Source organism: Chenopodium album, chromosome 11 (genome assembly GCF_948465745.1).
Source record: "Chenopodium album chromosome 11, dcCheAlbu1.1, whole genome shotgun sequence".
Classification (NCBI taxonomy): domain Eukaryota; kingdom Viridiplantae; phylum Streptophyta; class Magnoliopsida; order Caryophyllales; family Amaranthaceae; genus Chenopodium; species Chenopodium album.
This window is the reverse complement of record NC_137844.1, coordinates 11,509,346-11,581,434: the sequence shown is the minus strand read 5'-3', so window position 1 is coordinate 11,581,434 and position 72,089 is coordinate 11,509,346. Positions and strand designations below refer to the sequence as shown.

Genomic DNA, 72,089 nt, shown 5'->3' with positions numbered 1-72,089 from the left:
AGTCTTCCAAACCTTTAGTTGTAGCACCCTCGCCTTCTATTTCTACTCCTAGGATAGTTAACAATCAAGTCCCAACGGACATTTCCTTATTTGATGTAATGATTTCTGAATTCAATAATAAGTCTTCTTCCCCGTATTCCTCTTGTTTTTCTTTATCTAAAGATGACGAGCATTGCTTAACTAATGATGAAAATGACAAAGAAATAATTAAAGCAATGGAAACACTTGAAAACAAGACACCAATAATTGAGGATACATAAACGGTTGATATCTCAAAAGATCCAACCATTAAAAGAGAAGTTAATATCGGACTAACACTAAGTAAAGACGAAAGAACCGATTTAATTAATCTACTTAAAGAATGATTTAATTCCAGGAATGAAACCTGTAAAACAAAAGTTACGTCGAATGAAACCCGACGTAGCTCTTAAAATAAAAGAAGAAGTGCAAAAACAAATAACTGCAGGTTTTATCAGGGTATCTAAATACCCCGAATGGGTCGCCAACGTTGTCCCGGTTCCGAAAAAAGATGGTAGAGTTCGAATGTGTGTCGACTATCGAGATCTAAATAAGGCAAGTCCAAAGGACGACTTCCCTTTACCACACATCGATATTTTGGTAGATAATACAGCAAATCATGCGCTTCTCTCGTTTATGGATGGGTACGCAGGATACAATCAAATCCTCATGGCCGAAGAAGACATGGAAAAGACAACGTTCATAACACCTTGGGGAACTTATTGCTACACGGTAATGCCATTCGGGTTGAAAAACGCGGGTGCTACTTACCAACGAGCAGCAACTGCCCTACTCCATGACATGATGCATAAAGAAGTGGAGGTTTATGTGGATGACATGATCGTAAAATCAAAAGATCGCCAAGGACACCCAATAGCCTTAAAAAAGTTCTTTGAAAGGCTAAGAAAATACAACATGAGATTGAACCCCTCCAAATGCGCTTTCGGAGTTACCTCAGGAAAACTCTTGGGATATGTCATAAGCTATAGAGGAATAGAGATAGACCCCACCAAAATCAAAGCAATCATGTCCATGCCACCGCCCAAAACCGAAAAGCAAATTCGAGGATTCACTGGCCGGTTGCAATACATAAGTAGGTTCATATCCAAGCTAACCACAATATGTGAACCAATATTCAAGAAGCTTAAGAAGAATGTACCAATTATATGGGACGTTGAGTGTCAAAAAGCCTTTTAAAAGATCAAATCCTATCTCTCGAATCCTCCCGTATTAGCTCCAGCACTCCCTGGAATACCCCTAAGGTTATACTTAACCGTCACAAAGGAAACAATGGGAGCCATGCTTGCACAAGAGGTAGAAAGTAAAGAAAACGCTATTTATTACCTAAGTAAGAAAATGCTCGAGTATGAGACACGCTATACACCATTGGAAAAGTTGTGCCTCGCATTGGTATGGGCCACAACTAAATTAAGACATTACATGCTCGTGCATACCGTTTACGTAGTCTCACGAATGGACCCCCTTAAATACCTATTCGAAAAATCTACACTTAACGGGCGTATCTCAAGGTGGATAGTGAATTTGGCCCAATTCGATATAAGGTTTATGCCTCAAGACTGCTTTAGCCTTAGGTGTAAAGAAACTCCGGATATTTGGGGATTCTTCTTTAATCATTAATCAAATCTCAAAGAGATGGAAGGTTAGGAGTGAAAGTTTAGCTCTCTACCAAACATATTTAGAAACTCTCACTGATCAGTTGGAAAAAGTGGAATACACTTACCTACCTAGAGAGGAAAACCAATTCGCCGATGCCTTGGCAAGACTAGCCTCAATGGTTAGAATCCCTAAGGAAATTGAGCAAATGCCTTTAACCATAGAAAAAAGGCATAAACCAGCATATATTCAAGCTATAGAAGACGATGAAGTGATCCAAGAAGAAGAACATGAAGAAGAACCATGGTTCATAGATATACTAAATTATGTCACCAAAGGAGAATATCCTCCTCATGCTGACAAAAGAGCAAAAAGAGCACTAAGACTTTTAGCTTCCCAGTTTGTACTCATAGGAAATGAACTACACAAAAGGGTACCTAAAGGTCGAGCTCTATTATGTGTAGGCAAAAAGGATGCTCAAAGAGCTATGAGAGTAGTCCACGAAGGTATATGTGGAACACATGTTAATGGAAAAATGCTAGTCCAAAAGATAATGCGAGAAGGATATTATTGGACTACCATGAATAAAGATTGTCATCAATATGTAAAGAGATGCCCCAAATGTCAAATTTATGCAAATTTCAACATATCCCACCATCTCTCCTCTACACCTACACTTCACCATGGTCTTTCTCTACATGGGGAATAGATATAATCGGAAAAATCACACCTCCCAGAACAGGAGGTCATGAATACATCTTAGTCGCAATAGATTACTTCACAAAGTGGGTGGAAGCACAATCATATGCTAAACTCACTGCCAAACATGTAGCACTCTTTATCGAAAGAAACATAATTTGTCGATACGGAGTCCCACATGAAATGATAAGTGACAATGGAACTCACTTTCAAGCCGAATGTGAAGAATTGTTACAAAAGTATGGTATTCAACATTACCATTCTTCTCCTTATAGACCTCAAGCAAATGGAGTAGTTAAGGCCGCTAATAAAAATTTAAAGACAATCATTGAGAAAATGACTGAAAATTATAAGGATTGGCCTGACAAACTTCACTTCGCACTGTGGGGTTATCGCACGTCAATCCGAACATCAACAGGAAATACGCCATTCAACTTAGTATATGGAATGGATGCCGTACAACCTGTAGAATTAGAAATACCTTCGCTACGCATTGCGTTAGAAAGTAAACTTGATGAAGTCGAATGGACTAGAGCACGGTATGAAGAGCTAATTCTACTCGATGAAAAACGACTAGAGGCTCTACATCACACCCAATGTTATCAGACCCGCATGGCTAGACATTTCAATAAGAAGGTCAAGACTAGAAATATCAAGGTTGGGGACTTGGTATTGAAAGCATTAAGGAAAAATGTTTTGGACCCAAGAGGCAAATTTAGGCCTAATTGGTCCGGACCATATATTGTCAAAACAATCCTGTCAGGAGGCGCGGCTAAGTTAACTGACATGGATGGTAATGAATTTTCAAACATGACAAACCTTGACCAACTTAAGAAATACTACCCATAAGCACTTGAGTAAAATACTCAAGAGAGCTACGTTTGGCCTGATTCCTTAAACAAAGGATACGTAGGCAACCCAGACAGGGTGCGGCCACTTTAATTTTTTCAAATTCTGTATCCCCGAGGTAAAAAAAATACATGTCTGCAAAATTTCAAGACTGGCGCCAGGAGATAGCCTCTGTCGCCAGACGACAATTTTGTCGCCAGGCGACAGAGCCAAATCGACAGCGACAGTAAATTAGATAACAGCGCCAGGTTTCTGCGAGTGTTTGGGCAAGTTTCGTATATTCTGGAAATTTATTCGACTTCCGTACTCGAATTAATTCTCCGAAAAATAAATATTGTAATTGTTTTCATTGCTTTAATTGAAAAGTTAATTGAAATAAAAGCTGAAAAATTAACTAAAACAAATTAACTTTGTCTAATAAATCAAAGGAAAAGCAATGCTCTATTCTTTTTTCTCTTCCAATTTTTGCCTTCATTCTCTTCCTCTTGATCCATAACCTTTGCTAGGAGACATCCATTAGAAGATCTACACTCTATTTTAGTATAGATAGTTTCCCCCTCCACTAAAACCCCATGTTTCTTCTCTACCCAAACTTTCCTTTTCGTAGAGTCAACCTTCCTTTTTCCTTTGTCTTTCTTAGAACTTTTCTTCCTTGGCATAATAGGAGTTTTGAATTCACTCCTTTCCCCTAGGCGTTCCTTAGCAGGGACCTTTTTTTCACCTAGACGATTCTTCACATCGGTCTTCTCAATCTTGACTTGAGATTTTTGGAATCTTCCATCAAGCCATTGTTTCACTTTGTTTGACAAACAAGGTGGATCCTTGTGGGTAACCACCTCCCATAAGGGCCTACCACTCCAATATTTGTCAAAGCGCTCAACATCTTGTGATACAGGAAATTATAAGGACGGCGGAGATCTCCTGTAGGGATGGTTTGTGCGAGACCATATTGTCTCATAACTCTACAAGGAAAATAGAAGGTTAATCTTGACAAGCTCGGGAGACGACAGTATGCTTGGTTATTACAACCAACCATCGCCTCAATCTTCCACCAAGGGACGATCCAGCTTATGGTAAAATCACCAGCAACAAACACCTTGCTCCATTCACGGCGACCTACCTTCAAAAATCGTTTCTTTCGCCGGACTATGCAATTTGGAATATATGTGTGTATATCATCAGGAGGATTAATAAGTTTTAACCTCTCCATGAGCCATATCTGTAAAATACACATTTGATTAGTATTACAGTGTAGAAATATTTTTAGTTCTTTGTAATTAAGAATAGTATTATTTCATACCTGTAATAAAATTGGAGAACCTCAAAAAGGTGCTCCTGGATTCTTTCTTAATGCATCCAACCATAGCATGGTCTCTCCAACAATTAGCGGCATTGGATTTCTCCCGGATTCAACTTGTTCTATAACAGATATAATCATTGTTTGGCCTTCATTATCCTTACCACTAACTAAAAATAATTGGTTAAACATGCAAAAGAGGAAAGCCCTTCTCTTATGGACACGAAAATCAGGATTAGGATTGTCATAAAAATAATGTGCAAATTCTGTCAAATCAACTACATTACCATGCACAATATTTTTTAAGGCCATACCCCTTAGATCAAAAAAGCATTCAAAATCCTTATAATAATATTCACTAACTCTAGGCATTACCGCAAGATCTGTGGAATAATAGCCTATAATGGCTCCAAATTCTTCCGGTAAAGGGCATATTTCATCATGGAAAAATCTAAAACAGTGAGTATTAGTGTCCCAATAGTCTATGGCAGAGTAAATAAAATCCATGTCAAGACTCACCCCCTTTATTCCAAACATACCCCCCATGCGAAAAGTATTTAATGCTTTTTTCTCTTTAGAAGTTAAAAGACGACACCACTCATTCATGTATCCACAAAAAGTTCTTTTAGCTAAAGGCATGATTACTAGTTAATTAATTAATTAATAAACTGGTTAAATTATGCAGTAAACGGAGGATTTGGGGGCTATTTATAAGCCTTTTTCACGACAGATTTCAATTTCCGTAGGAAATAGGAAAAGTGAGTCTGTCGGCAAGCGACAAAACTGTCGCGTGGCGACAGGTTTAATTCCGTGGCGACAGTATATTTCTTCGCAGCGACACCTACTACGCGTAGGAAACCGTGTTTTTACTTGCTTGAATTCGACTTTGACTTGACTTTTTATTATTCTCCTTTCTTATCCATACACCCTTATTATTATTATTATTATTATTATTATTATTATTATTATTATTATTATTATTATTATTATATTTTATTAAGCTTAATTAATTTTAGGTTTATTTTTGGTAATTATACTTTTTTCCTTCATTTTTTCATTTCTTTTTTTGGGGGAAAGAGTCGGTACCCTCCACTAATATTAAAAATGACGGAGATTTTGCGCAAAAATTACACTTTCTCACACACTCACATGCACAATACAAACTAATAAAAAATAAGTCATGTAAATAAAATGTTAATAAATAATAAGTGTATATATATACAAGTGTCTAGTACATAGATCATATGAATAAAATAGACAAAGTCCTACAAAAGTCAAAATAAATAAAACACAGGCACAACTACGGTGCCGGAGGTCGCAAGTCGCTTGGGACGCCAAATGTATCAAAGAATGTCCTACTCCGTGGAGTATGTCCATCATCGTTCCCTGAACCACCAGGCGGCGCAAACTGCAACTCAGGGTCAGGCCACCTAACCTCGCCCTGAAACCCGACAGAAAGAGGCTGGGGCTGCAAAGGCTGCTGCGACGACAAACCAAACTCGTACGTCCCACCACCCATCCCACCTCGAACGGTCGGCCCGGTCGGAGCCTCCTCAGGTGATGACGCCGAGTCCTCTACAGCGGCGACCTCAAAACGACCACCTCGACCACCGGAAGTAGTCCGGCGACGCCTCGAGTCGGACCTAGTAGTCTCTCTCCTAGGCTCGGGTCTCGACCGAGTGCGTGGAGAAGGAATAGGCTGCCCCTGCAAAAGTAAATCAAAGTTAGCAAGTGCAAATGAAAATAAAGTCAAAAATGATGAAAGCAAAAGTAATACCTCCTCAGCATCGTTGCTACGACAGGAAGCACGGTTCCGCAACCTCACAAGCTGGCTGCGAAAGGCGTCTATGCACCTAGCCATAGCTGTCACCACCTCGCGAGAAAACTGCCAAAGTAAGCAAGTCAGTAACAAATGTGAAGCAAACATAAAAATGATATGTGAGAAGTTACTTACTCGAGTCTGGTGACGAGGAATAGACCGCTCCACAAACTGCTCTCCCTCTGGAGCCGGCGGAATAAGCTCCTCGATCGGCCCATACATGCCCTGGTAGCGTATGGACATCCTCGGAGGAATGAACTCCCTGGGGCCAGCCTGCTAAGAATAAAAGTTAGAAAAATACTTGGGGGGCTACCTAAAGAAAGATAAACAAAAAATAAAAGCATACCGCTGCCTCCTCTAAAAGGACAGGAGCCGGCGCTAGTAACGGTAGTAGGTCCTCCTCATAGCTCTGCTCGAGGAGAACGTAGGACCTCCAAGGAGTACCCCGAGTAGGTCCACCAGCACGATCCCGCTGCAAGGCATCGTGGAACATATGCCGAGGTGGAGGAGCAGGAACGACAAAAGTGTCTGAGGAATGCTGGATGGCTACCCTCTCCCCTAGGTAGACCACCGCGTCATACGTCCCCAGAAAGTAACGACGCTCAGCTGTGTACTGCGCCGCCAACGCAGAAATAGGAAAGGTAGCCCAAGGTCGATAGACCGGGCCAGGCTCCTGCAAAAATCACTAAGTAAGGCACTAATACTAAAAGATGATAACGACAAATATGAGTTATGGAAACCTACCGAGAGGAGCATCTCTCGAAGGCGCAACACCTCCGGTGGACCTCGGCGGCCTCCCCAACTGGCAACAATGGGGAGCACGCGAGGAGAAGGCCTCGCAGGCGCAAGAGAAGGAAAGTACTCGTAGAACCAAATCTATATGAAAAGACAAAAATCAGTAAAGATTATGCTTCTAAATCTAAAGTTAAAACCTCAAAAAGGAAAGGAGATGTACCTCTACGACCCTCCAAAAGCTGGAAAGGGCTACCTCTCCAGACAAGGCCTTGTGACGACAGGAACGCCGCAAGCCCAGTAGAAAGTCCGCGTAGGCCATGCTGGCCCAGTCATACGTCCCGACCAAGTGAAGGTCGCGAACAACGGACAGGTAGTAAAGAAGTACTCTACTACCTCGATCAGGGGAGAACGTCCCTGATAGCAGAATCAGCACAAAGATGCCCACCCGCTGCTCTCGGGTGGTAGCATCATCCTCAAAAGCTGCAGCCAGCGTGCAGCGACGGATGCATCGGGAACTCAGCTGTCCCGACTGAGCCTCAGCCTGGGCTCGAACAACGATCGGCCCCAACAATTCCTGAACCTCCGGCGAATAGATGGTAACACCGGCGTCAAAAGGAAGAGGAGTAGACTGAAACTCTAGCCCCGTAATGAGGCTGAAGTCAGCTGGAGTGACTGTCATCTCACCCCAGGGAAAGTGGAAGGTGTTGGTGGTGTCCCAAAAGAACTCCACCAAAGCTCGAACGACGAGGTTACCCCCATCGTATGAAAACATGGCCCGGGTGGCCTGCAGGAGAGGAGTCAACCCACATGACTCCCAAAGACGACGAAGCCCCTCATCGCGACTGATGAAGTTGTCGTACAAAGAAATGATGGTAGAATTACCCGAGCCGTGGCTACGGGTCCTCCCACTCGCAAGACCTCGTCGGATTCGCTCCGAAAAATGATGAACCGGCGCGTGAAACAGGGTGCGCTCGTCCCAATCCGGCATGAGACCCAGCCTGGAAGTAGAAGGCACGTCCTCGCCCTCACTGGTGGGCTCGTCCTCTCGACACGTGTCTTTCGACCGAGAACCAGAACCACGTCGTCTAGCCATGCTAAAGTATATAAAAGTAATTAAATTTAAGGCTCTACAGTATCTAAGGTTCGCCTAGGCCGCATGATACTATGTTCGCAAAACAGAGTACGTAGTACTAAAACAGAGCAAAATTTCAATCAAGCATGGAAGCATTTTTTAAGCGAATAAACAATTTCTTGCAAACATATGATGAATATGGTGACAAATTGTACAAGCAAAAGCAGTAAAAATGCAAAGAACGACCCACATTGTTCTTCACGACCTTAAGAGGTCCAACAATGGTGAATCGCTCGTTTCTTCACCAAATTGAGTCAAACAAGTCTCAAAATACTCCCAAGGTAATGTACAAGCATAATTAAACAAGTTCAAGGCATAAAATTCAACGAACAAAGCAAATTAAGCAAAGTGAGTTTCGAAATTTTTGAAAATTCGCGAGCAAGAATGCACAATTCATCAAAAACCAAGTAGAGTTTGAGCAAAACTTACATAGATTGGGAAAATAGATAGGAAAAGCTTCGATTTGCAACAAGTTTGAGCGAATTTGGTTGAGAAATGAGCAAGAACGAGTGAATCGATTTTTTTGCGAAAGAATGAGAAGCAGAGTAGCAGCGGAAATGAAGAAGACGGGTTTTAAAAACCCCAATTCTGTCGCCAAACGACAGAATTGTCGCGAGGCGACAGACCCTGTCGCGTGGCAACAGAGGCAAAACCTCGCGACAGGTGTCTCTGGCCGGCGCTGGAGCGGCGACAGAATGCTGGGCCCCTCCTCATGACTTTGTGGGTCTATTTTAATAGCTTGGATTCCTTGGTACGCCAGTTAGCCCCTTTAAGCAAATTGACATGATTTAATCAGCTTGATTGCAGTTGCATTAAGTGATAACAAACAAAATAACAATCATAACAATATATTAAGGGTCAATAAGCAGAATGATTCTTTGGCGATGTCCCAACATAGAGAGGATTTGTCTAGTGGCGAAGCACGACCGTGGCGAGGTAGTGTCACAAATTTTGGAGATGGCGAAGCAAGGTCAACTTCGACGGTCCCTCAAGGTAAAGAAGAGATTGTCTACAGCGGCGATACACAGCCGTGGCGACGTACGGCCACAACCTGAAGATGACGACATACAGTTATTTTCGACGATGTTCCCGAAATACCGTGGAGGATTGTCACCAAGAATATTGAAGGCGACGACATACGGTTATCTTCAATGATGGCGTTCACGAGGCACTGTGGAGGTTGTCACAAACAACAGATGAAGCAGCAAACGGTTACTTTCAGAGACGTGTGCTCGACGGTGCAAGATACGCGTTTCTTAACTCTTTTATCTGTTTAACTAATGATTAGTTTGCAGGTATCGGTGTTATAAGAATGATTTGGAATCGCAGAACGTTCTGAATCATTCTCCGTCCCTATCGATACTTTGACTCTCGTTTTTCGAAACATAAGTTTCTTCAAACTCAGTCAAAGTGGGGGCTTCTGTAGACACCCATTTGTGTCTCTCCAAAACCAAACCCAGTGATGAATGCCTTTCACGTCGAACCATTATCGAATTAGGTGAAAGTGGTTGAAAGTCAAGTGTTGCGGTTTAGTTTTATTTTAAAATTCTCTTCTCTCTGTTTTGAAAATAACTCTATTTATTTGAAAATAGCCAAACCAGTTTAGTTTGGTCCATGATAAAGGTCCAATAATGGTGTATTTGGATGGGGCTCGAAAAGACCTTTCCAACGATATATTATAAGCCCAATTCTGATGAATATTGAGGAAGTTATGGCCAATATACTAAACTGGGCCCGGTTAATTATTTAAATACGGCCTAATGATCTAGAGGAGGGCCCAATATTAATTATTATTCCTAAAATTATTAGGATTAATTATAATTTCCTAGAAGTTTCTAGAAGATTCTTTTTAATTCTAATATTATTAGATTTAATAATTAATTATTTTAAAATAGACTTTTATTTGGAGTAAAATATTATTTTATTATCTTAAAAATACGTATTTTATCTTCTGTACGGATTCCGTAGATCAAGTTGATTAAAGATCGAATTCCGCGTGAAGAAAACGCGCTAATACAGGTTGTCGCCAAACGACAAGTCTGGCGCCACGCGACAGATTCTGTCGCCGCACGACAGACCCTGTCGCCGCGCGACAAAGTCGATTCCTGGCGACAGCGTGTAGTTTTATTCCTTACCAAATTCTATGATTTTCCGGACTTTTTCCTTATAAATAGGGTCTCAAACCTCCGTTTTTATTCATGATCTCTCATCAACTCTCATCCTTAATTCTCTCTATTCTCTCTTAAGCAATATAACTTTCTTTCTTTTCTCTCTATTTCTAAACCAACCTTTTTACAAACAATATTCCGCATTCACAAGACTTAGAATCACCTAGCCAAGTTCGAAGTTGCCTTCGCCCTAGACGTGAAAGGTTTGATAATTTCTGAGGGTTTGGTCCAAAACTAGTCTAAACTTTATTTAATTTGATTCTAATTTAATTCTTTAATTCTTTAATTATTGTTTATTATTTTCATTGAAGTTTACTAACTTGTGTATTTTGTTATTAGAAAGAGGTACGAGGCTTCAAAGTATGTAATCTTATTACTCTCTTTCAATGTAGAAAGCATGTTTATTATTGTTTAATATTCCTAGTATCATGTTAGGATGTTTTTAATGCTTTCTAGTATCATGTTTAGGGTGCCTTTAATCTTTTCTAATATCATGATATCATGTTAGTACCATGTTAGGTTTAAAGCTTTGATCTTTATTGTTTAGTGACATGCTAGGATTTGTTATTAATCTTGTTAGTATCATGCCTAGGATCTTGCTATTATATTTAAGCTTTATTATATCATGTTATTATCATCGTTGTTATTGTTTATTGCTTTATTATTATGTTGCTTGATATATTTTATTGTTATTGCTTGATCACACCTTTTATGATTGTTAAAGGGAATTTGTACTTGAAATCACGCTTAATAAGATAATTATTAATTTGGTTTAGGCTAATGTGATTTTAACTCAAGTGATCGCCAATAATAGTATTATTTGTGCATTAATATTCAACCAACATAGATAAACAGGGTAGGATTAATATAATGTTTGTATGTTATTCGAAAAGCGCACATGAATACGAGCAGAACAAAGTAGAGGCCTATTTTATAGGGCGGGTCCTTTCTTTTGTAGATTGGATTCGTACCCTCATCCCCGAACCCTGTTTGGTTCAAGACCTTATGGAGTTGATGGTCCTTTTGGATTGTCTTTTGGGTTTACAAGTTCCTAAAACTTGTTGGCGACTCTTTTTGCTCTTTTTCTTTCCCTTTGGAACGCCACCGTACTTTAGTGTATGATCACAGTGGGGTTCAAGTTTGGGGTTATCGTAATGCTTGAAATATTCCCTACAGTAAGTCAACCCGATGAGATGTGGTGGATGATCCATTGGGAGTCGGGAAGGAGAGACCAAGCTTTTAAATTACCTAACCCCAACTTGACCAAGTTTGATAAGGGTAAGACCACCTATACCTTCGAGTTAGGCAATTTAGGAGAGGCACAAGAGGCTCACCATTCTCCACCTCACACTACTAAAATACGGCCAAATTGTGACCGTCTCTGACAGTCGCAGATTATAGTAAAAACGGTCGTAAGGTGGTGGTCGTTATTCACGTGGTCGCAGAAAATCATTATTACGGCCGTTTGACGGTCGCAGATTTTTTGCGACCGTTTTTATTATTTTCAACGACTGTTTAGGAAACGGTCGCAAAAATTAAAAATTGCGACTGGTTAAATCAGCGGTCGCAATTTTTGGAATTAGCGACCGCCATAAGCCGTCGCTAAAATTTTTTAAAAAAACAAAAAAAAAAAGAAAAATCGCACTACTGTACTTCACATCCAGCTTCACCAACCACCGAAACCACCTTTACCCACCACCACTGCTAACCCAAACCACCTTTACCCACCACTTCTGCCCACCCTAACCACGTAAACCCACCGCCGCTCACCCGAAACCACCTAAACCCACCACCACCGCCAACCTAAACCACCTTTACCCACAACTTCCCACCCAAACCCTCTTTACCCACCACCACTGGCCACCCTAAAACACCACCAGCCACCGCCCAGCCTTAACCACCTTTACCCACCACCACCCATATTCAACCCAAAAATTGTATAAATTTATCAAAAAAAATTAAACCCACAAAATTAAACACAAAAAAAAAAACCCACAAAATTTCGAACAAAATTACACAAATCAAACCGAAAATTGAACAAAAATTAAATCAAAATTCGAACAAAATATAACCCACAAAAACTAATTAAAATTTGAACAAAAATCAAATAAAATCAAACCCACAAAAACTAACAAAAATCGAACAAAATCAAACCCACAAAACTTAACAAAAAAAAAATTTAAACCCAGCAAAATTGAAACCCACAACGAACAAAAATCACAAAAAATTTCGAACAAAATTCGAACCAATAACAAATCAACAAAATTCAAAAAAACTTCGAACCAAAATTCAAACAGAATTTCGAACAAAAACTGAAATGAAACAACAAAAATCAAAAATAAAACAAATTTTTTTTAAAAAAATCAGAAAATCAACATACCTTTCCCAATATTTCTTCCTCATGGGGTTTATATGGTCAAATTAGACCATGAAAACTTCAGTTTTCATGGTCGAATTTGACCATGAAAACCGAAATTCTTGAAAAGGATGGTGGCGGCGCGGTGATAAGTGGTTTATTTGACCACTTATTGTGTTAATTTAAACCGGGTTTTGCATTCATTTCCCCTCTTTCTAACCCGTTTTGAATGAAAATGTTTTATCTCGGCCTTGCCCCTCCTTGGTTTGTGTTTGTCCATGTTTTGCAGGTTTATTGATTCAGTTTGGCAAGCATTCGATGCATGGATTTTGTCTAAGGCAAGAAAATTAGAGAAAGGAGAGCCCGCTCCTGCTGGAGCGGGCGTGCAGCAACCTGGAGCGGGCGCTCCTCAGGTGGAGCGGGCGCTCCTTCGCTGGGAATCTGTTTTCTTTTGACGGATTTCCCTATGTGTTTCGGGGAGTATAAATACTTCCCCTTTAGTTCATTTGTGGGAGAGACAGATATAGCCTAGTTTTTAGAGACTCCTCTTAGTTTGAAACATTCCTTTTAATTAATTTAGCTTAATTTTCATCAATTCAATCATTGTAATAGTTGGTTTCAAGTTTGTTTCTCAAGATTGGCACTTTGTATTCAACAATTTCAAGCCTCAATTAGTAACTTCCTTCTACTTTTCTCCATTTAATTTCTGATTTTATTTGTTGTTGCATGATATTTAGATCTTCTTAGTTCTTGATAATTTGTTATTGGATGATAGTTATTTCAATTGTTAATCATTTTTCCCCAATTATTGAAGTTAGAACCCTAATACTTGTTTGCATGTTGATAAATATGAGTTGTTAGTAGTCTACTTGCTAGGGGTTGGGTGAAGCTCAACCTTTTGGGTTAATTATGCAAATGTGGGAGAAGCATTGATGCTTGTATAGCAATTAAATTGATTATATGAGATTGCTTGTTAGTTCTTCAATGATAGGATTAGCTACCCTTGATTTAGGAGCTTGATAGCATGATATGATATGCTTAGTTTGACATGGAAATGTGAATGAAGCATGGCATTACTTATTGCAATTTGATTATGTATCGTCTATTGCTAAACTAATGAGGAATCTAAGTTTAGTAGTGTGAGTTGTTTCCTAATTGCATGAGGTTGATCTTACATATTGTCCTTGCTATATCTTATCAATTTCGCTCCCCGTTTTTCTATTTTCCTTGGTCGAGTGGATCCCATTCCCTAGTGTCCTCAATCCATTGATTTAGAACCATAGTTTGTTTGTCTTCTTGACGAACCCCAATTCACCATTGACTTCGAATTAGCTTAAGTGTTAAGATCTTTGGCAACCATATCCCGTTCCTTGTGGACCGAACTCTTACTTGTCATTATGCTTGGTTTGTAAGGTGTTTGTTAATAAATGTGTTTGATTGAGTGTGGAATGTGCGACCGTTCTAACGCCCATCAAAATGGCGCCGTTGCCGAGGAACGGTGTTGTTGATTGCTAATTGATTACTTGAGTCTAGTTCACCATAAAACAAAAAAAAAATTAAAAAAGATTGTTTCTTTTTGGCTACACTTGTAGCCTTGTTACTAATTGCGTTTGTTGAGAGTGTATGCGCAGAACTCATAACAGAATCTTGGTACCTTACGATCCCGAGATTGAGCAAACTTATAGAAGGAGAAAGAGAGCCGGTTCTAGGCCGTTTACTACTCCCCCAACTAGAGAGACCAATTTCGAGGAGGATCGAGATCAAATGGGTGACGCGGAACCACCACCACAAAGACCTTTAAAGGAGTTGGGAACTCCGGGAGCTTATAGAGCTTCAAGCGGCATTGCTCCACCCGTTACTCAAGCCAATGACTTCGAGATTCGGCCCGCAATGATTAATTTGATTGAAAGGAGGCAATATAGTGGAGCAAAACATCAGAGCCCTCTTGCACACTTGAAGGAATTCGAAAAATATTGCAACACGATCAAGGTAAATGGGGTAACTCAAGAGTTTGTGAGACTAAAGCTATTTCCTTTTTCTTTAATAGGAAGGGCTCTTGAATGGCTTGAGAAGGAGGTGAGGCCTAACTCCTTGAGAACTTGGGACGAGGTCACCACGGCTTTCTTAGGAAGATTCTATTCTCAAAAGAAGACGGCCGAGGCAAGGGGTTTGATCCAAGGTTTCCGTCAAAAAGCTAGTGAAACCATATATGAAGCATGGGAACGATACAAGGAATATCAAAGGGAGTGCCCTCATCATGGAATTCCGTCATATCAAGTGCTTCAAATTTTCTATGGGGGCTTGAGCCCACAAGGAAAGACTAGCTTGGATGCGGGAGCGGGTGGCCCGATTATGAACAAGACGGAGGAGCAAGTCATAGAGATAATTGAGGATGTGGTGAGGCACCACATGGATTGCCAAGAAGGAGAGAGAGATTCTCTAAACAAGGGAGGAAATGCGGTTTACTCCGTCGATCACCTTAATGCCATCAACAATTTGACTTCCCAAATCGCCAACCTTGGAAAGGAGATGACGTCCATTAAGTCAAAACTAGAGACCTCTAGTTCAAAACAAGAGCATCCCTCCCAATCTAAGGGGAGAGGTATGAATTCTAACTCTTCTCCCTCTACTTCTAATAACATGCCTCATGGATGTTTGTTTTGTGAAAATTGTGGGTCATATGACCATGATACCTCTTCTTGTAATTATGATTCCCAACCCCAACCCCAATACGAAGATGGTAATGAAAATGAAAATGAACAAGTCAATGCCTTGTCTTATGATAATAGACATAGGAATGACAATCAAAGATACTTACCACCAAATAGAAGAGAACAAGGGGGGAATTCCTATAACCAAAGAGGAAATGATTACGATTACCATAACCAAAATCAATGGGGAAATAGGAATCAAAGGGACCAAAATCCCCAAGGTAACTACAACCAACAAGGTGGTTATGGTAACCATAATCATAATAATCAAGGAAACTATGGGAATCAAGGGCAATTTCACCAAGGGGGAAACTCTAATAATCGGAACAATTGGAACAACAATAATAATAGAGGTTCTTCTAATCAAAATGTGTCCAATTCGAATGTTAGAGGTAATAGGGCTTCCCAAGACAACTACTATGCACAAGCACCACATAGTAGGTCTAGATTGGAGGAAATGATGGAAAATCAAACTAAAATGTTCAATACTTTCATGGCCTCTAGTGAAAAGAAATTTAGTGAAGTGATGACCCATAATAAAATGCTAGAGACACAAATTTCTCAATTGGCCAATACTTTGAAGGAAGGGACTAGCACTTCTAAACTACCACCCCAAGGACTAGATCCTAAGAGGCCCGTAAATTTTATATCAACAAGGAGTGGTAAAGTGTTGGAAGAAAGTGTTCCTAAAAAAAGCAATGAGAGAATGAACATGAGTGAGCCTCCCCTTAAAAGTGATTTTGAACAAGCAAAACCATGAGAATGAAAAAGAGAAAGAATGTGAGAAAGAGAAAGATTTTGAAAAAGAGAGTGAAGAGAGAAGAGAAAAAGAGAGAGAAACAAAACAATTGCAAAAGCTACCATATCCTCACAAATTTGTTAGAAACAAATTAGATGTGCAATTTGGAAAATTTCTTGAAACATTAAAACAAATTCACCTTTCAATTCCTTTTACCGATGCTATCAAGCAAATGCCTAACTATGCTAGGTTTTTGAAAGATATTTTGAGTGGAAGGAGAAAGTGTGAATTGGTTGAAATGGTGAGTCTCACCGAGAATTGTAGTGCAATTATCATGAACAAGATGCCACCCAAATTGAAAGACCCCGGTAACTTTTCTATCCCATGTGCAATATACAAGATGCAAATTGATAATGCTTTGTGTGACCTAGGGGCTAGTGTTAGGCTAATGCCATACTCGGTATACCAAAGACTTGGGATAGGGGAACTTCTACCCACCAACATCACCCTACAATTGGCCGATCGCTCTATTAAATTTCCAAAGGGTAAGGTAGAGGATGTTCCTCTAAGGGTGGGGAAGTTTGTAATCCCGGTGGATTTTGTTGTGTTAGAGATGGATGAAGATGTTAACATTCCAATAATTCTTGGAAGACCTTTTCTTGCTACTTCGGGTGCTTTAATAGATGTTAAAAGTGCTAAAATTTCACTAAAAGTAGGAGATGAGGTGATAGAATTTGATTTGAATGAGAGCATGAAATATCCAAGCTCTAGTCTTGATAATTGTATGATGATTGATACTATTGATTCTATTGTGACTTCTATGCATGAGCACTTGCTCACTACTAACGATGCCCTTGAGAATGTCCTTTTGAATAAGGAAAAGATAGGTGAGCAAGGCAAGGAGATGACATTGTATGAAGAAATGCTTGAAGGAAGTACGGAAGAAAGCATTGAGCAAGTATGCATGGGAATCACAAGCATTGATGCTTTGAAAATAGCCACCTCAAGAGAAGGTAAGGGTGTTCCAATGGTAGAGTTAAAACCTCTACCATCACACCTAAGGTATGAGTTTTTGGGTCCTAATTCAACTTTTCCGGTAATAGTGAATTCTTCTTTGAACGAGTGCCAAACTCAAATGTTATGTGGTATTTTAAGAAACCACCAAGGTGCTTTGGGCTATACCATTGATAACCTCAAAGGTATTAGTCCCGCTTTATGTATGCACCACATAACACTTGAGGAGGGTGCTAAGCCTTCCATTGAGAGGCAAAGGAAACTCAATCCTCAAATGGGGGAGGTGGTGAAGAAAGAAATCACCAAACTCCTTGATGCCGGCATCATCTTCCCCATTTCGAGTTCTAGATGGGTTTCCCCCGTTCATGTGGTCCCTAAAAAGGGAGGAATGACCGTAGTTGAAAATGAGAATGGTGATCTCATTTCAACTAGAACGGTGACCGGTTGGAGGATGTGCATAGACTATAGACGTCTAAATGCATCCACTAATAAGGATAATTTTCCTCTTCCTTCTATCGACCAAATGCTTGAAAGACTAACAAAGCACAAGTATTATTGCTTTCTTGATGGTTATTCGGGTTTCTTTCAAATCCCCATAAACCCGGATGATCAAGAGAAGACAACTTTTACTTGTCCGTATGGTACTTTTGCATATAGGAGAATGCCGTTTGGACTTTGCAATGCACCGTCAACCTTTCAAAGGTGCATGATGAGTATATTTGGAGACATGCTTGAAGCCGAAATGGAAGTGTTTATGGATGATTTCTCGGTTGGGGGCCTTTCATTTGAAGATTGTTTGTCCAATTTGGGCAAATGCTTAGCAAGATGTGAGAAGGCCAACTTGGTCCTAAATTGGGAAAAATGTCACTTCATGGTTGAAGAGGGAATCGTCCTTGGTCACAAGATATCAAGCAAGGGGATTGAGGTCGACAAGGCCAAAGTTGAAGTGATTGAAAAATTTCCACCTCCAATTAATGTGAGAGGAGTAAGATCCTTTTTAGGGCATGTCGGGTTCTATAGGAGATTTATCAAGGATTTCTCACAAATTGCTAGACCCCTAAATGCTCTTCTTCAAAAGTATGTCATCTTTATTTTTGATGAAAAGTGTCTTCAAACTTTTAACAAATTAAAGGAGGCTTTGATCTCTACTCCAATCGTGCAAGGGCCAAGATGGGATTTGCCGTTTGAACTTATGTGCGATGCTAGTGATGTTGCAATTGGAGGGGTGTTGGGACAAAGAATTGAGAAGAAACTTCACGTCATTTACTACAAGTCCAAGACCTTGAATGAAGCTCAACGGAACTACACCACAACGGAGAAGGAGTTTCTTGCCGTGGTGCATGCTTTTGAGAAGTTTTGGAACTACCTAATTGGTTCCAAAACTATTGTTTATACCGATCATGCGGCTATTAGGTACCTTGTGGCAAAGAAAGAGTCCAAACCTCGTCTTCTTCGATGGGTCTTGTCTCTCCAACAATTTCATGTAGAAATCCGGGATAAGAAAGGGGCCGAAAATGTGGTTGCGGACCATCTTTCCCGATTAGAGAATGTGAAAGCTAGTGATGATGAAATTCCCATTTGCGATGAATTGAGAGATGATGTGATCTATATCTTGAATGAGAAGGAGCTTCCATGGTTCGCCGACTTGGTAAACTATTTGGCTTGTGGAGAATTCCCTCCCGATTTCTCAAAAAATCAAAGGAAGAAGCTAAAAAGGGAAGCAAGACACTATGTGTGAGATGACCCCATTCTCTACAAGAGAGGAGTAGATGGTTTGCTCCGTAGGTGTGTTTCGGATGAAGAAGTGCAAAATGTGCTCAAGATGTGTCATTCCGATCCTTGTGGAGGGCATATGGGAGCAAACAAAACAGCATTGAAGGTTTTGCATAGCGGGCTGTGGTGGCCTCACATCTTTAAGGATGCTTGGGGGTTTGTGAAGACTTGTGACCGGTGTCAACGAACCGGCAATATATCCAAGCGAAACGAGATGCCTCAACAACCGATTCTTGAGCTTGAGGTATTTGATGTGTGGGGTGTTGATTTCATGGGGCCATTCCCTACTTCTTATGGAAATCAATACATCCTTGTGGCGGTCGATTACGTATCAAAATGGGTTGAAGCCATTGCCTCCCCAACTAATGACCACAAGGTAGTCGTGAAGATGTTCAAGAAAGTCATATTTCCAAGATTCGGAATTCCTAGAGCAGTGGTAAGTGACAACGGTTCACATTTCGTTCATAGTGCTTTTCAAAAGATGCTAAGAAAGCACAGGGTTCACCAAAGATTCGGCCTTACCTATCATCCACAAACTAGTGGGCAAGTGGAAGTGTCCAACCGTCAAATTAAATTAATCCTTGAGAAGACGGTTGCAAGTAATAGGAAGGATTGGTCGGAAAAGCTTGATGACGCTCTATGGGCATATAGAACGGCATACAAAACCCCAATAGGCACAACTCCATATCGTCTTGTGTATGGAAAATCTTGTCATCTACCGGTGGAGCTTGAACACCGAACTCAATGGGCAATCAAGAAGATTAACTTCGACTTGGCTAGCGCGGGAGAGCAAAGATGGCTTGATTTGCATGAGCTTGAAGAGCTAAGATTGGAAGCCTATGAGTGTGCTAGCAACTATAAGAATCGCACTAAGGATTGCCACGACCGGAACATTGAAAAGAAATCATTTCTAAAAGGCGATAAGGTACTCCTCTACAACTCTAGGATGAAATTGTTTCCCGGGAAACTTTTATCAAGGTGGAGTGGACCTTTTGTTGTTAAGGAAGTGTTTCCTCATGGAGCCGTGGAAGTTTGGGATATGGACGGCAAGAGATCTTTCAAGGTGAATGGGCATCGCCTCAAGCTTTACTACGAGGGTGCTCATGTAGGTGTTTTAGAATCAACTCAATGTAATCTTACCTCCTGAGTGTGGAGGTCGTCAAGCTATTGACGTTAAAGAAGCGCTTCCGGGAGGCAACTCGAGTAAAAAAAAGAAAAAAAAAAGAGAGAAAAGAGAGTCAAGAGAGTCAAGAAAATGAAAGGAGTGAGAAATAAAACAATGAGTGAGAGAAGAAAAGAATAAGAGTGTTGAGAATATCTGATTTTGGCTAATTTTATTGAATTATGTCCTTGTGGTTTTAATGTAGGAGAAGGAAGCAAAAAAAAAAAAGAAAGCAAGGAAGGATTTAATCAAAGCTTTAAGCAGTGAGGAGCGGGCGCTCCTCAGCCTTGCGCGCCCGCTCGTCACAGGAAATTAAAAAAAACGAAAAAAAAAACAGAAGTGAATTCCCAGGATCGGAGCGGGCGCTCCTCTTCCCTGCACGCCTGCTCCAGCCGATCCGGGTAAAAAAAAGGGGAATCTTTCTCCTTCTTTTAATCTCCTTCACCCATTTTAACCAATTATTCTAACATTCATGTTCTCTCTCCTCATCCCCATCTACTTCTCACTCTAAAAACCTTCACTTTCTCCAACTTCTCTCTTCATTTTCATCATCAAATCTCTTCAATCAAAATTCACAAATTCTTATTCTCCATCAAATTCTCTCTCCAAAAACCATAATTTTTCACTAATTTGGGCGAAAATTTTGAAGACCCACGAAATCAAATTAAAGAACAAGCAAGGAAAAGGGGTAAAGTTTGCTAGAGGAGGAGGAAATTTGGGTAAATTGGAGGATTTTAGAGTATTTTCATACTCTAATTGGTAAAATCTTCTTCCCCACTTCACTTTCCCTCTTAAACCTTATCTTTTCTAATTTGTTTATTTCATGATTGTTGTGTGATTAGTTGCATGATTAGGTGAATTAAACAAATTCACTTGCCTTTGATAATTAAATTGTAGAACTTTGTGATTAGTTATGGAGTAAGAGAATTGTGATTTGTTTCTTGCTTAAGTTTGATGAACTTGTGCACGAAAATTGGTTAAATTCTGTTGGAATTGTGAATTTGTTGTGTTGGAATTATTGTGTTGGAATTGTTGGTTGTTTGTGTTGGAATATTATTGAATTGTAAGCAGGTACTTGGATTTTATCGGGGGTTTGAAGTTTCGGAGATTGTTTGTGTTGTATCGTGAGTGTGTTTGTGGTGTTTTAAGTTACCTTTCCTGTCAATCTTAAATTCCAAAATGGTTCTTCGTTTATTTGGAGGTGCGGGAGGGAAGAAGAGGAAGACTACTTCCGGCATCCAAATAAATGAAAATCGTCATTCCGAAAGCCCAACTGAAACCCCAAACCAAACAATAGATCAATCAAATCCTCCCCCTTTAATAAAAATACCCGAAAAATCCAAAGGTTACCACAAAAAGCTATCCGCACGAAAAATGCTTCCAACCCGATTCTATGACCAAGAGTCGTGCCAATTGCTAGGAATAGACGACGGAATTCGTCAAGTGGCTGAAAATTTCGAATGGTTAGACTTCCTTCGAAAGAGGGAGGAAACATTCGAATCGCTCACTCTCGAATTCCTATCCACCCTAACCGTGAGATAAACTAATGGTGAAGGAGAGCCCATTGAGTGCGAGATTAAGTTTAACATGTTCAATCGACCTCAAAACATAAGCTTAACTCGCCTCAATCAGATATTCGGGTGGCCCGTGAACAACCAAATAACCAAACCCGATAGTTACAACCTCACCAGTTACGAAGAGTGTAATTGGTGGAATACTATCGCGGGGTACCCCGCATTCACGTCCCGGTCTAGCCACGCTAGCCACATCATCCACCCCGTACTCCGTATATTCATGAGAATTATGGGGTACGCTTGCTTCACAAAGCAAGATCTCGGAAAGCTATCTAAAGAGGAGATTAAATGCCTCTTTATAGCTTCCCGATTTGAGGGGGATCTTGAGGGGAACGTGAATATGGGGTACTTGTTCATTAAGCGGTGCTACGATATCAAGATGAGCACGGAGTTGACGGGTGAGATTAAGTGTGGTGCGATGATCACAATCATCGCCAAGGCATTGGGTTTCACCGGTTGGGTTAACCAATTAACCCCAGTTAAAGGCCCAAATGCTCTTGACCTTGCCGGTTTTGCCACAATGAATATGATTGTGGAAATCCGGGGAAATGTGACCACCTACTCTTGGTTGGTCAAAGGGAAACACCGTTGCATTCTCCCTAATGCGGCGGTTATGAACACCGTGGGAACCACTTGGCAAGTGCCAAATGAGCCACTCCCTGACAATGTTCCCGACCTTGATCAACCATCTCAACCCCGCCGCCATAGCATTTCTACCATTCCTAATTTCATGGGCGGTCAATCCTCCTCCTCATCTTCCTCCTTCAACCTCGAGTCGGCCTTCCACCACCTTAACCTTTCTAACCAAAGAATTCTCCAAGAAAATGAATATCAAAGCTATGTCTCCCAAATGTCCTACCAAAACCTCGTTGAAAGGGGAGACTTTCTCCCTTATGTCAACTATCCTCACCGACCCGTTCAAGAAGGGCCGGTTGCGGGTTGGAACAACAACCAACCCACCTACTCTTATTAACAAGGACCCCGTAGCTCCATTTCGGAGCTTCGTTCCTTCCCTCCCTACGATTATACACAACCCGGGGGTTGTGATTTTAGGGGGGACCCCTCTTACTACCACGTCCCCGAGACATGTGGTTGGATGACTCCGGAGGAGATCGATAACCACCCCCAAAGGGGATACTTCGGGTTCCCACCCGGGTATAATGGTGGTTGGGGCACTAGTGATGCACCGGACTACGGTCATTACCGTAGTAGCCCCAACTACGATCTCCCTCCCTATGTGGATCAACCTTCCTACTCCGGCGATGTAGATCCTAACTACAATTTCATGCCATCGCCGAGTAGGGAGGAGTGATCGGGAGTAGGCTTAGGCTTTTGTATTTACCGTTCCCTTTTACTCTTTCCCATCTTTTGTGACACCGAGGGCGGTGTCAAGTTCTAGCTTGGGGGGGAGAGTTGTCCTCTTCGTGTCTATCTTTTGTGGGTACGGTATTCAAAATTCTAGCTTGGGGGGTAGTCTTGGGTTTTTTATGCCTATGAGTAGGTTTTGGTTTTGGTAGGATGTGTGCCTTCTTGTGATGCTTTTTGTGCTATGTATGGAGAAGTTTGAGTTTGTATGTGGAATGTTTGGCATGAAAGGCTTAGTTTAGCCTTTGGGACTTGTGGTAGGATTCATATGGTATTATGTTCTAGTTTGCATGCCTATTTTAGGTTGGTTGTTGCCCTTTTCACGTTTTTATGGCATGCCTAGGCTAGAACAATTGCATATTGATGTTTTTGTCTCACTTCTCCTTATGTGTGTGCTATTTGGAGCATCTTACCTATGGCTTTGATATGATTATGCTTTGGTTGGTTTGCTTGTTGGTTGGTATCATGGGTTGATTAGCATTGTCCTTGGTTTTTCTTGATGATGAATTTTGATGATGATTTGTGCGGATTTATGATGATGGTTTCCCCTAATATCCAAATTTCTTTTTCTTATCCTCTAACCCCTCTAACATCCAAATTCCCTAATATCCAAATTCTTTAATTAGTTTTCCTTTCCCCCATTTTCAACTTTCTAAAAAAAAAAAAAAAGAAAAAGAGAAAAAAAATGAGCTAAAAAAAAAAAGGGGATTTTGTTTGCCTTTGATCGGTTTGCAATGATGATATTGAATTGTATGTGGTGGATGTTTGTTTTCTTTTCGTAATAAAATTTCGAGCATGGTTTAGATGCACTTGGTTGAAAATAGAATTGGTTAGTTTAGGCTAGTATGAGAATAACTTTCCCGAATGTACGAGACTTAAAGTATAGGTTTGTGGTAAGATGGAGTCGCCTATCTCAAAAGAATTTGATCCCCGGATGGTAGTATTTGATCCCGCATTGTTCCAAAAAGGTGAGGTTTTATTATTTTTCAAGCCTACTACAATTTGCATGAGTGGCAAGGATCCTCTTTGATTTGGTACCTAGATCGAGAACTTGAGTCTCAACTCCCAAGGCCGTGGCCTAAACTACTCTTAGTATTGATAAAAGGTGTCATGTAATGTTTATTTACAAAGGGTTAAGGCATATCATTTTCCTTATTTCTATTATTACCATTTCCATAGTTTAATTTTTAGTTCTCTATAATTAGTAGTTAGTGATGTATATACCAAAAAAAAAAAAAAAAAAAAAAAAAAAAAAAAAGGAAAAAAAAAAGGGGATGAATGAAGAATAAAAAGAAAGGGAAATAGTGCGAAGAAGGAATGTATTGTGACCGCCCTAGCAACCAAATAAGCTTGGGGGTGTACTCTAAAAAGTTCATTCATAGTTGCAACTTGGGTCAAGGTTAGAAGCCTTTTTGGGTTTGCTATAAATGGTACAATTTAGTCGGCTCATATTGCAAAACACTTCTAGTTTTATATACATGCCTTAACCTTGTGTCGTAGTCCTTGAGTCTTGTAATGATTAGGAGAGTAGTGGATGCCTTTGTCGGTGGAGGGAGTTGATTCGCAAGCATATGGAGAGGGTACTCTTTCATTGAGATGTCGAGCGTTCGAAACCCGCTTTATCTATGTTTTTCCGGCTCCTTCGTGGAGTCATGAGACATTACCATTAGGGGGGATTTGAACTTTTTGATAGGGACGCGGTAAGATGTGTTGAATAGGCTTGAGTTGAGTATTTTCGGAAAGGTTAGCTAGGCCTTGGCTAGTCATGACCGTGGTTGATCTTAGGCATATACCTCTTGCTCGAGTTTTATTGATTAAGGATTCTTGTATCTATACATGTGCTTTTCTTTGAGCAAATTGATCTTTGGGTTTGTTTTTGGGCAATGTAAATTGCTTGAGGACAAGCATTTGGCTAGCTTGGGGGGATTTGATAAGTGGTTTATTTGACCACTTATTGTGTTAATTTAAACCCGGTTTTGCATTCATTTCCCCTCTTTCTAACCTGTTTTGAATGAAAATGTTTTATCTCGGCCTTGCCCCTCCTTGGTTTGTGTTTGTCCATGTTTTGCAGGTTTATTGATTCAGTTTGGCAAGCATTCGATGCATGGATTTTTCTAAGGCAAGAAAATTAGAGAAAGGAGAGCCCACTCCTGCTGGAGCGAGCGTGCACCTCTCAAGAGCGGGCGCTCCAAACTTCCTGCAAACTTACTGCCAATTGCACCCTGTGAGGAGCGGGCATGCACCTGTGAGGTGCGGGCGCTCCTCCCCAAACTTTCAAAACCACTTGTATTCTGAAGACAGCTGGAGAGGGCGTGCAGCAACCTGGAGCAGGCTCTCCTAGCCGTGGAGCGGGCGCTCCTCAGGTGGAGCGGGCGCTCCTTCGCTGGGAATCTGTTTTCTTTTGACGGATTTCCCTATGTGTTTCGGGGAGTATAAATACTTCCCCTTTAGTTCATTTGTGGGAGAGACAGATATAGCCTAGTTTTTAGAGAATCCTCTTAGTTTGAAACATTCCTTTTAATTAATTTAGCTTAATTTTCATCAATTCAATCATTGTAATAGTTGGTTTCAAGTTTGTTTCTCAAGATTGGCACTTTGTATTCAACAATTTCAAGCCTCAATTAGTAACTTCCTTCTACTTTTCTCCATTTAATTTCTGATTTTATTTGTTGTTGCATGATATTTAGATCTTCTTAGTTCTTGATAATTTGTTATTGGATGATAGTTATTTCAATTGTTAATCATTTTTCCCCAATTATTGAAGTTAGAACCCTAATACTTGTTTGCATGTTGATAAATATGAGTTGTGAGTAGTCTACTTGCTAGGGGTTGGGTGAAGCTCAACCTTTTGGGTTAATTATGCAAATGTGGGAGAAGCATTGATGCTTGTATTGCAATTAAATTGATTATATGAGATTGCTTGTTAGTTCTTCAATGATAGAATTAGCTACCCTTGATTTAGGAGCTTGATAGCATGATATGATATGCTTAGGTTGACATGGAAATGTGAATGAAGCATGGCATTACTTATTGCAATTTGATTATGTATCGTCTATTGCTAAACTAATGAGGAATCTAAGTTTAGTAGTGTGAGTTGTTTCCTAATTGCATGAGGTTGATCTTACATATTGTCCTTGCTATATCTTATCAATTTCGCTCCCCGTTTGTCTATTTGCCTTGGTCGAGTGGATCCCATTCCCTAGTGTCCTCAATCCATTGATTTAGAACCATAGTTTGTTTGTCTTCTTGACGAACCCCAATTCACCATTGACTTTGAATTAGCTTAAGTGTTAAGATCTTTGGCAACCATATCCCGTTCCTTGTGGACCGAACTCTTACTTGTCATTATGCTTGGTTTGTAAGGTGTTTGTTAATAAATGTGTTTGATTGAGTGTGGAATGTGCGACCGTTCTAACGCCCATCACGCGGCTCGTTCATTCGTTGCTTGCTTGTGACGGTGGGGCTTGATGTGATGGCTTAATGAAGGAATGAGATGAAGAGAAAGAAAGAGGAGATGAGAAAGAAAGAAAGAAAGAGGAGAAGAGAAAGAGGAGATGAAAAGAAGGGAGAAGGAAGGAGAAGATGAGAAAATGAGGAGAGAGAAAATGATGAGAAGAAACGGCTGCTCCAACAAAAATTAGGGTTAGGGTGGGTTGCGCAGCACTTTTATACTCCATTTTATTAAAAAAAAAATCAATTCTTTATTACGACCGTTCTTAGCGCTCGCAAATGGTCGCAATTTGCGACCGTTTCTATAACGGTCGTAATGGTCGCAATTTGCGACCGGTTGTGGCGGTCGCAAATGGTCGAAATTGCGACCGTTTCTATAACGGTCGTAAATGTCGCAATTTGCGACCGTTTTTGACGGTTGCAATAGAATTGTTTTAATTTAGAATTATTTTTAACATGTATATTATTTTTAAGACATTTTTAAATACTCTTGCGACCGTTAAATAGCCTAAAAACGGTCGCAAATCTGCGACCGCCTTAAAAACGGTCGCAAATATTATATTTTGCCACCATTTAAATGACGGTCGTAAAAAAACGGTCGTAATTTGACCAAATTTTAGTAGTGTCAACAACAACCCCATTTCCAACCACCACCCCAACCCTACATGCATGACATCCCTACCTCTTCCGTTAACTACGACATCGATCCTAATGCACCTTATGACTTCTCGGCTTTTCAAAGCCAACTTAATAGGATTGAGATGGGCCAGGGAAGGGTAAAGGGTTTGGTCCAAGACCTTAACTCTAGGGTGGGTTCTCTAGATAGACGGGTTGGGTATATGGAACGGAACTTAGGGAGGGGTTTATACCCTATGTATGATGACTATGCACACCGAGGGGCTATCCCCCCCGAGGCTCTAGTTCCCGATTGGTTTCAATATCCTCAAGGAGGATATTCGACCCCCTGTGCTTTTGGTAGTTATGTAGACTATTCTTCCGTCCATGGTTATGGGGCCGTTGTTCCTTTTGGTGGGATTGGGGGGAATGTGGATCCTAACTATTTTGCAGGTGGTTCGGGTCACGGAGGAGCCGGCTCTAGTCATGAAGGTAGGAGCGATTATACTCGGATGGGGGAGGATGATGATGATGAGGAGTAGCTCTTCGTAGCTACACTCCCAAGACAATGAGGGAATTACTTGATTTGGCTTGGGGGGAGATGATTTTGTATATATGGTATTACTCTCTCTCTCTTTTCTCTTTTTATTGCTTTCTAGGTTAGATTTTTTGCTTTCAAAAAACAAAAAAAATGTAAAAATACGTTCCAATGAAAAAACTGAATCATGCTTCCCTGTGCCCCTTGATAAAAATTGTTTTACACTCTTGGTTATTGATGGTGAACATTGTGGATAAGTTGGTCATGATTTGATGTTTGATTGCCTTGGAGCCTTAGCATGCGTCAATTTTGTTCCAATTGCTTGTGAATATAGTGCTTGACTAGTTGATTTGGTTAGGAATGTGTGTTAGTTCCTGGTATGTCAATGAATTTGAGTATTGGTTTGCAACTATGAGTAATGTTTATATGATTCATTGTTATGCACATTGAGGAGGACGAAGGCGTTCATTCTTTTAGGTGGCCTTCAGACGATATTAGATACATGTGTTCCCTTCTTGCTACCCATGTTGTTGCTTGTGCCCTTTTATTGTTTATTTAACCACATTACAAGCCTATTTAAGCCCCATTGGTTACTAATCCCAAGCCTGGCTTGGAGGAGCTAATAGTTAGTGAGGTGAGGGAGATGTAAGCACATGTTTTGCACAATGTGGGAGAATAAGAAGAGTAATTTGTTCTTTGATATTGTGATTGGAAAAAAAATGAGAATTTGTGTTTCAAAGTTGAAAAATTCCAATGTGAGATAAAAAAAGAAAAAAAGAGCAAAAGGAAAAAAATTATTTCAATGTTCAAATGTTCTATGTGAAGGTTGCTCAAAAAGAAAAGAAAAAAAAAATATGAATTCAAAAGAAAAAAAAAATCAAGTTAGAAGAAAAGAAAGAAATAATTCTTGTTTATTCACTCAAGTTCTATACTATCATATCTTTATGATGAAGTTGTAAGTGATGATGAATTTTGTGAGATATTAATTTGATTGTTTGGTGAATTTTTGTGGAGTTGAGTTGTGTTGGAGATGTTTGGTCATAATTTATTTTTGGCTTTGGTTTTATTAGGATTTGGCTCCTTTAAGCATAGATTTGCTCTCACATTTTCCCAAATATTTCCTACCCTTTACCTAAGCCTTACATTACAAGCTTTAAAGACCTTCCGACCTTTGTGCACAGAATTGTATGGATGCAAAAGTAGTTGTTTATTAATGCGAAGGATGACTTGATATATTCCGAGTCGACTATCTAGGTTGAGTGCTTATCTCTTTAAACACACGAGTGTTGTGAGTTTGGGAGGGCATTGTTCACAATAAAGGGGTTGGTTGGAGAGCGATCGAGTACATTCTTTACTCGCCATATAAATGAGAGTCGAGTGTATGAGCACTAGTCTTGAATTCTATATGCTTTTGTGGTTTGCTCTACTTGACAATTGTTAGGGAAGGTAGGTAATTGGATGGATTTGAGTGAATGATTATGATGCATGTTTGTTGGATTTCTTTGAGTTGTATTATAGATTTTGGATTTTAAATTGGGGTGAAGTTATGATTTGTTTTGATTCATTGCCTTCCTTAGGGACAAGCAAGAGTTTGGCTTGGGGAGTTTGATGTTCGTGTTTTATGTGCTATTTTGTCCCATGGTCATTTATATGCTTATTTGAGCTCTTCGGAGCTACTTTTAGCACTAATGTGTGGTTTATAGTGTTTTATAGAGTTGGCATTTGTTTTGTAGGAATTCCCCGGATTTGTCGGTTTTTCCTATGGTTTTTCAGCCACTACGGGATATTGGAGCTCGTAGCATATTATGACCGTTGATCATAGCCCAAGACCGATTGTATCGGTGATTAAGGGCTTGGTTCATGAAATTGGTCCGAGCAATGAACCAAGAAGAGGTGTTGGGCCTTGTCATTTGAAACCCAAAAGATTTAGAAGAGAAGCTCAAGGTTTCGGCCAAAGAAAGCCAGGCGATCGGGCGGCCATTGGCTCGATTGGGCGGCTGCCCAGAAAGCAGCATTCGAGGAAAAAGGCAAGCCCAATCGGGCAGCCCTTCGCCTGATCGGGCGCGAGTAATTTTAGGCATTTTAGGAGTTTCGTTTTGGCTAATCTTCGAGCTTAGAATTAATACTGTTTTGTAATCTTTTTTTAGTTACGTTTTTTTCATTATTCTCTTTCATACTCAAACTTAGAGAGATTTTAGTTGGTGATTATTGTTAACTCAAGTTCTTCCCTTTTAGTGCAATTTCATATTTCCTTCTTTCGGTATTTCCTCTTTTCTCCTTTATTGTTTATTCTCTTGTTTTAATCTTAATCATGTCTTTTTCATATGCTTTGATTTGTTTAGATTTAATTATGTGTGAGTAGTTTAATTCTAGGGTTCTTGGGGGATCCATAATTAATATGAAGGGATAATTTGTTATTATTGATTATTGATATTGCATGATAATTTCTTATTAAATTGTTTTAATTCTTTACAATTGGATTATGAATCGAGCATATGTGATTTGATTATAAAAGTATAACAATATTGAATTGATGAATTGAGCAGATGTTAATTTGATATTAAAGGTTGTTTTCAGTAGGAACTTAGATCTAGTAAATTGCGAGAGCCTGTTAAATCTATGTTGATTAATAAATTGCGAGAGCCTATTAATCATGTTATATGTGCAATGTTGATTATTGATTGTCATGTTTTATTCCGGAATATTAATTATTGGTGAACCTATGACCCTAGGCTTCTTTATTATTGATTTTTTTCCCTATTCTTAATCTCCGTAGTTAATTCCCTTTTAATAACAACAATTTTGGTTACTTAATAGTTTAGATTATATTAATTAGTTAGGAATAGAAAGACTTGTTTCCTTGAAGATTCGACCCTACTTCCTTATCTACATTAGTTAGAGGATTTAGGTACTACTTTTGATTAGGTGATACGACTTTAGCCTATCACAGAGGGAGGAGAAACTGAAGCAATTGGTTAAGGACATTGGAACCTGATTTGAAGGATGAGGGCTCTAAATCAGATGAGTTTTGAAGTTGACAAGGTTCAGATGAGGTTGAAGATCATAGTCCCTGGTTTCATGAAGACACTGATTTCAAGAAACCAGTTGTGCTGGTGAACAAGCTGCAGTTCACTAACAGCACCATTCTAAGGAAAGCCTTGAGGACACTGACAGGGTAAAGTCGTATCCCCTAATCAAAAATATTACCTAATCTTTAACAAAAGTAGATAGGGAAGAAGGGTCGAACCACAGGGAAACAAGTCAATTTATTCCTAATTAATTAAAAGTAATCTAAATTATTAAGTAATAATTTGTTGGTATTAAAGATCTATACTACGAAGAATATGAGCAAGGAGAATAAAATAGGAGAAATCAAATATTAAAAGACCTAGGGCACAAGTTCACTAATAAACAACATTCCAGGGTAAAACATAATAATCAACCATTAACGCATCAATCAATCAGATCATAAAGGGCCTTCGCTATGTATTACAATCACAAAGTTAATTTACCGGTATTAAATCTCATCTCTCGAATCTCAACTTAACCATTCATAAATTAGTCTGCCTATTGAAACTAAGCCTAAACATTAATTCTCATCTCTCGAATCAATATTGCCAAACTCATACAATTAAATCAGGCCTAATCTAATTGCATAGCATTAAATCAATCAATAGGAAATTAATTAAGCATTAACAATCAGCAATCATAATTTACCCCTTCATATTATTTATTAGATCTCCATAAACCCTAGAAAGTAAACTACTCAGACATGATTAGAAATAAACTAAACAAAGCAATTAAACAAGTCATAAGGAATTGAAGGAATAAAAATACTGAAATTAATAAAATAGAAATCGTACCGAATCGACGGAATTACAAACGGAGTTTAAGAACAAGAGAAAGAGTAAAGGTTTAGAGAGAGAAAAGTAGTAAGAGTGTGTAAAAGAAGTCCTAAACTTACTTAAATAAATTACATCAAAATACTAAACAAGGAAATTCTACGCTAAATGAAACTAATCGGAGCCTAAACAAACCCCCTAAAACTCGCGCCCAGTCGAGCGCCGTACCGCCCGGCCAGGCCCGCCTTTTTGTTGCTAAAATCACCTCTCGCGCCCGGTCGGGCGCGTGCTCCGGGCGCGATGTTCTTCTCTTCTTTGCTCGCCCCGCCCGGCCGGGCGCGCCTTCGGGCGAGGCCTTATGGCCCCGGGCGGAGCTCTTGGGCACCAATAATGGACTTTGATTGGGCCTTTACTCCTAATCCCAATCGGATTTCCTCCTTGGGTCTTTGAACTCGGTCCAAACGCCTCGGGATTTCCAATACCGAGCCCTTAATCACCGATTTTCTTCTTCTAACCGGCCTTGGGCTTCAATCAGTGGTCGTGCACCTCCAATGCTCGTAGTCGCTACTCGAAAATCCGGGAAAATGCTCCAAAAGTGCAATTTCCTACAAAACTACGAAAACACCATTTAGTAATAAAAGTGGCTCGAAAGAGCCAAAAACACTACTAATTATGACCAAGGGACGGGGGTAAATCACTATATAAAATGGACATATCAAACTCCCCCAAGCCAAACCTTTGCTTGTCCCTAAGCAAAGAGCTCATCAATGAACATATAAAACATGCCTCACCCCAATAATCAAAATAAGCACAAACGATTCAAGGAAAATCTAATGAACATGCTTCAACATTAATCAATCTCATTCATCCAATCACCCTTCCTCCCCAACAATTGTCAAATAGAGCAAACCACAAGAGCATATAGAATTCAAGACTAGTGCTCACACACTCAACTCTCATTTATGTGGCGAGTAAAAGGTGTACTCGATCGCTCTCCATCCCAACCCCTTTATGTGAACAATGCCCTCCAAAACTCACAACACTCGTGTGTTTAAAAAAACATACACTCAACCTAATAGTCGACTCGGAATATGCCAAGTCATAACTTGCATTGATAAGCAACACTTTCACATTTACACAACTCTATGCACAAGGTCGGAAGGTCTTTAAAGCTTATAATGTAAGGCTAGGGTAAAAGGTATGAAATATTTGGGAATATGTGAGAGAAAAGCTATGCATCAAGGGAGCCAATTCCTAATAAACCCATGATCAGAATAAATAATGATCATACATCTCCAACATACTCAATTCCAACAAAAATCCACCAAATACAACTCCAAACAAATCAAACAATCCCAACGCTTACAAAATTCACTCATAAAAATATAATAATTTAGAACTTGAGTGAAAAACAAACTCCAACTACTAAACATGAATTTTCTCATCGAAACTCAACCCTTTTTTTTCTTTCTTTCTTTTGATCAACCTTCACTTAGATCATTTGAACATATGACAATTTTTCTCTTTTTGCTCTTTTTTTTTCTTTTGAAGTTTACTTTTTTTTTATCACTTTTGTTTTTCCAAGGATATTCAACTTTTAAACTCATCAAAACAAAAATATGATCAAGAACAAATTACTTCTCAAAACCCACCCAAATTGCGCAAATAATGTGCACACTACAAACTCCCTCACCTCACTCACTAATAGCTCCCCCAAGCCAAGCTTGGGACTAGTAACCAATGGGGCAAATATAGCTTGTAATATGGCTAATAAACAATAAAAGGGCACAAGCAACAACATGGGTAGCAAGAAGGGAACAAACGTATCTAAATTCTCTGAAGGCTACCTAAAAGAATGAACGCCTTCGTCCTCCTCATGTGCATAATAATGAGTCATGAAACACTACTCATAGTTGCAAACCAATACTCAAATTCATTGACATACCAGGAACTAAACACATATTCCTAACCAAATCAACTAGTCAAGCACTATATTCACAGGTAGTTGGACAAAATTGACGCAAGTTTAGGCATCCAAGCAATCAAACTTCAAATCATGATCAACTAATCCACAATATTCATCATCAAAAACCAAGAATCAAAATAAATTTTCTCGAGTATGGGGCATAGGGAAGCATGATTTACAATTCATTGGAACGTATTTTTTTTTATTTTTCAATTTTTTAATTTTTTTTTTCATATAAGAAAGCAATAAATCTAAACTAAGAAAACACACCAAAAATAAATAAATAATAGAAAAAGGGAAGAAGAAATATATACCAAATCCAAAAATCTCCCCCAAGCCAGAATCAGACGATGTCCTTATTGGCCCGAGAGCTAGCCCAGCATGGCTAATCCTCCTCGTCCTGATCCATCCGTGTGGACCCCCCTCCCCCACTACTACCTGCACCACCTGCACCAAAAGAGCTACCACCAAAATAGTTAGCGTGATAACTCCCCCCCGCCGGTCCCCCAAAAGGTATGTCCTGGCCGTACCCATGGAAAGAGGAATAGTCAGTGTAAATACCATGGGCAGTGGGATCCCTATCGTATCCCTGGGGTGGAGGCTGGAACCAGTCTGGGTAAATAGCATCGTCGGGAATATTGCCCCGACGAGCATAGTCATCATAAATGGGGTAAAGCCCTCTACCCTGGTTCCTCTCTAGGTAACCCAATCTATGGTCAATGGACCCTATCATCCTCCTCATGTCAGTATGGGAGTGCTCTATACGTCCTAGGGCCTGACCTATACTCTGAAGGTCCCAAACTGGGTCAGAGTCGGCTAGGGGAACTGAGTGAGACTGGCGGGGTGGTGATGGTGAAATCTGTAAAGGCTCAATCACAGGTGGAGGCTGTGGTGGTGGAACTGGAGGTGTCTCCCCTCGGGCATGGGCAACTAGAAGGGCGTAGGTGTAAGAATCCTGCCCGGGGGGAAATGCGGTCAAGTCTGGGTTAGGTAGGGGAAAGATGGGCAATGGATGCTCGTTCCCTACCTTGATACACCAATGGGTGACCTGGTGACCATCTACCCTCAACCACCCCAACTCCTCAAGGTACCTAGCGGTCATGTAGGTGTCAGGTCCACAGTTAGTCATACAGTGGGGTCTGTTCTCTATAAAGCCCGCTTTCTTGATGGCTATCCTGGTGATAAGGCCACCAAGACGGATGGGGGTAGTGACGGTGTTGCTAGTGGTGGCATGTCTACCTAGGTGGTGAATGATATACCTAGCTATGTTCAGCTTCCCGAACCCAAACACATAATGTCCAATCACAGCAAGTTCATTGGTCTGACAGTTATGGGGTTCGTATCTACCAAGGAAACACACACCGACAAATCTTTGCCACATTTTAGGGACGGGGTGGTGGATCGATTTGGCACTAGCATGTTGTGCATTTACATTAGGCATTCCAGTTAAAGCAAAATACACATTTTCCATTTTAAATTCAGCATGCCATTGTCAATCCAATTCATGATCCAATTCAAACAATTTACAAAATTCCACAAAAGATAAAGTAATATTTCTATTATTTAGCCTAAAAATCAATTTTGGTCCACTTTTATGATTTTGAACAATTAAAGACGACAAAAATTCACAAGTTAATTCACGATATGTGGCATAATGCATTTCAACAAATTTACACATACCAATATCATTCATAAAACGTCTAACAAAATCATAAATTCCTAGAGCTTCTAAAGTAGGGCGGTGTAACCACCGTGAAGGAATTACCTCTCGCCCGTAGAGCATCTCTAGCTTCTCCTTTTGCTCCAGGGTCGCAATCTTGATTGTCGGCCACTGAGCAAGTTGTAGAGATGGGTCGTATTGCTGAGACGAGCTTGAGCTACCCCCGAGTAGAGTCCTTGCCCTCTTTGCCGCCATTTTAGGAAGTGGGTCAAATTTTGATTTTTGTGAAACTTGAAAATTTTTGTATAAGAATGTGGAGGATGAAGAGAGGAGAAAGAATATGTAAAAATTTTTGAATTTGAGTAAGAGATGGAGGAGATATCTTAGAGAGAAGTTAGAGGAAATTTGAGTTTTAGAGAGAGAAATAATGGAGGAAAAGAATGGAAGAAGAAAGAAGGAGAAAGAAAGGAGGAAGAAAGAAAAAAAGAAGATGGGCGGAAAAGCTGAGGTGGGATCGCGCCCGGTCGGGCGACCTGATGTGTCAATTCTTGCCTCTTCTCGCGCCCGATCGGGCGCCACACCGCCCGGTCGGGCGATGTTTCTTCAAAAAATTTCCTCACTTTCGCGCCCGGTCGGGCGAAAATAAACTCCGTACACGTCAAGTTTCGCGCCCGATCGAGCGCTCCTCCGCCCGGTCGGGCGAATTTTGCTAATTTCAAACCCTTGCTCTCGCGCCCGGTCGGGCGGAGCCTCGCTCGGTCGGGCCCGAGAGCTAGTTGGACGTTTCTTTTTCTTCAAATTTTGGCTAACTCTTTTCCTCAATCTGTACCAAAAACTCATAACACTCATTAAATTCCCTCCTCTCTCCTCTCATAAGAAAAAGTAAACAATAAAAACTAAAAAGCAAGAAAAATACGGGTTGCCTCCCTCAAAGCGCTGGTTTATCTAGGTCCCGCACGACCCTCTTTCCATAATGCGTTTCAAGGCGAACTGGAACTGATTAGGTGTAGTAATTCAACTGCACCAATCGTAGCCCCCTCATGGTATAGCTTGAGTCTTTGACCATTAACCTTAAACGCACTACCATGCTCATCAAGCAACTCTACAGAACTGAACTTGTTTGCCCTTTTAACAGTGAAAGGACCCGACCACCTCGACTTTAGCTTTCCTGGGAAAAGTTTAAGTCTAGAGTTGAACAACAACACCTTGTCACCCTCTTTGAATTCTCTCGGAAGGATTATCTTGTCGTGCCATCTCTTAGTCTTCTCCTTGTAGACACGCGCACTATCATAGGCCATCAACCTAAACTCATCAAGTTGGTTAAGTTGTAATAGCCTCTTTTCTCCCGCTAGCTTAGCATCCAAATTGAGCTCCTTAATAGCCCAATATGCCTTGTACTCTAATTCCACCGGAAGATGATATGCTTTACCGTACACAAGTCTATATGGGGTAGTGCCTATTGGGGTCTTAAATGCGGTTCTATATGCCCAAAGGGTGTCATCTAACTTATCACTCCAATCTTTCTCGATTTTGCTACTACCTTCTCTAGGATGGCCTTGATCTCACGATTAGAAACTTCAACTTGGCCACTAGTTTGGGGATGGTAGGCTAAACCTGTCCTATGGTAGACACCATACTTTTTGAGAAGGGTATCTAACTTCCGCTCATGAAAGTGGGATCCTCCATCACTAATTATGGCTCTAGGTACTCCAAATCTCGGAAAAATGGTCCTCTTGAAAAGCCTATGGACCACCTTGCATTGGTAGGAGTGGCAATGGCCTCAACCCATTTGGATACATAGTCAACGGCGACAAGTATATAACGATTCCCCCTTGAAGAAGGGAAAGGTCCCATGTAATCAACACCCCAAACGTCGAAAATTTCAACTTCCAAAATCCCATTTTGAGGCATCTCATGCCGCCGCGAGATGTTGCCAGTCCTCTGGCAAGAGTCACAAGCCTGCACAAAAATGTTAGCATCCTTAAACATGGTGGGCCAGTAAAATCCTGACTCATTTATCTTGGCCACCGTTTTGGGTGGACCATGATGTCCTCCATAGGGTGAAGTGTGACAGCTAGTAAGTACACCATGAATCTCCCATTCGGGAACACACCTGCGAAATAATCCATCTGCACACTCACGAAACAAAAAAGGATCATCCCAAAAATAATGTTTAACGTTAGAAAGGAATTTCTTTTTTTGTTGGTAGGACAAGTCAGGAGGTAGAGTACCACCCACTAAATAATTAGCAAAGTCAGCATACCAGGGGTGTTGCTCTACAACTGCATACAGGTTGTCATCGGGGAATGAATCATCTATAGGAAGAGAATCCTTACCCTCATCATACCTGATTCGTGACAAGTGATCTGCCACTACGTTCTCTGCACCCTTTTTGTCCCTTATTTCAATGTTGAAATCCTGGAGCAAGAGAACCCATCGGAGTAGCCTAGGCTTTGATTCCGCCTTGGCTATTAAGCACTTCAAAGCTGCATGGTCAGTAAAAACAATAACTTTAGAACCAACAAGATATGATCTAAATTTTTCTAAAGCATAAATAACAACAAGAAACTCCTTCTCCGTGGTGGCATAATTGACTTGAGCCTCATCCAAAGTTTTACTCGCATAGTAAATAGCATGTAAAACTTTGTTCTTCCTTTGTCCAAGCACGGCTCCTAAAGCAAAGTCACTTGCATCACACATGATTTCGAAAGGAAGATTCCAATCGGGTGCACATATGATGGGTGCCGATATCAAAGCCTGCTTAATCCTGTTGAAATCCTCAAGACACTCGTCAGTAAAAACAAAAGGGGCATCCTTGAGCAAAAGTTGAGTTAGTGGTTTAGCACTTTTAGAAAAGTCTTTGATAAAACGGCGATAAAACCCCGCATGACCCAAGAAACTCCTAACTCCCTTAACATTAACTGGGGGAGGTAGTTGCTCAATCACTGAAATCTTAGCCTTATCTACCTGTATACCCTTATCAGATACAATGTGGCCAAGAACTACTCCCTCTGTCACCATAAAGTGACATTTCTCCCAATTTAAAACCAAATTGCAGTCTTCACATCTTTTCAAAATTTTAGCGAGATTAACTAAACATGCATCAAATGGAGAACCATACACGCTAAAATCATCCATAAAAACTTCCATAATAGATTCTATGAAATCAGAAAAGATACTCATCATGCAACGTTGAAAAGTAGCAGGTGCATTACATAAACCAAAAGGCATTCTACGATATGCAAAAGTACCATAGGGACATGTAAATGTAGTCTTTTCCTGATCTTCAGGGTGGATCGGAATTTGGAAAAATCCCGAATACCCATCCAGATAGCAAAAGAACTTATGATTAGCTAACCTCTCAAGCATTTGATCAATAAAGGGGAGAGGGAAATGGTCCTTTTTAGTGGCGATATTTAATCTACGATAATCAATGCACATACGCCACCCTGTAATAGTTCTAGTGGGAATCAATTCATTTTTATCATTTTTTATAACAGTCATCCCACCCTTCTTAGGAACCACCTGTACAGGACTTACCCATTTAGAGTCAGAAATAGGATATATAATACCTGCATCAAGTAATTTCATAACCTCTTTCTTAACTACTTCTTGCATATTTGGATTCAACCTCCTCTGGGGTTGAATACATGGCTTGTAATTGTCCTCTAAGTGTATCCTGTGCATACAAAAATCAGGGCTTATACCCTTGAGATCATCAATACTGTACCCAATTGCCCTTTTGTGGGTTCTAAGAACCTCTAGAAGTTGGGAAGTTTGTGGGTCATCAAGTGCAGTACTAATGATCACAGGGTACATTTCCTGATCATCAAGAAAAACATATTTTAAGTGAGAAGGGAGAGGTTTTAATTCAGGTTTCTTCACCTCTGCAGGTTTTGATTCCTAAACCAATTTTACTACCTTCTTATTCTCGTTAGGATCAAGTTCTTCTATGGCAAGAGCTTTTTCAATGACATCCACCTCTTTACTCCAGATACTCGCATCACCTACAGACAAATCTCCACAAAGTATTTCTTCTAAGGGATCCCTTGCAAGAACCTGTGTTAAGCTATCTTCACAAATATCATCCATTATATCAATGACATCAATTAGAAAACAATTTTCCTCTAGCATAGGACCTTTTAAAACTTTCCCTAAATTGAATGTAATATTATCATCACCAACAGATAGGGTTAGTTTACCATTTTTAACATCTATAATGGCTCCTACAGTATGGAGAAAAGGTCTACCTAATATAATGGGGATTTGTGTATCCTCAGCCATGTCTAAAACAACAAAATCTACAGGGATGAAAAATTTACCAACTCTAACAGGGACGTCCTCTAAAATACCTAGGGGATATTTAACAGGATGATATGCCATTTGCAAAGTAATATTAGTAATTTTTAAATCACCCATATTTAATTTAGAACAGATAGACTATGGCATAACGCTAATAGAAGCACCTAAATCACACAATGCTTTATCTATGAAGACATTACCAATATGACAAGGGATTAAAAAACTACCGGGATCCTTTAATTTAGGAGGGGATTTATTCTGTAATAGTGCACTACATTCCTCTGTAAAAGCTACAGTTTCTACTTCATTAAAGGCCCTTTTCCTAGTCAAAATATCTTTCATAAATTTAGCATATGCAGGAACCTGTGTAATAAGTTCTGTGAAAGGAACCGTTACCTGCAAAATTTTCACAACCTCCAAAAACTTACCAAACTGCTTGTCCAACTTAGTCTTCAATTGGCGATTTGGGAATGGTAGTTTGATTGTAGGTTGTTGTGCTTCCCTACTCTTCTCTTGGGGTGCATCCTTCCCTGAGGTTGTACCCTGCAATGAATTATCAGAAATGTTAGTATTACCCTGGAGCCCTGCAGGAACATTAGGTGTAACGGAATCAGGATTAGCAATATTAATTAAATCAGGTTCATCCTCCTTGGGCATAGGAGGCCCATCATAGTGTGAACCACTCCGTAGGGTGATTGCATTTGCATGATCCGTTAGTTGAATTCCCTGCGATGGTAGAGCTCCCTGCTGGCGAGCTTGTAGGGTAGAGGACAATTGGGAAATTTGTGTTTCCATGACTTTATTATGGGCTATAATTGAGTCAATCTGTTGGTCTCTACTCTCCATATACTTTTGCATACTAGTTAGCATCGTTATAATTTCTGACAAGGCAGGATCGGAAGATGTAGTAGGGGTTTGTGCTGGGGCTTTCTAGTTAGAGTGAGGGTGGTAATATTTCTGCTGTGGAGGGGGTGCTTGTTGTGGTTGTTGTGGAGGTGGAGGATTTTGAACATTGGTGCTCCGATATGATAAGTATGAATGATTTCGGTAGCCAGGATTGTAGGTGTTGGAGTATGGGTTATTCTGCTTATAGGTTTGAAAAGCATTAACTTGCTCCATCGAGCTCCTGCAATCTTGCTCATAATGTCCTACGCTTCCACAATTTTCACAAAAAGCATCATTAGAGTTATTAGCAACAGCAGAAACATTAGCAACAGAGTTAGGGATATTAGTACTAAGGTTATCTAATTTCTGGCAAATAGAAGTAAGTTGAGCCTGCAAAAGGGATACTGAATCAACGTGGTGTTTGCCCTTATTTGCATAGCCTCTAGAATTCCCATATTGGGAATTATGTATCGCCATATCTTCAATAACCTGACCTGCATCATCAACATTAAAATTCATAAATCTACCGCTAGCTGCGGAGTCTAGAATTGTTCTAGATGCATTCCCTAATCCGTTGTAAAAAGCTTGAATTAACTGCCACTTTGCCAAGTTATGGTGGGGACACTCCCTCTGCAGATCCTTGAACCTCTCCCAAGCCTCATATAATGCTTCATCTGGCTCCTGGGCAAAGTTCTGAATGGCACTTCTTAGTAAAGCTGTTTTCTCTGCAGGGTAATATTTGTTATATAAATTTAAAGCAAGAGTCTCCCAGTTAGTAATACCAAGTGCAGTTCTATTCAAACCATTAAACCACAATTTAGCTTTTCCACATAAAGAAAAGGGAAAGAGAATCTCCCTGATCTGGTCCTGCGTTACCCCATTCTGCCGAATAGTATTGCAGTATTGACAGAAATCTGCAATGTGAAGATTAGGATCTTCACCCTTAGCTCCACTGAATTGCTTTCTTTCTATCATCGTTATGAACTGGGGCTTGATTTCGAACTGGACTCCCGCGATATCTGTTCTGGGGGAAAGGTGTGAAAAATCCACCAGGGACGGTTGCGAATAATCGCTGAGCTTCTTAGGTGCAGTCATCTCTGATTCTGAATCTGAAGGAATTTCCGAATCACTAGAATCAGGTGGCGACTCTCTAGGAATGTCGTTACTCCCAGAACCCGCCACGATTTGTCTATAAAGATTCTTCTATCTATGGAAAGAGCGCTCGATCTCAGGATCGAATGGAATGTAACCTGATCTGGAACACCTGGGCATAAACAGAGAACTAAAAAGACAAATATGAGAACTTCCTCAAAGAACTAATGTCCTTTGAGGCAAAAGAAAAAATAATCTAGACTACAAAAACAATTAGAAATAAAAATAAAACCGTCTCCCCGGCAACGGCACCAAATTTTGACAGGGTAAATTCGTATCCCCTAATCAAAAATATTACCTAAATCCTCTAACAAAAGTAGATAGGGAAGAAGGGTCGAACCACACGGAAACAAATCAATTTATTCCTAATTAATTAAAAGTAATCTAAATTATTAAGTAATAATTTGTTGGTATTAAAGATCTATACTACGAAGAATATGAGCAGGGAGAATAAAATAGGAGAAATAAAATATTAAAAGACCTAGGGCACAGGTTCACTAATAAACAACATTCCAGGGTAAAACATAATAATCAACCATTAACGCATCAATCAATCAGATCATAAAAGACCTTCGCTACGTATTACAATCACAGAGTTAATTTACCGGTATTAAATCTCATCTCTCGAATCTCAACTTAACCATTCATAAATTAGTCTGCCTATTGAAACTAAGCCTAAACATTAATTCTCATCTCTTGAATCAATATTGCCAAACTCATACAATTAAATCAGGCCTAATCTAATTGCATAGCATTAAATCAATCAATAGGAAATTAATTAAGCATTAACAATCAGCAATCATAATTTACCCCTTCATAATATTTATTAGATCCCCATAAACCCTAGAAAGTAAACTACTCAGACATGATTAGAAATAAACTAAACAAAGCAATTAAACAAGTCATAAGGAATTAAAGGAATAAAAATACTGAAATTAATAAAATAGAAATCGTACCGAATCGACGGAATTACAAACGGAGTTTAAGAACAAGAGAAAGAGTAAAGGTTTAGAGAGAGAAAATCTAAGTAGAGAGAGAAAAGTAGTAAGAGTGTGTAAAAGAAGTCCTAAACTTACTTAAATAAATTACATCAAAATACTAAACAAGGAAATTCTACGCTAAACGAAACTAATCGGAGCCAAAACAAACCCCCTAAAACTCGCGCCCGGTCGGGCTCCGTACCGCCCGGTCGGGCCCGCCTTTTTGTTGCTAAAATCACCTCTCGCGCCCGGTCGGGCGCGTGCTCCGGGCGCGATGTTCTTCTCTTCTTTGCTCGCCCCGCCCGGTCGGGCACGCCTTCGAGCGAGGCCTTATGGCCCCGGGCGGAGCTCTTGGGCACCAATAATGGAATTTGATTGGGCCTTTACTCCTAAGCCCAATCGGATTTCCTCCTTGGGTCTTTGAACTCGGTCCAAACGCCTCGGGATTTCCAATACCGAGCCCTTAATCACCGATTTGCTTCTTCTAACCGGCCTTGGGCTTCAATCAGTGGTCGTGCACCTCCAATGCTCGTAGTCGCTACTCGAAAATCCGGGAAAATGCTCCAAAAGTGCAATTTCCTACAAAACTCAACCAAAACTACGAAAACACTAGAAACCACCAATTAGTAATAAAAGTGGCTCGAAAGAGCCAAAAACACTACTAATTATGACCAAGGGACGGGGGTAAATCACTATATAAAATGGACATATCAGACACATGCAATAGAGAACATATATGAGTATTACTATCTGTACAATGGGGGTGATAGGATAACAACATACTGTAAAAAAAAAGGTGTAATTGTCAGTGGAATTCCAATAGAACCAGTCTGCCAGGGAGCTGCAAGTGTGGTGACAAGGTAAAAAAGTGCAACTTTAAGGTGCTTGCTAGAAGACTACACAACAATAGTGCTTGGCAAATCAAAGATTTGACCCTTAAGCATAGGTGTATGAGGAGTAAGATGAACTCCAAGGTGAATGCTGAGTATATTGCTGAGAAGTATCTTGAGGAATGGAGGCACAATCCCAGCTGGAAAATCAAAACTTTATAGGCTAGGGTTTTGAGTGACTTAGGCATTAGCATAACTTATTCAGAAGGGCGGCTTACTAGGGCTAGGGCTAAGTTGAAGATTTATGGGTCAGCTGCAGAGCAATATGCCAGAGTATATGATTATGGAAAAGCTGTAATCAAGTATAGTCCTGGGTCTGGGGTGTGCATAGTGGTTGATGATGACCACAGCAACCCTGAACCACCATTGTTTATGAGGATGTACATTTGTCTTCAGCCATTGAGAAGTGGTTTTATTAAAGGTTGTAGACCTTTGATAGGTGTTGATGGGTGTCATCTGAAGGGAGCCTATCCAGATCAAATCTTAGTGGCAGTGGGCAAAGATGGAAATAATAACATCTATCCATTGGCTTGGGCTACAGTTGAAGTGGAGAATAAAGACACTTGGTGCTGGTTCTTGGAGTGTCTTAAAAAGGACCTTGGTGATGTGTATGAAGGTGGTGGTTGGACATTCATGTCTGACAGATAAAAGGTGCTTTTCTAACTATCGTACACTTCATTTTGTTTTAAGTTATGCATTTGACTATGTTTGATCTAATTTGTGTACTTGTTTTATTACATAACAGGGTCTCCTGGAAGCCTTTGAATTAGCAGTACCATTGGCTGAGAAGAGGTATTGTGTGAGGCATATTTGGGCCAACTTTAACTTCAATTCACAGGATCCACCATCAAAGAGCTGTTCTGGAGTGCTGCAAGTGCTACAACAGTTGTGAGTCACTTTCATGTTTGCTTTTTTATTACACTTTGATGTTCTTGTTGAAAAATAGTTAGTTGAATCAAGTTTGGCCTGCTTGTTATTGTGGTTTGTTTTGCTAGAGTGACTATTTAGAGTTAGTTTCATGTTGGTATATTAGTTATACTTTAATGTTCTTGTTATTGAGTGGCTAGGTTAATCATTTAAGCCTACTTTTTTCGTGTTTGTTTTGGTAGATTAACTTTGAAGTAGCAATAGAATCAATTAGGTTCCTGTCTGAAGATGCCTATGTGTACTTAGATAACATTCCTGCTAAGCATTGGTCTAGACATGCATTCCCCACTAACTGCAAATCAAATATGCTGCTGAACAATGTATGTGAGACATTCAATGCTGCCATAAAAGATGCTAAGGACAAGCCCATTCTTACTCAGATGGAGTGGTTGAGAAGGTATATGATGAAGAGACACAATGACAAATGGGAGGCTGTACAGAAAATGGATGGGAAACTAATTCCCCATGTGACAAAGATTTTTGAAAGGATTGAGAGGGCTGCAAGGCATTGTATAGTGCAAGTCTCAAGAGGAGACTCGTATGAGGTTGAGCTGAATGGTGATATAGTGCTAGTGGACTTAGGTAAGAGGACTTGCACATGTTACCATTGGCAATTGACTAGGATTCCATGTGTACATGGCTTTGCATGCATATTGGACAAGGTAGTGGACCTTGAAGACTATGTAGATCTGTATTACACTACGCAGACTTATATGTATGCATATGAGGAACCTGTGAAGCATATGCCAAGGCCTAAGCATTGGGAGAAGCATCAATTCAGAGAACCACTGCCTCTAGCAATAAGAGTCATGCCTGGTAGGCCAAAGTCCAAAAAAAGGAAGCTGGAGAGAGGTGAGGGAGCACCTAACAAACCTGCTAAGAGCCAGAAAAACCAGAAGAGGTGCAACAATTGTGGACAACCTAGTCATTATGCCAAGACTTGTGGCAATGCACCAGTGCAAACACCTAAAGCACCACCAGGCAAGCCGGCCTATTCTCCAAGATGATTGGAACATGGAACAAAGAAGGAGAAAGGAGCAAAGGGCTGCTAGTAAGGTGTGTACATGAAGCATAGACTGTTAAATTGCATAACCTGTTAGATTGCATTCAGCTTTCTTCCTAATTTTTTTTTTTTTTTTGGTGTAATACAGATTGGTGGAACTCATGGTCCAAACAGCATTGCAACCAAGAATCCCAAGCATTCTGCACCCAAGAACCTGCAGGCATCCTCTCAAGACCCTACAGCCTGCACCCAAGCATTAACAACAACAGCAGCACCATAGCAATCAACAAACAAGCAAGGAAAGGGGAAGAAAAAGAAGACTTAGGCTCCAGTTTTTCTTTTTTTTAAGTACCAAGACTTTTAAATCTTTGATGTGTACTGTAATATGTAACTAAGGAACAAGTAGTTAGGTAAACTTTGATGTGCCACATGTGCCATGTTAAAACTTGGTCTTTTGCATGCACTGTTGTGCTTACTCTTTGTTGTTGAAATTGCTATGATAAATTAAGCCTATTTTATTGCTAAGGAACAACATTTCAGCTTTCATCCATTAAAATTTAGGAGATTACATTCATAGGTTCATATATACCAATTCATAATAACCACTAAAACACTTGACTACCCTAATTTCATTTGCATACAACTAAAACAACAACAATCAGTAAAACACAACACATGACACTTGCTACTACAGTTGTGCATCCACCAAGACAGATATGTTGCCCTTCCTTGTTGTACTTCCTTCTGTTAGAACTTAGAGATTTGCACTTTACTAGGAGGTTGTCATTCTCAGTTAGCAAACACCTTCTTTGGCCTTTTAAATCTTCAATTTCTGATTACAGTGTGTTGATCTCTCCCTTCATCAATTTTTTGTCCAAAAGAAGTTGATTGATTACATCGCGTTACCACTCAGTGCCTTCTTCCTCATCCACCCACTCAAAACACTTGCATCCCCTAGTTTGTGTCTTAGGATCATAAAATTTACAAGCTTTGAACTTCCTACCAGGGTTCTCTCTAGTCCATGATGTCAGCTTGCCCATAGAAATCCCACAATCACACTTCCTCTGTTTTGAGGGAAAAAACCTAACCAATGACATTATAGCCTGCAATTAGACCAAATTTATCAATAATTACATTCATACATAGGTTTTTTTCCAGAAATAAGCATCAATTTTAACCATTCATATTCCAATTAAAAACCCCTAATTTCAACAAACATGAACCCTAATTCATTTAAATGTAATTAGCAACCAATTAAACCAAGGAATACAGGAATTCCAAATCAAATTTTGATTCAGTATCATTCCCAAACACTAACAAATACAATTAACAAGCACAAATTTTAATATAAAGTGCAATTCGAACTTCCCCTAAGTTTCGCATAAACAAATAAATTGGAAAAATTAAATCTGCTCACCTTAAATTGCAGACGAAATCCACCCCTAATGACCAGCAACCCTCCCCAATTTATTGTTTGTGTGAAAAATTTGCTTCAAAATTCAATTTTTAATCGATTGAAAAATCTCTATGAAAAAAATTGAAGTTTGGAGTAATTAGGTCCAAACAATTCATTTAAATACAAGGGGAATGGGAAAGAGTCATTGGAGTGGGCCCCCTTAATGTCAACAGTAACAGAAGTTAGGTATTGGTAGCAATTTTTAAGAAAGTGGCATTTATAAGGTAGTAAAATAAAATAAAAATTTTCCCTGGTAGCAAAAGTGAAATGCATATGTTTTAGAGGTCGCAAAAGTCAAAATTTCCTTTGATTAATAGCAAGATGATAAAATCTGACTTTTCATTTTTAAAAACTACTCGTATGAGGACAAAGATTGACCTGATCCGCCAATCGTTTTAATCAGGTAGAATTTGAACCAGGCCTATATATAAGCTCTAAATTAGTGGTATTTTAATTTGCACATGATAGAGGGAATGAAATCTTAAGGTTGTTCCACTTCTCAACCTAAGTAACAAATTTCGTATCTCAAATGGTAATGTTGTAATTCTGAGCAACTTTATTAATTTTTAAGGAAAATAGAAAGGTTTTTTTATGTAGACTTTTTGTTTGAAAGGTCAAAAAAGGTTGCACAAAAGGTCCTTTTATCGCGTTTGGTTTGTGGGGAGAGTCCTTTGACCATTTTCCGACGTTGACTTTTTTCGGCTAAATAAAATCAAGTGCAACGCACATGACCACTCAAGTTCCTCTTTTTTTTCCCTTTTCCTTCCTTTTCCTCCTATTAAACCCTAATTTCTCTAGTGCATAAGGTGACCAAAATCTCCTTCCTAGGTTTTCATGGGTCCACAAAGGTTCTCTGGGCAACTGGGAAGTCCGCAATTATACCTCTTTATCATTTTGCATTGCTAAAATCTACAATAAAAAGGAGAAAATTCAAGTTGCAAAATTCAAATGCAAATTGACAAAGGGTTTTCACCTTACCTTCTTCGATTAGCCTTGAATTGCCTTCAATTTAATTTCAGGGATTGCAATTTAAGTTTTGGGTTTAATTGTATTGAGAAATTAAGGTTTAATAAGGGGGGAAAAAAGGAAATTAAGTGGTCACGTGAATTGCATGTGGCTGTATATGGCCGGGAAAAAAGTTAATGCTGGAAAATGGTCAAAGGATTCTCGCCACAAACTCACAACCCAAACGCGATAAAAGGACCTTTTGTGCCACCTTTTTTATAAATTGATCTTTCAAACAAAAAGGTCTATATTAAAGGACCTAGCTTTCTAACAAATTTTCCAATTTTTAATATTTTTAAAAACTGATGATTCATCATAAATTTCTGTTTCCTTCCATCTTCTTTAACCTCCCTTCTTCCTTTCTCATCATCAATGACAGACGAAGACAAACAACCATAACAAACACCATGCCTAACACCACCAACACCACAACAAACCCCAACTAACCCCAACACCATCGTTGCGTTTTCGGTATTTAAAAAATATACTTCCTCCGATTTTTTTTATAGTTGCAACTGTTTGACTTTTACAGTATTCATGTGTTTCACTTTGACTAGATTTGATGGTTTATACTAGTACTTAAGTAAAAATATAGTAATGTGGCATCTTGTTAGATTTGTCTCGATTTATATAATAATTATAATATCAAATGTTTATAAGTTTTACATATTGGTAACTAAAGATATTAATTAACGATTGAAAACATGCATCAGCAAGCGTGAAAAGAGAAGTGTTGCAACTATAAAAAAAAACAGAGGAACTATAAATTAAGGACATGGTTAACCCCCAAATGATAGGTGTTTGTCGGCCTGCCTCTATATTGATTTGCTCGACCTCCATTGAAAAATTCAAGCACCATTTTTGAAAAGAGAGATAGCGTCCAGCTAATGTCGTCTTCCTCAAGCCAAAAAAATGTAAAAGACGTTTGTATCCCAAGTAGAGTTCGTGAGAGATCCTTAGAATTTTTCATAAAATCTTGAAAAAGATAAGGAGGGAAAAGAAAGTTATTCATAGTAATCTTTGATATAAAGTGTGTTTCGATTATTCAACCTCACTTCCTCATATTCACTTTGGTGGTTTGTTGTCGCCCTCTTTACGTTGCCATTGTCACCTTCTCCTTGATATCATGCAACCACACTTTCTCTCTTCCATCTATTACGATTATTTTTCCCATCACCAAAAAAAAAAATCAAATTTATGGTTTTAAAGGTAAAATTCCAACACTAAAAATTCAAGTTTATTTAGAGCTTTAATGGTTGAATTTAACCACCTAAAGTCATAGTTAATGATACGCAAATGTATATTTTCATTTTACTCACTTTTCTTTTCAAATTTTTAAGATTTAGGGTTTCTAGGTGAACAGGAGTGGGCATTTAAGATGGTGAGACTAATTTTGAGGTTTTTCTAAAAGCCCAATTTTTTGGAGCAGATCGACCAATCTTTAGGATTTTTCAATTGGGTAGGGTGTGGTTTTGAGATAAGTAGATCACCCAAATTCACAAACTAGACCACCCAAAATCTTGAACCCTAATTCGAAAATTTAATAAAATTTAAATTCGATCTCTTGTTGAGAAATGTTAATTTATTTGATCCTAAATTATATTGATAAATTGCAATAAGCTAGACTTAGTGAGTTCTCTTTAGAGTTTTTACTTTTCATTCTAATATAAGAATTGCTTTACAACAATAATTAAAGCTTAAGGGCGTAGTGAGTCGTTAAAAGCAAAGTTTTTGGATTGGTAAGTTGCTTTTGAGTTCAATTCTATCTTAGTTCCTCCGCGTAAACCCATATAGCAGTAGAATGCATGCCACTCAATCCCCCTAAGAATGGGTCTTTAAATCTTGTACCCCTACAAATGATCATTTGTCATCGTAAAGTAGTCTACTAGCTAGCTCTATGAAGCACCTTTACTTGTTGAATTCGAGATTTCGAGCTAGCCACCTGAATATCTCCTTCCCTTGGTAACATGTGAAGTAAGAGTGTAAGGTAGACTAAGGAGAGGTTTCCTTCTCTCTATTTTCTTAGCTTGTTGGCATGTGTCGTGACATTTTCATTTTCCTTATCATTCTTTTATCTTCATCATACGGCTGAAAATATATAATAAACGTTTTTTTTATTTTTTTTTATTTTTTTTATTTTATATAATCTTAAACTTTTTAAGGTCTGCCCTATTATTCAACTTTACCATATTACATTGAAGCGGCCTGGTAAAGACCCATAAATAACCTATAATTGCACATATGAAACCTTTGTTAGAGGGAAATACCATTTATGAAACCTCATTTCCTCATAGTTGGACAAAGTTAATGAGTAATGACATAGATTAGTTATTAATTTGGCTCTTAACTTGTCTAGTACGCAATTTGATTAATTGACGTATAATTATAATTGGACACTAATTAAATAAACAAACAAAAAAATGAATCTAAAGTGGACCCATATAGATTCCCATATCGACGGACTAGTATTGCGAATGACCAATAAAGCTTAGCTCCATATCTACCCTTCCATGCATGCTTGTAATTCTCTAGCTCAACCTACCCCTCTTTATTTACTAAGCAATCTAACTCTTCTAATCTAACCATCAAGGATACAAAACTATATCAACCTTAATCGTCAAATTTACCCTTAATTAGGTGAAGTCATCACATTACCATTGTTAATAAGATAAGATTTTCCTTACAAATTTATATACAGATTTATTACCATTCTCATCAGGGCCCGGCTCATAGGGGGAGCAGGTTGAGCAATGGCTCAGGGCCCCATATCAGTTTTTTTTTTTTTTTTAATTTTTTTTATTGTTAAATCTGATTTACAAAAAACTAAAAATATAAAAACAAAACCAAAGCTTAAATATTTACAAAGTGCTGTACTACTCTATTGTCGTTCAAGCCTTTTTCTCTAATTCTCTCATTTTATTTCCTTCTCAATTATTACTATGTAAGTTAAAATTGATCACTTAAATTTCTTAATTATTTTTCTAATTATTATGAAAATTAAGAGTAAAGATGAGTAATAATGCAAAGTAAGCCACAAAAAGAAAAAAAATACTCCAGTAAAGAATAGTTTTGCCCAATCTAAGTGAATATCTTGCATTCATGTTAATAGTAATTTTGCTGAACTTTTTAATACAAAGTTTAAAATTCATGCTATGTATTTTTATGGGAAAATCCTTTGTCTACCCACCGGATAAACTACAATTACCCACTTCTAATAAAGAGTAATAATAGTCGAATATAAATTAGCAAGATTAATGATACTTAGTTTGGTATTTTAATCATATAGTAATAATGAGTAGTTTATCCGGTGAGTCGATATAGCTTTGTCCTTAGTTATGAAATATGACTCTATTGTTTAGGGCCCCTTTTTTAGTTTCTGCTCCGGGCCCCAAAAATGTCTAAGACGGCACTGATTCTCATAATTTATAATAATCATTTATCAAACTGATCATCAAAATATAACTACGGTCTTTGTTTCCTCAAGTATATTGAACCATATTCTAAAAATATTATTGTGTATATAATCTTTTTTTTTTTTGATGTTTACTCCGTAATAATTAATTACTGCCATTAATTGGTATCAACAGTCATAATCCTTTTCCTTTACGTCCCCTTGCCCTAAAATCCTACATGCACAAACGAATACGGAGTATATTCTATTCTCTATATATATATATATTATCATTCTCCCCTCCAACAATATTTCATACTAACTTCCAACATCTATCTCTTTCTCTACTCTCTCCTCTTTGAAAACAACGTAGGAAAACCTAAGCTAGATGACGGCTTCTACCGGTCCAGTTTTGGCTAACGGCAAAATGGGGGGTCGAACCCTCATAGTTGGGTCAACCGGGTTCATCGGTAGGTTCATAGCCGAAGCTTGTCTAGACTCTGGTCGCCCTACTTATTTACTTGTCCGGTCCGGTTCATCCGCCTTCACAAGCAAGGCTCAAACCATTCATTCCCTTCAAAATAAGGGTGCCACCATCATTATCGTACGTTCTCACTTTACCTTTATCTATATAATTATATATAAATACGTACTAGTTTGCTAATTAACACGTAATTCTAGTATATTTATTATTACCAAACATGCATGATCTTAATACAATTAAGAGTATAATTAAAAATTGTAAATTTGATACAAGAATAATCTATTAAACAATTAAATGAATTTTACAATTTCAACCCGCAAAAAAATACCCCTTAGTTGATTAAAAGCTACTCCGTATGTTATTTATGTAAACCAAAATAACAACTATTAGTATGTTCAAAAAACTAGTTTAATTGATCAAAGTTTTGAGGGTCAAAGCTTTAAATTAAATCTCGTCTAAATCATAGTCTTTTATGATTTTTTTTTTAAAAAAAAAACAATTAGGTTATAATTATTATTATTATTATTATTATTTGTAATAGTAAATAAAAAATGCAGGGGACTATAACGGACAAGAAGTTGATGGAGAAGATATTAGAGGAATATAAGATTGAAGTTGTGATTTCAGCTGTTGGTGGAGAAAGCATTTTAGACCAGCTCCAACTTATTACTGCCATCAAAGCTGTTGGCACTGTCAAGGTTATAATTTACTTTACTTTTTTCTGCCAATTTTACTTTTTTTTTGCTTTATTTAAAATAAATGAAAAAGGCAAGTGTATAAAGGAATGATTTTGGTTAGTTTACTAATTTTATTAAAAATTAATTACAATACTCCGTAACGAGTTTAATAAAGATAATAATTTTATTTCATCGATTAGTTTCTTTGGTACGTACGTAGGTCTTTTCTATACCACCATAACACACTATATATTATATTGTCAGTTTGTCACAATAATAAAAAAAATAAAAAAAAAACTACTTCCTAATCTTTATTATATTGTTATTTATTACTCTATATGTATAAAACAAAAGGTAATTAAAAGTGTAAAAAAATTATGTTGTAGAGGTTCTTGCCATCAGAATTTGGGCATGACATAGAAAGAGCATATCCAGTAGAACCAGGACTACAAATGTACAATGAAAAAAGACAAGTAAGAAGAGCAATTGAAGAGGCTGGGATTTCCTACACCTACATTTGTTGCAACTCCATTGCTGCTTGGCCTTATCATGACAATACTCACCCTGCTGATGTTCTTCCTCCTTTGGATCGCTTCCACATTTATGGCGACGGCAATGTCAAAGGTAATCTCGATCATTCATATGAGATAAATTAGTACACCCTTCGTTTCTAAAGGGTTTTTCCTACTTTTGATAATTGCCTCACAAAAAAGTCAAAATAAGAATTTTTAAAGACAAAATGAGTACATAATATACATTATTAGTTTTCGGAATTTCAATTCAAGTAATTAAAGACATGTAAATAGTCTTATAGTTACACAAAATATAATGAAGCTAGATAAAAGAAATTTTGTCCAATAATTATAGATTATGTTTCTATAAATGCAATAAGGATAACATTATTTTGCATTCTCTGGCTTAACTTCTTGTATTATTTTTATTATATTTTTGCAAAGCGTCAAAATTAAGCTGCATTTATAATTGTTGGTAGGTAGTCTTACTTTGGTTCCTACTCTAAGAACCAATGTTTTCTAGGAATTTAATCATATAATATTAAAATGTTCCCTAGGATGATTTTGTTGGAGGTATAGGTAGCTGGTAGGTAACCAACATGTGACAAAACAAATTACTACAACTACCTCCTAATTAGTGAATACTTTTCTACTTTTTTATTAAAATAATAGTCTCTTTAATTTAAAAAAAGTTACATAAATAAGTTTTTAAAAATAATCAAAAATCAATTGAAAATCTACATAAGTAATTCATCTAGCTTTTCAGGTAGGGGTGTCTATTCGGTTTTCGGTTTGGATTTAGGCCAAATCCAATCTGATTCGAAATAAAATTCGATTTTTAATTTTCAAATCCAATTCGATTCGAATTTCTCATCAATCCAATCCGATCCAATTCAAATTAAAATTTTGTTATTTGGATCCAATCCGAATTAAAATACATTGCAAATTTTTAGGGCCTAAAGTTATATAAAAATAAAAATGCAATTATAAAAATTTTAGTGTTGAAAACATAGTTGTACATTATTAATACAAGTATTGAAAACATTGTTTTACATAATTTATATTAATGTAATTATCAACATAATTTCATATGATTAATATAAACAATCCTTTTTGGTAAAAACATGGTTTCATATTTCGGTTAATTTGGTTTTTTTGGATCCAAACAAGGTCAATCCAATCTAATACGAAAATCCGAATTTTCAAAAAAATTTAATCCGATCCGAATTAATAATTCGGTTTGGATTGGATTGAATTTCGATTTTTATCCAAATAATGGACACCCCTATTTTCAGGTGAAGAGAATAAGGTCTAACCAATATAATTCAACTCTATCATAACACTTCCTACATTGATTTAATCTTTACTTGATGAAATATATTATTATTTCTAGGTTCATATATTTTGTAGTTTACAAAATCTATGTTAACATACATAATCTTTGTTTTGGTTGTTGTGTTCAGCGTACTTTGTGGCTGGTACTGATATAGGAAGACTAACAATGAAAGTGATCAATGATAACCGGACTATCAACAAAGCAGTTCATTTTCGACCTCCTAACAATCTCTTAAGCATCAACGAGCTTGCTTCCTTATGGGAGAAGAAAATTAATCGTAACCTTCCTCGAGTTACCATTACAGAAGATGATCTACTCAATGCTGCTAATGGTAAGATAATGCGACTAATTATCTTAAGTACTTGACATGGACAAGATATATGACCGTGACTAATTTCATACCGCGATTTATTGTTTGTAATGCTAGAAATGAGGATCCCTGAGAGTATTGTGGCAGCATTTACTCATGACATTTTCATCCAAGGCTGTCAGATAAATTTTGCATTGGATAAAGCTACAGATGTGGAAGCAACTTCGCTGTATCCTGATACACCCTTTCGGTCCATTGATGAGTGTTTCGATGATTTTGTATCAGCTGTTATTGATGGGCATGTAATGGCGGCTGAAAAACCAGCAAGTGGAAGTTCTGAAGGCATAAAACTGCCTGTGTCTGAGGCGTATGCTATCACCTTGTCTGTTGCATAATCGCGTAGTTAAAAGCTAGCTAAGCACGATTGTATGTGTAACGCGATAAGATAATCAGGAGTTAATTGAAGTTGAGTAAGTCTATTATTAGTAAAGTTTTGATTCTTCAGAACAATGGATTAGAATAAAGGGAAGTTAGAATGAGGGATGTTATTATTGCCTACTAAAGTTCAAGAGATTGTATGATTCTGTTGGAAGTTTGAAAACAAATTTATTGAACATTTGGTTGTAGTAATAATTATATATGATAAAACCAAACTATTTTAGTTTTTTTTTTTTTTTTAAGCCATGTTTGTCTTCAACTATTTTGTTAATGCATCGTTGTTTTCTGAAGTGATCGATTCGATCTTAACCATGGAAGCAATCTTCAAGGCTCATCCAATTGATGGTAAATCTCGGTTCATTATTGATGCTGATTGATAAGGCGTTTGATGATTTTGGTATGGCTATATGGGTGTCGTTAATTAGTTCGTTACTATAGCAAACACAATCGTCCCTATTAGCTGGCTAGGTGCAGTTGATGGGGGGATTATAATGTATTCATGTGATTTTTGACTACCACAATTTTTTAAAATGGACGACTGAGATTATTTATTTATTTATTTAATATTTTTGATTTTTTTTTATTATTTTCTAATTTAATTACTATTAATTAATAATCAAAATAAACATTAAACCAAAAAATCAAAATTAAAAAATTGTTCATGATGTTCTTCATTTTTCAACCAAATTTAACCACCCATCATACATCTCTCAATCAATAATCATAATACACATTAATTCGTTTCATTTACTACGTGTTTCTTCTATTAATTGTTGCTTATATGTCATAGATTTAATGGTTCTTTGGTTTTTTGAATTTTTTTTTTTTTTTGCAATAAGGGTTTCAATTCGATTACACAACATGAATTCTTAGATTGACAAAAACGAAAATAAATCCACGATTGTTGGCCTATAATGTTAGCTGATAGGTATAATCAGGGTCGGATCCAAGATTTCCGACATGCATGTTAAGTCACCATCAAGTATTGATTACATATGAAAAAAATAAAATAAAATAAAATAAATCGATCGAATCTAATTCATAATTGATTTATATTATATTACAACCAAATTAATTTCAATCCAAACATAGGATACAAAAATTCCTACTACAACCAATTAGTATTTAAAAAAATATACATATTACAAGCTGAAAGTAGTACAAATAATGTTACAAACAAATAGTACTATAAAATTATGTACGGTGATTAAAAATAACTAAAGTATAAGTATATGTTTATTTTATAATTTGTAAATCATAAATTATACAACTTTTTCATTTTTTTTTTTTTTTTTTACTTAAGGAAAAATTTTAATAAAAGTATAAGTATATGTTTTTTTTTTTATAATTTGAAACTCATAATAGAAGGGAAAAAAATGAACTTAAGAGATCGGTTGTAAAGTAACCGGTCTCGTTTACTAAAAAACAAGTGTCAGACTGTCAGCGTGAATGGTAAAGAGAAGTGCGCGTCAGCGTGAATGTCAATAGCTGGCAGTATCAAAGAGTTTTTTTTAAAAAAAAAAAATAACGGGTCTCTTTGATTAATATTTTTTTTTTTTTTTAAATTGAACTTTCAAATTTTTTTGGCTCACCGGTGATGCGCGTGCATGGACTGAAAAATGCGGTTTCCGGGTCGAGAAATTGATTTTTCGGTCTTTGTTCCAGTCCAAAACCCTAAAAACCGGTGTTGGACCGTATCGGTTTTTTGCTTAAAATTATACATAAAACCTTTAATAATGATTAAGATTATCCTACCAAGCTTGACAAACTTTAGTCATACGAGCCTTTTTATACTAAACATACAAAAAAAGACGTTAAAATATTATTTTTCATTTATTATTATTTTTTTAATTTTCTAAACTTAGGAATTTTATTTATAAAAATTCTAAAATCGGTCCACATGGAATCGGTTCTAACTTAATCGGTCCGGTCATCGGTTCTTTAAATTCAATTTTTCGGTTTTCGATCCGGTCCGGTCTTGGATCGATAAACAACCCTACACCAACGTGGCTCCGCCACTGGGTATAATGATGGATTATGTTGGGCAAATTAATTGGAGAATACAAGTCGTTTTTCATCACAAATCCTTGGTTTGATCTGTAAAATTATTCGATTTTTGTATCAATTCTGTTTGCGTGTTTTGGTAATGATATATACTTTAGTTGGTCATTACCTAAATAACTGAATTTATTGGTTTAATTTGTACAATCCAAATTCGTTTTTGTCATTGCCAAATATTATACACTGATATCATTTAATGTAGCAAGAAGATATTTATTCGAATCTAATTTTATTGTATATATTATATAAGACGGTGTATACATAAAATTACATTTTTAAAACTTATCATATTTTAAATTTATTCATGTCTAAATAAAAAAAAAAAAAAATTAAAATCATCACCTCTATTTAAAGAAATACATGGATTAATGTCAGACTAATCCAACTAGGTAATAATTAATAATTAGGGTCAAACTTGTTTATTATAAAAACTTGTTTAGTTAATGATATTTCGAACAAATGGGTAATTAACATATTGTCAACGGAGGTCTACTCAGTATCACCAGTATACCAAATTTCTCTTCCATTTCTTCTAACTTATGTTCAATCATAGAGCCCGTCGAGCGATTATGGCATATTCAATAACTTTTTCCAAGTGTACTACCTAATATTTGGTAGGTTTCGGGGTTTAACTTATGGAGAAATGAGCGCACTTTTTCGATGCACAAACTATTGTTGGAGTTATGGGTTTTGGTTCGATTTTTATTGTTGTATTATTAAAGAAAGCTTGAGACAATTTGGATACATCCAAATTATATCCATCCGTCTAATGCATCCCAAAACTTGTTATAGAGATTAGAAAACAACAAATATAAATGCAAATACAATGAAAACCTTTGTGCGTGAAATTCTGGGATGAATCATTGTTTTAGAGTAGGTGAAGAGCAAATTTTTCTATTGAAATTGTGAAGGATATCTTGACTATTACCGAACTCGCACTCATGTTCGAGTTAGTAGGGATGGCGCACTAGCACCAATGCCAATACAACCATCTGATATGCCCATTTATTTTAAATTGTCCATGTTGTTATTGTACGATACATTTATTTTAAATTGTAGCATTTGCAATATTTAGGTGCAAGAGGTTACCCACTCCATGCACATGTTCGACACCGGACTGATGATGTGGCATTTTGGCGCCTTGATGATTTAACCGGCCACTTAGAAGATTGGATGTCAAGACTACAATATGATCGTCAAAAAAGAGATGTAGATGATGGTGGTTCAAGAAGGAGGGGTAGTCGTAGGTGTTAATCTGTGTTTTATAGGCTGAATTTTTTTACTAGATGCAAAGTAACACTTGCTAAAATTATATGGATTAATTTATATATTTTGAATTAGATGCAAAGTATATATCTAAAATTGACATTATAATATCTAAAACTACGGATTAAACTCTGGGGTATTCTGTAGAACCACAGTACCACACAATATACGAAGTAGTAGACAAGGAAAAATAATCAATATCCATTAAAAAAAAAGGGGGGGGGGGGGGGGAAATAATCAATATACTACGTAGAAGTTCTACAAAGTACAGAAGTTTTGAGTTTGTTGAAATATTTTACAAAACTGTTCTTTGAATAATAATGGGTTAGAATACCAAAGTATAATAATACTCCCTCCGTCCCATAATATAGTTCCTGTTTTCCTATTTTACAGTTCCAAAATATTGTTCCTACTTCTATATTTGGATATTATGTTAAGTCCATTACACCCTGAGTTTTCTTAACTTTATTCATTGTACTTCCTAATTTACCCTTGAATTTTGCACATACTTTGTACTCCCTCCTTTTCAATATGATAGTCCCATATTGAATCAATCACATAAAATAATAAAAGGAGATATTTGGAATCTAACATTAAAGTAAAAAACAATTCATAAATAGTTTTGCCTTATTTAAATTTTTTTATTTTTTCAGGAAAGCATTAGCTATAATTGCATAAATCAAGGGAGTAATTTCTTTAATTAGAGTTATGTTATCAATGCACAATTAATTAATTTACCAATCAGAATTTAATATGTATAAAATAGGAAATAAAAACTAAGTTAAAAGTGAAATACATTCAATATGGATAGATCTTTTTGAAACGCCCAAAATAGTATATGGGACTAAGGGTCTATTCTCATTGATTGAAATAAGCTGAACTGAACTGAACTGAGTTGAACTGAACTGAATTGAATATTTTATGAGAGAAAAAAATTAGGAGCTGAACTGAACTGAACTTATTAGAACTGAACTGAACTGAAAATAATCTGATGAGAACAGGCCTAACAAATTGAAACAGAGGGAGTACTTTTTTCCACTTTCTCTCTCTAACTTTTGTCTATGATTGTACTTATCACTGTTATTAATGTACTTCATCCACTTTCTTCTCCTACTTCTTAAATACCGTGAAAAAACACAAACAAAAACAATCGTTACAAACTTTAGACATAGAACGGTATCAATTTACCTTAATCAGTGGCAATTTCGTAATGAGGTGCTGGAGTTTGGAGGAAAAGTAGTGCTGGAGTTTGGGTTTTTTTTTTTTATCATACAATACATAGCATTTGATGAAATTACATCCTCCTAGTTGTATTAACATTAACCTTAAAGAGCTTTAAGATCAGTGAATAACTTGTGATCCACACTAACGTTATATTTACATCAATGAAAGCAAAACACTGAGTATAAAACACTTACAACAGGCTGCTCTAATTTAACTGAATCAGTGACATATTATACAGTCACTAGTATGAAAGATTGAAAAATGAAAATAGAATAGAAAAAAGACTATCTTCTTCTTTGCCTAAAACATGTCAAATTTGTCATGGATAAAGCGTCGATAGCAAGCTGCATCTATACATCATATACAACTAATCTGTCGTCAACAATGACTCGGCAAACTGGGCATCTTTTGCACTTGTCACTGCAGACACTGCACCAGGGAAAAGAGGGGGGAGAAGGGAAGGAAAGGAAAAGAAATCAATTAAATGAATGAAAGATTTGAGCAAAAAAATAGAGAGCAAGAACATGCCATAAGCAAAGAATAGACACCTGCAGAGGATCAGATGCCTACAGGGGAGCAGAACAATACTAATATCTCCCTCAAAGCATATTCGGCAGAGAACTTTGTCCTGATTCAAACAAAAAACAATGCTATCAATGCTGAGAAAGAAATTAGATTCACAAGATTAGTATATAATGGTTGCACAAAATGCAAAATCAACATAGTTTAACCTAATTTGAACATCAGTAAACATGATAGAGTAGACAATCTCTTAGAAAGGTGGCGTATGGGTTGCTTGGATTGGATTTATTTTGGGATCATTAAGTTGGGTAAAATTCAGGCTTTCAGTCAATTAGCTAAGTATATCAATTTAATCAAATATTCAGTAGCATTATTTTTCAAGCAGGGTCGGGTCAAATTTGGGTCATTTTAAATTCCGAGTATGGGTCAGGTTATTCAAATGGGATACAAGTCAATTAAGCCATGACTCATTAATTATATCACACGCATCCTGGTCCACAGGCCAGTATATAATCATCAACCAAATAATGTCAAATGACAGCTACAAGTACCAAAGGCATATATTTCAAGCATTCAAACCAAAGCACTTAATATGTAAGCAAACAAGCATCAATAATAGGAACACGACCCATTATTTGATTTTCTACGAAACAAACATAAAAACACAAACGTATCATGCATGTACAAAGACAGCTCATATAAGCTTGAGAATCATACATTTTGTAATCTTTCATACTCTTGTTGGCTATTTTTGGTTATTTCAGTCTGCTGAACAAGAGCTGCCTGCAATTTCCAAACCTGAATACAGATAACGGAATTCCAGATTATAACCGAGTTCAACAGAAGAAATAAAATCAAGTCATATATCCACATCAGTTTCCTCAAAAGTTTTGAGGTCAAATGGCCAGTCCATTTCCTACAAGAAAACTCACCTCCTCAGCCAAGTCCTTCTTTGGCATTTTTTTCACAATCTCAGGAGGAAATTGGCAGAAGGTATTGTACCTGAATACAACAACAGAAACAGAAGATTTATTGAAAAGCTAATAAACTATTTAAAAAATAAATTCTCATAATAATTGATCTTTATATTTTCTGCTATAGTTTATTGATAATGGCCTTTTGACTCTATCCGCAAGTCTATGGGTACTGTTTGCACCCCCACCCCTCTCCCAAATAAAAGGCAATACACCAATACATCTACTATGGAATGGAGGATTTGATACAGAATGTATAATTATTAACGTAGCAACTAGAAAACCTCAGATGCCTGTGGACAGCGGCGGCAGCAGCCTTGGAAATATTCTTCACAAAAAGAGAAGCGACTAAAAATCAACTTAAATGGAAAGTAAGACACTTCAAAAATTTAGCCTAAAGATTGGATGCGAAAGTTATTTAGTTACAGGAGCAATGTGAGACTTGGGTACTTCAATCAAGGTAAAGCATCAACATAAATTTTTGGAAGTAGCTGCAATCAAGTCCCAGATGCTCCTTTCGAGTTTATGTTCAAATAAAATGACATGATCTCATATGGCAATCTATTCATTGAAGACTACACCATATGGAAACAATAGTTACATCGTACCATCCAATTAAATTAAACAATACCCGTAGAACTATCCATTTCCCTTCATTATCACATAAAAAAGCCTAGAACGCACACCGCTTGGACCTAGGCCTTCAACTTCCTGCTTTGAGATCTTCCAGGTGGCTCAAGCATCCCACAAGCCCAAACTAGCCCAAAGCCTGGATTCTACTAGCAGAAAGCCACATTGCCACCTTCCAATCAACACATTAATGCAAAAAATCTGTTTTAGGTCTTATGCGCCACATCCAGTACACTCAGTCAAGCCAATTTGAAGCTTCGAATAAGGTAAATCAAGATCTACTAATTGGGGTACTATTGAAATTACAAGCATGATACATTATACATTGCCTTCTAAAAAAATGATTTTTTTTCCCCAGACATCCTGAAGCAGTAGGAATGTGTAACTGTCTAATATGTTAGGATAAATGAAGTGTAAAAAACAAACAAGTGGAAAATAATAGCACATTGCATCAATATATTGGAGGAAAGGTACTAACCCAGAGGCCCCTTCAAGCAAAAGTTTTGCCCGTTCTTCATGACTTCCCTCATCAATGGACCACCAGCCAATTAGCCTATTTTACAACCAAAATGGCAGAAAGAGATTAAAATTCATTTTCCAGATATGCATGATTGTTTAGTAACCAGATACAATGAGCACTATATTAGAATTATCATCACCTTGAGCCATGATGCATAAATGCAAGACAATCACCAAGTTTTGCAGACAAATTAAGATATGGCCCTTGCCCAGCATCACTACGCAGCAAGAGATAGATTTTCTCTACCAGTCTTGACATAGCAAATAAAACCCCAACACCTTGTAAAAGGAACAACGGAGAAAAAAGAACTGGAAAAGGGATATTTTTAGCACCACTAGGAGTTCCCTGCAAAATTAAAAATAAAAAATTAAAAATAACTAAATTACATTGTGTAATACGTAAGCCAAGGTGCCAAAAATTAGTAGGTTGTTTATTTAATTACACAAGCAAGAAAGACAACAAATCATAAAGAAGTTTACCTCTAAGCGCAAGCAAAGGAGGACTTGGAAAGCAATAATTGGTATTTTCATAAAATGGCCACCAATATCGGGCAAACCACACAGGCTCTCCTGGTTTTGATCCTGATCTGGACATACAGATGCAGTATTCTCTATGGGGCATGAATTCGTATGTATCATAGGATTGGACCATTTTGTACAAACAAGAAAGGCAAAACACTCTGCAATACTGCGCAAAAAAAGTAGCAACATAAATAACAAAATGAGAAACCAAAATTAATCATCATAGGAAAATTTTTGTAGAAAGACTAATAGAAGTAATTAAACTGTTAAATACAGGCTGGGCCACCAATCTAATAAACGACCTGATGCATCAGGATGGGCCAAGATCAGCCCCCCATGGTTTCAAAGGCTAGAACAATGTATAAGGCTCAAGGCGCGCCAAGGTGATAAGGATTTCAGTACGTCTCACTGAGGCGCACTTGAAAAAAAGTCAAAAAAAAAAAAAAAAAAAAAAAGTTTTATGCTTCCAGCTGCACCTCAGTGAACCTCATCAAAGCGCCCCACCTAGCCAATGGCCCAGGTCGCCTTGCGCTTGCACCTCAGCACCTAGGCACACTTTCTTATACACTGGGTTAGAATGCTCAATAATAACAGCATCAGGTCAGACAGGAAACCCTTGGCAAGAACCTGACCCAAAAGTGGACAGGGCCAACTTCAATAACCTCTTGTTAGAGCTTTCGGTGAAAAGGGGGGAAGGGTTTGGCTCATTCAAAAAGATCAACCGTGAGAGCAGAAAAACGTTACCCAAAATTGATAAATAAGTCCCACCATCCCAGTGAACCAATGTCACCTGCAAGAATTTAATTTGAAAGAATTATGAGATATTAAGACATAAAGATGAAGAACTAAGTAATTCATACTGCAAACGGAAATCAAAAGATTCAAAACATGATGGAAACTAGAAGCAAATTGAGTACATATTTTCAAGCAGGACAACATTTGAATTCATACAGTAATTGCACATAAATGTCCCCATGCAAATCAATAACCTAGGCAAGTGGTGAGCAAGCAAAAACATTTGTAACATGGAAGAAAATACCGTTATGAGAACTAGAAAGAGTGAGAAAGGCATGCCATAAAAATCTGCAATCTGTCAGACAGTTACTATCTAGACAACAAAGATAATTAAACTCCACCACAAACTAGATAAAAAATAACTCCTTGCAGTAAATTACGGTTTACCAACAGAAAATTTCAAATGCATTTTGTCCAAATGATTATATTCCTTTCCAACCCTGTAAAAATTACCTAATAGTCACAGCAAGTCTGCCAAGCAACACAACCTAGCCTATTATTGTTCAGTCCAAGATAATTTTTTGTCACTTCTTTATATATAATTGACATGGATAATTACAAGATATTAATTGTCTTAGGTAATTGGAGAGGAAGGCAGAAAATACGAATGGGATGAGAGGTGAAGTAAAAAAAAATGTACTAGTATAAAGGAGGAAACTAGCAATATCGTCATTTAGTCCATTGAACAAAAATGTAGAATTGAGAGACATTATTTGTCTTTAAGCTAATTTAAAAGAAATGAAAGGGAAATATATTGATTAGCTTTCTTTCTGTTCAAGAATTGTTGATTTGCCTTATCTCCTTTATATTCAAATTTTATACATAGATTAAAAGCAAACCTGGGCTCTTTTTATCTATTACTTGATTTCCTTTCTCATCAAATCCTGTGAACCAGACATACTGTTAATAACAAAATAGGCTGAATGGCTTGTCCAAAAACAATGGTAAAGTAGTACAAGGTAACGCAGTTCTATAAGATATCAAGGAGTCCAGCCTGTTCGTGAACTACACGAGGTTTGACTTTGGTAAAATTTCAGTTTGAGCTGGCTCGACTCGGGATCTTAATGAGGCAAGCTTGATCTATACTCGGCTTGAAACCTTGTGAGCATTTTTTTTTTTAAAAAAAAAAAAAAGATTTACCATAAAATTAACTATATACATTTAGGCCTTGAGTGCTACAATAAACCAGCAAATTTTATATACAATGGCTTAGGCTTCGAGCACCAAATCGAGTTTGAGCTTCAAACCCAGCTTCAAGGCAAGGTCAGCCTCATAAACCTCGAGTTGTGCTCAATTTTCTAGGTTCGGTCTTGGTTCAGATCGTTAACTACCTACTAGGCATATTCAAGCCAACTTATACACTGGAAAAGATAAAAGTAACAAACTACTAGGCATATTCAATTTTCTAGGTGCTTAAATTGCATGCTACGTCAAATGTTTTTGAAAAGACTTGGCTTTGGCTTTGAGCTTGTACTAGAACCAAAAACCAAGTGCACTAAATTGATAAAAATAGAATATCATCAGAGTCAAAAATAAAAATGACTTTGATATCAATTGAATAGCAACTATCAAGTCAAAGACAGAATCAAGTACACCAACTTGACTCTTCCCTTACCTCAACTTTACATTCATAAACCGTATGATTGAAATCGAGGAAATCAATCAATGGGGTAATAAGAATTGAGTATTACATTGTGGAAGGGTGTAGAAGGTGATGGTTGCAAGTATTTCGTTAAAGAGATATTAGGAGAGAGGCAAGGTAGTATATATTACCGACAAATGAGGGCAATAATTACCAACCCCTACCCTAGGGTAATTGATTTATCCCCATTACTTTATTGTCCTTCAAGCACCACCTCATCATTGAAGACCCTATTGGCTATTAGTTTATCACCCATTGAATGATTTCCTTCAAAAAATACATATAAATAGGGGAAGGCTCTCATGAGAACCCCTTCTTTATGTGAGAACTCTTTCATATGTGAGAACAGTCTATGTTCTAAACTTTAAATCAAGTGTTCTTAATTTTTACTCTATTGTTTTGAGTCCTAAATCAGATATTCTAAATTTTATTCATACGTTCTAAATTTAATCAGGTTTTTTAAATTTTTATTCGCGCGTACTAAATCTAAAATCATATGTTTAAAATATTTACTCGAATGTTCTAAATTTTTACTCAGATGTTTAAAATTTTAGATCAGTGCTCATATACGTTGAGTTCTCAAATATAGACCTATTGTCATATATATAAGTTTGCATTCCCCAAACTAGGAGAGTTCATCTCATAACTTATTACTTTTGAAAGCTACTGAAATTTTTAGAAAAGCCTAGATGCACAAGCTAAAATATAGCCTAGGCAAAGTAGTAACTACAATGTTTTTAGTTCATATGAATATCCTGCCCAGGCCCATTGGCTCCTCACATCCGAACCTATGCACGGAGGTTCAAAGGGCAGCAAGGTCACAGCAACAACAAGCAAGCAACAACAATCAAGGCAAACATGTGATGTAGCCATTAGTAGTAAAGTAGACAATTAGAGTATTAAGTGTTTGTTCTTTTATTAGTAAAATCCAAGTAGCAATGAAAAGGAGTGATCTACTTTTTGGTAGTCAACTCTCTAAGTAGTAATTTGTAATATATAGGAAAGGAGGGAAGGAGAAGAGGGGTATGCTTTTCTGATGTTTAGACTTTGGGTGGAGTTTGATAACCTCAAGTTACCCATGAGATTGATAGCCTAAAGCTATTCACTATCCTTGTAATCCTTTGACTACTTTCAATCATACATCTTCAACCTTTTCAAATTAATATTGCTGAAATCCAGTCCATAACAGAATATCAGTTAGAGAATATTAGAAAAGGGCAGGGAAAAAGATTGTACCAGATATTTTTAAGGCGGTGAAAAATGTTGCAGCAAGAAAGAAAACCATGGAGATAGCAACCCAGAAATGCTGCACACAAAATATTAAGGTCGAACCGTTAAGCAACTAAGAAGCAAAGAAAAAGGATCTTATATTTTTCAATAATCAATATCACTTGAAAAATCATTAGAACTAAATCTATATACAGCAAATCCTATCTCATGGTTAGGAGAAATTGAATCAACTGTGAGACCACCAATTCAACTTAGATCAACTAATGTTGGGTTATATAGGTGATAACAAATTGTTTTAAAATTTAAAACTGATGTTTATTACTACCTTTGTTCTAAATAAGTTAGGATTTTCGTCGAAAGATTTCCCAAAATCCTGCTTACTAATGTTCTAGTAACAATTATGCTTTTGCCATTCCTAGCTATTGTTCAAATGCTTTGTTCAGGATGTCCCATAATTAGTTTCCTTGGCATAAAGAGCAAGTTAGAAAGCTTGTCGAATATAACCACAATAGCTACATTAAAAGATTATATGTCCATTGCCCAAGGAGATGTTGAAAATTCGGTACAGAGAGAACAAAACTTACTGGAAGTGTCTCCCATATTGCGTCGTCATTTAAGCTTTCGTCATCTACTGGCATTAAAGCCCTGCACATTCTGTAAAAACCCTTTCACACCTCAGATATAATGCAACAGGTGGAAATGTGGAATAGTCAACAACAAAAGTACATAAGCATAAGGAGCAAGCAGACTGTCTATACACAATAGCCAAATATTTAAGTGGTATTAAGTGATTCTAATTCAAGATGTAAAAGATTAATAAAAAGAATAGAAAATACACTACAATCCAATAAAGGCAAGTAATTATTTTGCTTTTTATCACAAGTACAGAAATAAATCAATTAGCTGCATCTTAAGGAAGTTAGAACGACTTCTTAGAGATCAAGGTAAGAAAAAGTCAGCTCCAGAAACAATTGAATCATTATGACATCATAATCATTAAGTTATTTTTCATCTTTTTCCATGAATGGTAGTAAAGCCCTCCTTGTCTCTTATTATGTGACAGGAGCAATATTAATATGTACTACGTTCAAAGTAAATACAATATCAAAATTAGGTATGAGGCACCATGAATCAACTCAAGGTAATCAGTGTTCAGTTTGAAGACAACTGGCACATAATATGGTTGAAGGCAACAGACAGATTTACTACAACGTTGAGTGGTATCTCAGCCATCAACATACAAGTTGAAATAAGGAGCAGACATTTCAGAATCAGAATCTTTATCCATTACTCCTTTCTCCAAAGGTGTATCATAGACACCTATACATAAACAATTCAAATACCATTTTCACATCGAGATCTAAGTAGATGTTGAGCCCATGAGAAAACCCACATGTGAGTGGTGTGTTGTCCCATATTGGTTGAGTTTATAAATGAGAGTTTGTATTGGGATGTGTATCCCACATTGAAGAAATAAGAAAGTTGTGTCCACTATATAAGGCTAAGGGGCTACTCCCCTCATTGCCATATGGTTTTGAGGTGGAACCTCCTTGGTCGTATAAAGTGGATGGTTGTGACGGGTGTGGCCCAGGCCCGTTTATCAGTAGAAGATATATTAAACTGCTATAAAGAATTCTTCTCAACTCTTCCATAAAAGCTGCTACACACAACCCATGACTTGTCAACAAAAATCTATATTCTATGGTCAACTATTCCTGGCCCTTGAATTATATGCAGGAGAGCTTGCTCCTTACAGTTGACAAGTCCCTCAAAACAGATCCTTACATAGTCATACCCCTCATCAGCAATAAGCAAATTATTTTCAAACATGATAACTGATTCCGCCAGCATAGATTTTGCTTAGATGGGCTTAATATTGTTGAAAAACACATGATCTAGAATAATAAGTGATTTAGACCTTAAAGAATTTAGATGCCAGAAGTGGCGACATGTAAAACTTCTAATACTAGGATGGCTAACGCACGCGATGCTTTCGCCATAGCTAGCCATGTTTAGAGAGCCCTTTCAATTGTTGACAACATTAATGAGGGAAAAAAATATGTAAACAAATATTTTAAGGGGTATAAATGTTCGCACACTGTTCTTATGAGTTCCAAGAAAAGGCAAGAAACATTTAATGAGAGCAAATAAGTAAATAAACATTTTAGAGGGTATAATTGTCTAAACACTATTTATAAGAGTTAATCACACAAGGAAAAATTTAGATACAATTAACATAATAGGGGCACATAGATAAACAAACATATTAAGGATATAATTGTCCTCATACTATTCATAAGTGTTTTCTCATACATTTGTAAGGTAGGGATTATTAGAGTCAATACCTGAAATTGTCAATTAGAATAATTGTTTCAAAAGCCAACAAAGGAAAGAAAACAATCTTCAGGCTCACAGCAGCAGCACCATTAACTGTCACGGAGTCGATATAAAGAGTTACAAGCAAAATCCCTAAATTAGTTTAGGTACTAAATAGTGTAAATACTACATTACCAACCATTGGTGATAACTGCAATCTAATAGAAAAAATAAAAACAAAAATTAAAAAAAATAGATCAAACTAACTGCCTACACAATAACACCTACGTATGACATGTCGTGCTATAAACCTCCTTCCTTTGAAAGAAAATAATCAAAATAATGCAAAGACACAGCAAAATTCATGCTAACAAACATACCAGAAAGGCTCTCAAGATATACGCATAGGAGCAATTCAAATGCAATGATCAATGGTGCGGCCACAACAGCATGACAAGGTGCCCACTGTTATCGGAAGACATACATTAGCTATATGTTAACATAAGCATCAATTTCATAGAAAATGAAAGCACCAGCAGCTTTTCAAAGTATTTGAATCTTGAGAATTGGGAGTTATTATATACATGACGATCATGTGGAACTGAAGGGGCAGGTAAAGAGAACCTTCCACGGGCAACAACAGCATGGAACAGCCATATGGGCAAAAAGACAGTCCTGCAACATAATGCTCACATATTTAGAATTCAAAAATACTTAAATGCAGCTAAGCCTATGAATGAAACAACTTCAAGAACAAAGATAAAATTGACATCACTTTCCTCTCCTAGTAAATCCTAAATCATTGTTACTCACAAAAGGGCAAGTTCACAGGAAATTTGCAAGGAATACAACCCTACCCCACAAGAGTCATAGGAGAAAGGGTGCCCTTGATTCAAACCTATGACATTCTTACAAAATCCTAATACCTCATCATAAATAGAAGAAAATCAGGTATAAATAATTTTAAGCTCAAATGATATGACATGCTGTTAGCCTACCTTATGTGACTCCACTACCACTGATGTCTTCTGCCTTTACTATCTACACTATTACAATGCCTTTCATATCCAAACAAAGTAACTTGGCCTCTATAAGACCTAAGATCATGAGAACTAGAATCTCATCATTTTTAAAATCAACAAAAGCAAAAGTAGCACTCTTACATGCAGCATGCATTGCAATTTTGAGCAATGAGTATAACTTGAGTTATTTCCTTATACTAGGGAGGTAGGCCAAAAGCCTATTTCTCTTCTATTTTTTTGTCTTTATCATTGATTGCTTACCATACTCTGATAGTGCAAAATCTTTACTACAAGGTTATACAGTTCAGATGTTGCGGAACTGCTTTTGAAATTACAGATGATTTGCAGCTGTCGCAGCCTAATATAATCACAATTACAGTACACTCTAAACCTTTACAATGCAATCGCAATGTGTTAATGCAACTGAGATCTAATTTCTTTAAAGAGGAGCATGACGGTCTCAAAACTTATATAGCACCACCTAAAGAGGTTTCTGTAATCTACCTATCCTCTGAAAAGAGATCTGATTTCTTTTGGCTGTTCTCCTAATTTAGTTATGACAATGAGGACCAAACCTTCAAGGCTTCAACTTTAGATTTTTCTGGTATGTAATTCATGAATCCATGATATCTCTATCCTGCTTTTGAACCCAAACACACGATTCAAATGTGCAAACCAGTAGAATACTTCAATGATGAAAAAATGTTATATCTGAGGACATTAAGCTACTTGTTTGTAGCCTATCTAGAAATTCACAACCATTTGACTCCCCTATTTCAATTACTAGAAAAATCATTTGGACAAGTTTCAATCTTTCCTTTAAATTAACTTAAAAATGTATAAGCAATACAGTCATACAAGCAAGGAATTCAGTCAAAAAACAATTAGTACTCATTCCTCAAACAGTTTTTTCATTTCAATATTGAGTATGTAACCCGTCTTCAATGTTCGACCAATTGACCCCGCAAAATAAGTGATGCCAAGAAAGATTTAACATCAACTAAAGAAAAACTTGGCCGCCATCAACACCCACCCTTATTCACCCTCCCAGCCTAGTGTAAATTATAAGGAAAGGAAAACAAAAGCTGTGGTCAACTCTAAGACTTCTGTCCACAACAATAGAAATCAATTCCTTGTCTCATAATTAAGGATTCTCTAAATTTGGCAAAATTCAAACATTATTTTGTTTCAAGTTGCCAACTTTTTGCAGACCCACAAAATTCTTTGACAACTTGACAAGTATGACATCATAAATAAAGCTACCAGAATAAAACTTATACCAAAAATTCAAACCCTTTAATGGAAATTCAAAAGTCCCATTTGGATTCATCATACTATAAAGCATTCTAAACAACAGAAAATACCCAATTCAAGGAAAAAACAGCAAAATTCAAACAAAAATTGATTGGTTCAATTACATATTGAACAAGAAAACCCCACAAAAATCAAAGCATAATTGCAAATTGACAATTTATACTTTATAGTCTACAAACAAAAAAATACTATTGCAAACAATTAAACCAAAAAAAATACAAACTTTCACAATTATCATATCATAAAAGTGGTAAAAACATAAAATTAAACAAAAAAAAACGAACCACCAAGAAAAAGAGGAAGGGTGAACAAGCTTGAGAACAAGCAAAAGGGTGAAAGTGAAAAGCAAGCCATGCGCAGCCAATCCTTGTGAAGACTGCGCCACTTTTCTCCAGCTCATCGCATGCCTTCTTCCTCTCATATTTTCACTATTTTAATTTCAGAAATTTCACTGAAATTTCAGGAAATTCACTAAAAAAAAGTTGGGGTTTTTATTTTAGAGAATTTTATATGGATTTTTTTAGGGGAGAAAGGGAATTTGTGGGTTTCAGAGAGAGAAATTGAGAGTTTTTAGAGAGAGAATGAGGGGAGTTACAGTGGGCGCCATTGATGAGTGAGCAGATGTTTGAGAAAATTGATTACCATAAATTAAACCAGACGAATTTTATGCCTTCTTGTAAAAATTTATTTTTTTTAATTTTGAAAGTATAAAAGTTTGTTGCTTCTTTCGTTAAAAAGTGACCCAATAATTTCATAGAAAAAAAAAACAGCAAATTAAATTTAGAAAAAAAATAAAAATCTGGTAAAAAAGAAAAGGAAAATTGAGTATCAATTGATGGAAATCTCTTGTGAAGATATAATATTTCGTAATTAGTACTAGTTGATATTTTATTATTATGACATCCAATTCTATATTGAATGAGTACAGTAAATGTAACATCATCAAAAGATATTTTTTTAATGTTTATAAAATAGGGTCATCAATTGAATCTTGGCCTACTTGCTTATCTAGATAATATTTGGACATGGAAAATGTTAAATTTATATACTATCTCCGTTTCATATTATTTGCAACGATTTGACATAAAATAGGGAGGAAAAATGTCTAATCGTTGCAAATAATATGAAATGGAGGTAGTACTACCTCCGGTTTGTACTATATGCAACTTTGGTGTAATATTTGTGAGACTTAAAAAATTCCAAAGTTG

At 37.4% G+C, this 72,089-nt stretch overlaps 2 protein-coding genes and 2 non-coding genes across 5 annotated transcripts; 2 read left to right on the top strand and 2 right to left on the bottom strand.

Annotated features, from left to right (window-relative positions):
- Window positions 1-14,845: 14,845 nt before the first annotated feature.
- On the bottom strand, window positions 14,846-14,951 carry LOC145569820 (small nucleolar RNA R71). Its single transcript, XR_014096349.1, has one exon. It is a non-coding gene; the product is annotated as a small nucleolar RNA R71 (small nucleolar RNA).
- Window positions 14,952-40,890: 25,939 nt separating this feature from the next.
- LOC145569703 (small nucleolar RNA R71) lies at window positions 40,891-40,997 on the top strand. Its single transcript, XR_014096252.1, has one exon. It is a non-coding gene; the product is annotated as a small nucleolar RNA R71 (small nucleolar RNA).
- Window positions 40,998-51,475: 10,478 nt separating this feature from the next.
- LOC145568569 (leucoanthocyanidin reductase-like) lies at window positions 51,476-54,930 on the top strand. The gene is made up of 5 exons (XM_081627991.1): window positions 51,476-51,691; window positions 52,129-52,269; window positions 52,635-52,872; window positions 54,224-54,427; window positions 54,524-54,930. The coding sequence occupies exons 1-5, from the start codon at window positions 51,476-51,478 to the stop codon at window positions 54,799-54,801; spliced, it is 1,077 nt and encodes a 358-aa protein (XP_081484117.1). The 3' UTR covers window positions 54,802-54,930.
- A 4,525-nt stretch (window positions 54,931-59,455) lies between these two features.
- Window positions 59,456-71,704, bottom strand: LOC145568568 (uncharacterized). Of its 2 annotated transcripts, XM_081627988.1 has the most exons (15): window positions 71,166-71,704; window positions 69,130-69,220; window positions 68,926-69,010; window positions 68,575-68,659; window positions 66,814-66,883; window positions 66,236-66,305; window positions 64,197-64,241; window positions 63,307-63,352; window positions 62,521-62,728; window positions 62,181-62,386; window positions 62,000-62,074; window positions 60,850-60,919; window positions 60,635-60,715; window positions 59,944-60,023; window positions 59,456-59,824 (listed from the first exon to the last, which is right to left on the bottom strand). In XM_081627988.1, the coding sequence occupies exons 1-15, from the start codon at window positions 71,300-71,302 to the stop codon at window positions 59,746-59,748; spliced, it is 1,428 nt and encodes a 475-aa protein (XP_081484114.1). In that variant the 5' UTR covers window positions 71,303-71,704; the 3' UTR covers window positions 59,456-59,745. The 2 variants fall into 2 exon arrangements, with proteins under 2 accessions (XP_081484114.1, XP_081484116.1); XM_081627990.1 differs by lacking the exon at window positions 64,197-64,241 and having other exon boundaries at window positions 71,166-71,699.
- Window positions 71,705-72,089: the final 385 nt, after the last annotated feature.

Coding starts and splice junctions, on each gene's coding strand:
- LOC145568569 (XM_081627991.1), top strand. CDS start 51,476: ATGACGGCTTCTACCGGTCCAGTTTTGGCTAACGGCAAAATGGGGGGT. Junction 52,270..52,634: donor AAGCTGTTGGCACTGTCAAG/GTTATAATTTAC, acceptor ATTATGTTGTAG/AGGTTCTTGCCATCAGAATT. Junction 52,873..54,223: donor TGGCGACGGCAATGTCAAAG/GTAATCTCGATC, acceptor TGTTGTGTTCAG/CGTACTTTGTGGCTGGTACT.
- LOC145568568 (XM_081627988.1), bottom strand. CDS start 71,302: ATGAGAGGAAGAAGGCATGCGATGAGCTGGAGAAAAGTGGCGCAGTCT. Junction 62,387..62,520: donor TCCTTTGCTTGCGCTTAGAG/GTAAACTTCTTT, acceptor TTAATTTTGCAG/GGAACTCCTAGTGGTGCTAA. Junction 62,075..62,180: donor TTTATGCATCATGGCTCAAG/GTGATGATAATT, acceptor GTTGTAAAATAG/GCTAATTGGCTGGTGGTCCA.